Source organism: Solanum verrucosum, unplaced genomic scaffold, assembly GCF_900185275.1.
Source record: "Solanum verrucosum unplaced genomic scaffold, falcon-dt-bn FXZP01000102.1, whole genome shotgun sequence".
Taxonomy (NCBI): Eukaryota; Viridiplantae; Streptophyta; class Magnoliopsida; order Solanales; family Solanaceae; genus Solanum; species Solanum verrucosum.
The window spans coordinates 1624188-1696276 of record NW_026019930.1 but is presented as its reverse complement, the minus strand read 5'-3'; the positions used below and the strand labels follow the sequence as shown (position 1 = coordinate 1696276).

The window sequence follows — 72089 nt, the reverse complement described above, 5'->3', positions numbered from 1 at the left end:
TATTCTTTCTCCTTTCTTTCTTATGCTGCTCTTTCTCCCTCTCTTTCTATTGTTCTTTCTCCCTTTCTTTCTCTCTCTACTTTCTTTCATATAGTAGTCAATAATTCGTAGACGGAATAAAATTTGTATCAATAATTAATTGGACAAGTAATCTAATCGCAACAAATGAAGAGATATAATAAACTGCAAAATGAATTAAACTTGAATTAAAAATGTATTACACACATATTAAAGTTGAATTAAATGAGAATTAAACATGAATGCAAAATATAGCAAACGAAAGAGCATTCTATGATCTGTAAACTGAATAAAACTTGTATCAATAATGAATTAAACAAGTAATCAAATTGTAACAAATCAACCAATAAAATGCAAAATGAATTTAACTTGTATTAAAAGTGTATTACACTAGTATTAAAGTTGAATTAGAAAAGAGAATTAAGCATGCATAAAAAACGTAACTAATGAAAGACCAGACAACGGTATGTAGAGTGAATTAAACTTGTATCAATAATGAATTAAACAAGTAATCTAATAGTAACAAATCAACCAAAAAACTGCAAAATAAATTTGCATTTAAATTGTATTACACAATATTAAAGTTGAATTAGAAGAGAGAATCAAGAATGAATGAAAAACATAACTAATGAAAGACAAGACAATGATCTATAAACTGAATTAAACTTATATTATTCATGAATAAAACAAATATTATTATGTGTCTTATAAATTATTTTTGGTTTGTATCACTAAGAACGTGAGTGATGTTTGCAATATGTATTAAAATGTATTGTGCATGTATTATAAGTGTGTTACCTAAATTACTTTAGTTGATATCATTAAAAAGGGAGTGAAGTTTGCAATATGTATTATAAGTGTAGGATGTATTATTCATGATTTTAATACAATTTTAATACAATTATGAAACATATCTAATACAACTTTAATACAAACGCGATATAGTTTCGTAAACTTCATCCTTTTCGAGCTTCAATCTAATATTTCTCCTAAAATCAATTCTAAACTTAACCAAACCATCTTGAAAGTGAGATATAAACTTCAAACGATATTTTCAATTATTCATAGGAACAACCTATCCAAACTAATCGCAAACGAAAGAGCAGAAAGTAATCTAATCGAAACAAATGAAGAAACATAATAAACTGCCGAATGAATTAAACTTGAATTAAAAATGTATTACACATATATTAAAGTTGAATTAGAAGTGAATTAAACACGCATGCAAAATGTAGCAAACGAAAGAGCATTCTGAGATTTGTAAACTGAATAAACTTGTATCAATAATGAATTAAACAAGTAGTTTAATCATAACAAATCAACCAATAAACTGTAAAATGAATTAATTTGTATTAAAAGTGTATTACACAAATATTAAAGTTGAATTAGAAGAGAGAATTAAGCATGGATAAAAAATGTAACTAATGAAACACCAGACACTGATCTATAGAGTGAATTAAACTTATATCAATAATGAATTAAACAAGTAATCTAATAGTAACAAATAATAAACTACAAAATGAATTAAATTTGCATTAAAAGTGTATTACACAATATTAAAGTTGAATTAGAAGAGAAAATTAAGAATAAAAAAAAAAACATTACTAATGAAAAACAAGATAATAATCTATAGACTAAATTAAACTTGTATTATTCATGAATAAAACATGTATTATATGTATCTTATAAATTATTTTGATTTGTATCACTAAAAACATGAGTGATATTTGCAATATGTATTAAAAATATAGTGTGCATGTATTATAAGTGTGTTACATGAATCATTTGGTTGGTATCACTAAGAAGAGAGTAAAGTTTGCAATATGTATTAGAAATGTATTGTTCATGAATAAAAAGTGTCTTATAAATTATTTGATTTGTATCACTAAGAAAATGAGTAATGGTTGCAATATGTATTATTAATGGATTGCTTATGAATAAAACTTATATTATATGTGTCTTATAAATTATTTTAATTTATCAATAAGAAAATGAGTGACGGTTGCAATATGTATTAAAATGTAATGTGGGTGTCTTATAAAGGTATTATTAGTGTGTTACCTAAATTATTCTTGTTGGTATCACTAAGAAAGGAGTGAAGTGTGCAAAATGTATTATAAATGTATTATTCATGAATAAAACATGCATTATATATATCTTATAAATTATTTTGATTTGAATCACTAAGAAAAAAAACGGTGCTTGCAATATGTATTACAAATGTATTGTTCCTATATTATAAATGTATTACGAGTGTGTTACTTAAATTATTTTGGTTGATACCACTAAAAAAGAGTGAAGTTTGTAATATGTATTATAAATATATTGTTCATGATTTTAATACAATTATGAAACATATCTAATACAACTTTAATACAATTGTCATACAGTTCCATAAACTTCACCTTTTTCGAGTTTCAATCTAATATTTCTCCTAAAATCAATTATAAACTTAACCAAACCCTCTTAAAATTGAGATATAAATTTCAAAAGACATTTTCAATTATTTGTAGGAACAATCTATCCAAGCTAATCACAAATTCGTAAAATTCAAATAATGAATTCAAAATTTGAAGCTTTATAATGACCATTAATGGTGAACTCTTGTTGCTATAATTTTACAGATTTGAAATTTCTGCTTGAAAATATGACTTTGTACAAATTTTCATCTTTCCATTTCTTTTTCCTTCGTATTTTTGGGCAAAAATAATGAAATATGGGCAAAAATTGATGTGAAGATAGTTATTTATATGAAAATTTCAAAGAAGAAGAAGAATATTAAAAAAAAAAAGAAAAAAAGAAAAAGAGGAGGAAGATAATAATGATAGAAAAAGAGACAAAGAAGAAGAAGAATAAAAAAAAAGCGAAGGAAGATGAAAAAGGGAAGAGAAAGAGGCAAGAGACTGTACAATTAATTTCTTAATCCCAAAAAATTGTTATATTTAGTTAGAAAAATTATATTACCATAGATGGTAAATATTTCTTTAATATAGCATATTTATGTGATTTACCCATTTTCAATCATGCCCACTTTTAAAACCCATCAGCCCATTTTTCAATTCCCAACCATTTCCCAGCCCATCAAATAAATACCCAATTCAATTCCATTTTCAGCTTTCTAATAAGCCCAACCATACCCATAAACCCAAGCCCACAACAATACAATCTATCTACATCTATCTATATATAAAAGGAGAATAAAAAATTACACATGTCAACACCACAAAATTTCAGAATTTTAAATTTTAAATAAATAATAATTAAAATATTATAACACATGTCAATAATTAGAATTAGAATGACACATGTCAAATTTTTAGTTTTAAATAAAAACAGGGTGATTAGGAATTTAATTTTTTTAATTAACTATAACAAACAGTAAGTTATCTACGGTTTCAAATTTCTGCGCACAAAGAAACTTTTAAAACAATTTTATTTTTGAATAAAAAAATTGCTTTCCAAATTACAATAATCCGTAAATGAATATTGAAAGAATAAAAAGAAATCTAAAACTACCTAAAAGTGAGAATAATACTCCACTTACTTAAACTACCCTACATCTACACGTCTTTTCCATTCCCCATTTGCAAATCAATAACCGAGGAAAGAGAAAATTTTAGAGAAAGGAAAGAGAAAATTTTATCTGGTTTTGCATGATTATTATTGCTTTCTCTACCTTTCTTCTTATTTTCTTATTAGTCTTTCTGGCCATTATCTATTAATTTATGTCTACATTACTCCATTTTCTATTTGATTTTGGCATTTGTTAATCAAGCCTATAATTTTTGTTGAGTTTGTTTGGTGCTATGTTGATTTTAAAGTACATGTGTAGTACAAGTATATATACGACTACTGAAGCAAAAAAATTGTTTGACTTGTGATCTATTGAAGTTTAAGGGATAAGAGATTTGAGCAATCCTTCATTCATATTATTATTCTAAAGTTTAATAAAAATAAATTGGTGGTTTAATGAACTAGATAAATGACGTTTTTATTCATTACTTTGAGTTTCAAAACTATTCATAACACCTTTAAACATTTCTGAATATTGAAATTAAAAAATAATTATGAACATGTACAATCAATCAAGAAAATGTTATGTTGATCTGATACATTGCATAAAATGTACCATGATATAATAACATGAAGTGATCTGAATTTTGAATTTGTTTTGCTCTCAATATTAAAATGTGTTCTTTAACAAAATTAAACACTTAAACTTAAATGTTCTAGGCGTTCTTTTAAGTATTTGGGGATCATTGTATGCTCATTGCACTTAAAGTGATTGCTCAACCAATATTTTTGACATTGATGAACAGATTCTCAATTCCGTTGATGCCTTTCTTTTCGATTGAGATGGTAAGTGAAAATCCATTTTGTATTAATCACTTTCATATTTGTAGTTTTGAAAAATGTAATAAAAAAATAAATAATAATTTCTAACACTTGAATTTCAATTATGTTCACATAACATATATAGATTCACATAAAAATAAGATATCAGTTTATGTATATTACAATGGTGATACTTCAATTCTTTTTTATGATGCTTGTGGTAAATTCTTTTATACAGTAATTCTTATGCAGATTCTTGATTTTTTAATGCAATAGAGGTATTATGTTGCTTGTCCTTATTCATGTTTCATGTTGTCTCTCACATTTTGGTACCTTTATTTTTCAAAAATTTAAAAATATATTGGTAAGAAAACATAAATCACGTGTTTAATAAATTTGAATGAAATAAATTAAAAATTCAAATAAAAATATAATAAATTATATAACTATACATTGATATTATTATGTGAAGGATCTGCTAAGATAAATAAACAAAAGAGAAGTTCAACTCAATTTTTCTTACATATAGCTTCAAATATATATATATATATATATATATATATATATATAAAACAAGATAAAATCAACATGATAATTTTTCATATATTAGATAAGACTGAAATTTTCAAGGAAAAATCAATTAATCAAATTTAAAAAAGAAAAGTAAAAATTTGTTTACATGATAAAACGTTAGCTTGGTATTAACATTTGGAGAAAATAAATCTTAGTTATTTATTTTCTTATAGTTTTTTTAAGTTTTTAAATTAAAAATTTTGAAAATTGCTTTTATTTTTTTTATTTTTTAAAATAATACATCAGTTTCGAGAGTAGTTTAAAGCTTTAGTATTTATTCAAATCAATATCCTAATCAATTAACTTTATTAATTTGTAATCAGTTACAACAGTACATTACCATTATGTATAATGTTTGTGTGTCTATATATATATAGTGAGAGAGAGAGGGGGGAGGTTTTCTTCCTTTTAATAACTCCATAATTCAAATTATTGTAATTTCAATTACTAGTATACATGCCCGCGCGTTGCGCGGTTAGTTGATAAATGTAATCATAAATTTTAATCTATTCCAAATTTAAAATTTTAACTTATTATAAGATATCATTTTAAAATTTATTTGAGAATGTTAATAGCATCTTGATGTGTTATAGTAAAATATTTATGTAAACAAATCAATATATAAGCTTAGTTCTTTGTCTAAATTTGACAATAATAATCTTTTAATCATTATTTAATTTATTTATTTTTTAAATTATTTAGAATAATAACGACTATCACTCTCTCCATATTATCCACTTGTTAGAATAATAAAGATATAAGAAAATTTAATAGTTAGATTAAAATTAAATATAACTAAGAAAAGTCCTATCATAATGCTAAGCATACAACAAAAAAGTTAGAATCACTTGGATATCAAACAAATGTTAAATTTTAAATATGTGCAGTTATAATTTAACCAATAATTTTATAAGATGCCATTATTACCAAACAAATGCTACAATTTAAATATGTGTAGTAATAACGTTAACAATATCTAAAATAATAAAAATTTAAATCCAGCGAATTCATATATGAAGCCTGCAAAAACAAACAAACAAACTTAAAATCATTAAGAAAAAAAATTAAAAAAAAACAACAAAAACTAATAGTATCTATAATTATATATATATTTAATGCATACCCAAATTTCATAGTGTTAATATTCAAGAAGAAACTAAACTCAAACACTAACAATATTTATAGTTGTGTGATAGAATTATCTGGGAGAAGAATTTTATAGACATGACTGTGAGAATGTAATTGAATCTGCAGCAAGTTCTCACACATAACCTATTGATTGATGGAACTAATTGTATATCTCACTTTCTCTGTTCGAGATTTAACAGACAATACAAAATTATTTATAACACTTAAGAGGAAAGAAATATATTCATTCTTCATTATCCTTATCCCTTCCTTCAATATAACGTTTGGTTCACTAATTAGTAGAGATCAAAATTTATATGCTCGAAGGAAATGAGGAATAAAAAATACGTGCAATTTGTGGCGTTTGGAACATGGACAGTTACTATATAAGGGTAGATATGTTTGCAATTTAAAATTTGAAATTATTAAGATAATTGAAAGTCCATTCTCATGAAAACACATGATGTTGGTGTGAAAGGTTTACTCACATACTAATGATGATTCTAAGGTTGAAAGTTCATTCTCACATACTTGAATCTATGAGCTATTATATGAGTTGGATTAAACGAAGGGTGAAATACTCCTTCAAACATGTAAATCCAATTCAAAGACTAAAACAAGTAATTTTGGGAAATAATGCTTAGCACCGAGTAGATATGGAAAGTGAGATAGAGGCCCTCTAGTCAATACAAGAGGTCGGGTTCTCTAAATTATTCTCATGAGATAGAAGCTCATTCGCCAATACAATATATCGTGTTCTAGAAGCAATCTCCCTATCCCGTAACTATGTGCCCATATAGGTATTTATCTAGTGAATCCACCTAAAAGCTAATACATTTAGTTCTACCTTAGGCAAGTAGGACACCTTTTTCGGTGTGGGGTTACACAACACCAGATTCCATGTAGCTCACATGGTCTATGTCGGTTAAGGCAACATTCCCTCCATGTGAGTTATGTGCTATGGTTCCTAAAAATGGGTACTTAGTATGACTGGTAGTATGGGATGTCGTTCATACATGGCACAAGTAGACCTTGAAAGTAGCCATGGTGTGTTTCTCTTATTTTTATAAACTATGAACATGAAACATGAACTATGACCAATGACTCCTTAAGAAGATCTACTTAGTATGAGTGAGGGTATGGGACTTCACCCATACATGCACAAGTAGACTTTGAGAGTGTCGTGTCATAATTTTCCTATCTTTAGAAAAATCACTTTTTGAAATGTTCTAAAGCATAAAACAATTTGAAAAATACTTAGAAAGAGTCGCCACTTAATTTTTTTAAAGAAATTAAGAAAACTTACAGTTTTCAAAGATTTAAACAGAAAAAATCATTCGAAAATACCAAAGAAGGTTCGGGGTTCAATTTACACTTCGGGAAGGGTTTAAGCATTCGAAGTGCCCGCTAACATGCGGTTGACCTGCGACTTGACTAAAATATATTTGACTATTTTTAGAAAAAATAATGATTTAACATAAAAATAAATTACTTATAATATATTTGATTAAGAAAATAATTAAATAAATGATACATTTTTATTTATTTATTTTTAGAGAAAGGAACCCAAAAATGAAACATTTGAATTAAATTGCATGTGAATAAAATTTTGACACAACTAGATTAGTTAGGATTTACTTGACTTATTTTTAAAAATAATGATTTAAACTCAATTGGTAAATTTAAGCATGAAAACTATTTTTAATTAATTTACTAACCTTTTTGAGAATATGACTAAGTAAGTTTTTTTTTTTTAATTAATTGAAAAGTATTTTTTTTTAATTAATTGAAAAGGTTTTGACTAACATTTTTAAAGTTTATTTGAGAAAAACACTTTAACTTAAAAACAATTTTAAAATGAAAAAAATGATTAAGTGCTGAGGCGTTAAAGCATATATTTTAAGAACAAAAGGTTTAACTTAATTAGAAAGTATAATTTGATCATCATATTTGATTAACAAAATAAATAAAAATATTAAAAGTTAACCAAACAAAGAAAATAACTTATCTTTTGGGGGAGTCTAATTAAGTTAATTAATAATTCTAAAGTTAGAGTTAATAAACAACAAACAATAAATAATTATAATTAAATAATTTAAGAGTAACGGAGAGAAGTTGAATTTGGGCCTTTCTTGGGCCAATTTCGTTGCTACTTTTTTGGGGTTTAACCAAAACCAGTTTTTGGTATACAACTTATGTATATCAGTGTATTATCGGCATGTATATCAGCTCTTTTCATGTATATCTTGCTTCCAAACACATGTGTTTCGCCTCAGCCCTGTATTTTACTCCCAATTCGGAATTCATACATTTGTTTTCCATTCCGGACTTGGCAACAAAGGAGATGACTTGAAAAAGCTTTTGGGGCCTAAGTGGCCCGTTTCATATGCAAAGGGGTTGGAGAAGAGTTCAGTGAACTCATCCGATGATGCCATACAGAGGAAACAAAAACAAGAGTTAGCCAGCTATAAATTTTTTGGTGGAGATGAATCGCAACTCCTAAAAATATAAAACTAGAGCTCAACACTATAACAACAAAAATCCAAACAAGCAAGATTATAATAGTCATAATATATATCTCCCTTGGAGCAAAATGATATTACCCACCCGTGGAGTATGCCATTCAATTAGTAACCAAAAGAAAGAAAAAATTTCACATAAAACAAAAAATAAAATAAAATCCCTTAATAACATATCTAAGCACCTGGATACTTATTCTTGAGTATAAGTACAAAATTAGCCATTATAAGAAATATATATATTTATAGATACTTATCACTAAACATCTATGCAAACTAAAACCAAAATATGCACATTAACCCACATATCACAAATATTAGACTAATGGACATGAATATTCAAAACGGAGAAGCTAATCAATGAGGCAGTAAGCACGTGACGAGGGTAGAATAGCCTTATTAGATACAAGGATCCAAGTTAGAAAGGCATTCAATTTTATTTTATTTTTTAAACGAATTATTTGAACTAAAATAGTGAACAACCAGTTGATTCGAAGAACATGGAGACATATATTTATCTTTTCAAACATATATTCCAGGATGCTCTCATTACGATGTAAAGTAGATAGATAAAACATGAATCATATGCGAAATGAGAGGTATTCAACTATATGAACGAGTAGCTAATTTCCAAACTTAAACTGAAATCAATATAAGGTAAAAACCAAATCGAGGCTAGGCAAAACAGATTCTATGAAACGGGTACAACAAATAAACTCAAAACAATAGCAACTCCCATACGAGAAAATCACAAATAACATACAAATACCGACTTTTTTAAATGCCAAAATTGAGACAAAATTGATCCAATGGAGATTCACATACTTAAAAAAGGATCAAACTTATGAAATAAAATGATCGAACTGCTCAATCATAAGGTAAAACAGAGTAATCGGCTAACAATAATATCAAATTAATATCAAAGTAATCACTACATCGAGAATATACAATAATTTATATAAGACGATAAAAGTTTACCTTTTTCGGGGCAGGGACTGGGACGATGAGCTTGACTATGAAGCAACCCCCACTACCACAACAAAGTTTCATTGGAAAATCCTCCGAATTCCAGAAACCAAAAGCCTCGATTCCGATGAAGCTTATTTGAGTCGTTCTTAATATCCAAAATATCTATATTTTTTGAGGTGATATTAGGTGATTTAAAAAAAAGTGTTCCTTTTTTTTTTTATCTTTTTCCCTTTCTCCAGTGAAATAAAGAGGTTTAAATAGATGGGAAAAATTGGGATTCATTTCTTGGGGGGGTGGAAATCGGAAAGGGTAAGGGTAGAATAGGAATTCTAATCGACTCCCCCAAATTCAAAATTTTCTTCCCAAGGATGGGAAGAACTGTTCTTTGTACAAAATTTCAAACGAAATCCCCCTAAAATTCGGATGAAAATATCAAAGGCGGTTGTTGCAGAAGAAGTTGTGGGAGTTGAAGTTTGTTGACGCGTGAGGGAGAAGAAGACGCGTACGGGGTCACTTGCATCGTTCACGCGTTCTGTCCATTCGCGTTGCTGGACTGTTCTGGATCACGTGAGCTGCTGGACTGGCAGATTCGCGTAGAAGAAGAAGGAGATGCGCAGAGGTGGGTCTCTGTCATTGTATTGTTGTTGTATGTGTTGAAATTACAAAGGAAAAAGGGATTGGGTTGGGTCAAGATGGGCTGGGTTAAAGGGGATAAAGAGTGGGCTGGGAATGGGTTATTGTTGCTGGAATTTGCTGGAAATTAAAATGAAATGAGGGAAAACGGACAAAGGAGTTGGGCTGTTGAGAGCGCTTAAAGAATGGAGTGAAATTTGGGCTAAATTTGATCTTAAATTTGGCCCAATCAAGGAGCAAAGTTTGGTTATATTTGGATTTTAAGAAATAAATAAATGGATCTCAAACTTGGCCAATGGGATTAAGTAGTTAGCCAAATTAAATTTAATTGATGAATTCGGTTAAAACTAAATAAGAGGAATTAGCATAAATTAATTAATGAGCTTCTTAATCTGAAAGAAGTAAAAAAAATAAAATAAAAATTATTAACTTAATTATAAACTAATTAATTCAATTACAAAACTAATTAACTCGAAATTATAACTATAACTTAAAGCAAATTAATAAAATATTTAACTAATATGTAAAACCTTTTGTGATGATTTCCAAATATTCATAAAATAGCGTGATTGCAAAAATATACATATTTATTATTAAAAAAATGATTAAATTGTTTTAAAAATAACTTGAAAAGTATTTTGAATTTCGTAAAACTCATTAATTCAAAATTATAACCATCCCTAATATTTAAAATATAAAATCTTTTTTGAGACGATTTTCGAATAATCATAAAATATACTAATTATATACATAATTATGTAAAACATATTTATCATCCAAAAATTATGAAAAGTGACAAAACTATTTAAAAATCTTGCAAACTATATTATTATTTTTTTTGGAATTTTTATAAAACTAGTTATTTTAAATCGTTTGAAATTGGAGAAGCTCGAAATGATTAATTTATATTGTAGAGGGTCAAAATTGAGTGTCAACAACTGTCCCTCGTTTGACTTGGATTGATGAAAGAAATTCGAGGTAAATGAAATTGACAAATCCAGTTTTGACCGAACACATCTTCATCTTTTTGGAAAGGTATTTTGGTACAAGCTTTAGGAATTATGGTCGAACCCCGAAATTGGGTTTCCTACATATCTCAGACTATATGAGAATTCAGGCCACTTGTAGTTCTATACGCTTGATTTGACGCACAAGTTTGAAAGAATTCAAAAACTATCCTGATACCGTATTATGAAGGGACCAAAATGCTCGAGAATAAGAATTAAGAGTGAATGTTGGAACACAGCCAAGTTTTCAACATTGATTCCGCCTACATATCACTCAACTTAGGGAATCAGACTGTTTGTAGTTCGACTCAATCGGTTGAAAAAGGAAATCTATTATGCAAGGTAACCTTGGTTCTAGGGGAGTGACAAGTAAGTCGAGTATGAAAAAAAGGCTTGCAACTTTTTAGCCATGAATGTGGAGCTCTTCACATCCATAAGTAAGAACTTACATGGACATAATTTCCAAAGCTCTTGGTACATTGTCACTCAGATTGGAAATTTGCTTCCGGTAAAGACCAAAAAATTTCGGATGCGAAACTAAAACTGACAAACCTAAAGATAAACCCACATGCCTTCTGATAGGGGTGTGGTTTGATTGTGGTAGAAGTCGTTCATCTGCTCGCGTCCTAAGAGTTTGGCACTCCTCTTTGGACTATATCCCAGTTCGCTGCTAAGAAAAAGTTCCACGTTGTGCTACATCCTCTTTTATGTCGTCCGCACCTGTGGTTTGTTTTGGAGAATTCATCCTTTTAGATGTTCTCGACAAAGACTGAGATAAAACTCGTTAGCACGAAAGTGTAATCCAAATGGAGAGATAGTGTTTTTTACCGTGTTGACACTTAATTTCTCTCCTTGAACATTTGACGTCAGCTTCCTCCAGTTTGACGCAAAGCAAATAAAGCTTGCACTTCATATTTGCAATATAATCTTCAATGTACTGTTTCTTTAATGTCGAAGTAATAAAATAGGTTGATGCAATATGTTGGTAGTTCTCTTGATGTCACTGTAGATGGTTCTCTTAATATTGTTCTTGCAATGACAACGATGCAGCCAATGGTGATGACTTTCCGCGATGCATGAGTTTTCCTGCGATGCATGAAGATAATTCTTCCTTGAAAAATTCAGGTGATCCTTCCTTGAGAACCGTAGTTAATGGTGAATTTTCTGCTATGCATGAGTTTTCTCGCGATGTATAAAGATAATGTTTCTTTGAAAAATAAAGGTGATGCCTCCTTGAGAACTGTAGTTGATGGTGATTTTTCTGCGATGCATGAGTTTTCTCGCGATGCATGAATCTTTTTCGCGGTGCATGAATATTTTTCCGCAATGCATGAGTCTTCTCTTGCGATGCATGAATCCACTTTTGTAATGAATGAATCTCTTTTTCGCGATGCATGAATCTTTTCTCGCGATGCATAACTTCTTTCACGCGATGCATGAATTTTTTCCAGTGATGCATAGTTTTTCCTGCGATATGTAATCCTCCTTGCTACTTGATTCAAGCTTGGGATATGTAATCCTCCTTGCTACTTGGTGAGTCCTCAAAGATTCGAGGACGAGTATCTTTACTTAGTAGTTTCTTTTAGTACTACATTTAAGAACTATTCTAAGGGTTGTGTCCCTAAGTTTTAGACCTCAATTGTATTTAGATAGTTAAATGAGACAAAGGTCTAGTCTTTCATTCTCTTTTATGAATGACTTCGATTGTAAAGGAAATTTTTAATTCTGCATTATTCTATGAATTTTATGTTTATGATATGATAAGGGCTTTTATGCGACCCTTTCGGGGTCAAGTACGTCGTGTTACGTCTAGAGGGTACCCCTGGGTCGTGACAAAAACATATGAGCTGAGTATATTTTGGGAGTAGTATTGAGCACCGATATGGGGACGCGAGTTCATAATAACTCAAGTCTCCATAAACCATGTAGCCATCATGGGTAGAAAATGATCATACTGTCACGCCCCGAGCTACCCTCGAGACGCGGACACGGGACCTAAGACCACAAGTGATCCCAAGCTAACCCTGCTGGCATGATCATGAGCATACTAAAGATAATAAACTGATGCGGAAGCTAATTCATAAATAAATCTGAAAAGATGGGGAATACCCATATACTATAACTGAATATATCAAATCTGAGAGTTTAATACAAAAGAAATATCAAACTCAAAACACTAAGCTGAATCTAACTATGTCTGAAATAAGCCTCTAAACTGACTAGAAATGTTGGGACATGCCCCAACTAAGTCCAGCAAAACTGAAACTAAAGACTAAAAGCGATAAAGATAAACATGTCACTAGTCCTCGAAGAATGAGGACTCACCACTGATGCTACTGAACTGAAGATCGAGAATCGATCTAAGCGTGATCTGGATACTGAGAACCTGAACCTACATCACGAGAAGATGTAGCGCACGTATGCGTCAGTACTTGAAAGGTACTGAACATGCAGGATAGAGTAAAGCTGAAAGAACATATAACTGAACAAAGCAATAAAGCAATGAAATCATCTTGACATGATATAGCTACTAAAAATACTGAATACTGAGCTAACTGATGCAATGACCAAATTTATAACATGCTGAGACTGAATACTGACTGTACTGAAATATGGTCAATGCAATAGAGTCTGACTGAACTGTGGGAGCTACTAATAACCGACATAAAACCACATGAGCTAAATATGGAGTCCGATGTATACGCCTCATCGAGAGGACCCAATATACCCTGCCAGAGGTATAGAGGCATGCTGGCGTGATCACTAAACTGATGTTGCCCACAGAGGGGACTTACACCTACGTGGCTCGTAGTTCTGGGACTATATGGGTACGCTGAAACCCTAGTCGAACTCGGTATTATGTTACTCCCAATGAATTAAGTGGTTAGCTAGTTATGACTGAATTTCTGTAAATACTGGATAGCTTGAAACTGAAAATGCAAACTGAGAATGCAACAATTAATCTGATAATGATGCATTCATAAACTGAGGCATGTAAAACTGAATATATTATGACTGAAATACTGAATAGCTTAAAATACAGACATGTAGATACTCATACTTGAAAACTCCTTTTTTAGAAAACAATACTCTGATCATTGATGACTTGGGAAGTCATACTGCATAAACATTGATGGTATATCTAGATACCATACTATTGATACATTGATGACCTACTCAATTGTCATACTAAGGAACTGAAGGAAACTTGCTGCATTCTTGAACTAGGGTTCTTGACCTTTTTCTCCTCTCTTGCTTCTAATTTTCTAAGTTTTGATTAATGATTTTGACTAAGGTAACTTCTAATTATGTTTCTAGGTTTAAACTGATTAAAACCTCATGATTTAGGGTCTAAACGACGTATCTTAGGGGTTAAACTAAATAGGAAAAAACCAAAAGACCCCTGAATTAACTGCTGTCGGAGTGATCGACGGAATGGATTGACGGTCCGTCGATTGGGTCCGTAGATCGAGTCTGCCCGATAGGGCTTCACTAAAACGGACATAACTTTTTACTCAGAGGTTGGAATTTATCAAACTTGGTGGAGTTGGAAAGATAATTCAATTATCTATCTAACCATAGGTCATGGGGCACCTAATTCATTTTGTGTTAAAAGTTATGACCATCTGAAGTTGACCCATCAGAATTTTCAGCTAACTGGCTGCTAACCTTCGATGTACGGTCAGACCTACAGACCGTGGATCGAACGACGGTCCGTGCTGGTCAACCGTAGTTCAAGACTGAAGCTGGGCTTTTGGGGCATCAATCCACGGACACGAACTACGATCCGTGACCTGACCTACGGACCGTAAGTCCGGTCGTGGGTCAACACTTAACCAAATTTTCTGACTGAGTTCTGGGGAAGTTTTCTGTCATGAACCACGGACCTGCAGGACGGACCGTGAGTCCATCTACGGTCCGTGGATGGTGTCTGTGAGTGCCACATGTAACACCAGAAATCTAAAATCTCTATTTTCGGATACGGGGTGTTACACATACTGTTTAGATAATTCCTTAGTGCTTTTTAGCATAGACTAGTGGATCCACTTAGTTAAGGCGTTCTATATGACGGCAAAGCATAAGACATGTAACACCCCGTATCCGAAAATGGAGATTTCAGATTTCTGGTGTTACGGGTGGCACTCACGGACACCATCCACGGACTGTAGATGGACTCACGATCCATCCTGCAGGTCCGTGGTTCGTGACAGAAAACTTCCCCAGAACTCAGTCAGAAAATTTGGCTAAGTGTTGACCCACGACCGGACTTACGGTCCGTAAGTCAGGTCACGGACCGTAGTTCGTGTCCGTGGATCGATGCCCCAAAAGCCCAGCTTCAGTCCCGAACTACGGTTGACCAGCACAGACCGTCATTCGATCCACGGTCGGTAGGTATGACCGTAGATCGAAGGTTAGCAGTCAGTTAGCTGAAAATTCTGATGGGTCAACTTCATATGGCATTAACTTTTAGCACAAAATGAATTATGTGTCCCATGACCTATGGTTAGATAGATAATTGAATTATCTTTCCAACGCCACCGAGTTTACTAATTTCCGACCTCCGAGTAAAAAGTTATGCTCGTTTTAGTGAAGGCCTGTCGAGCAGGCTTGACTTACGGACGCAATCTACGGACCGTAGATTGACCTACGGCCCGTAGGTCCACTCCGTAGGTCACTCCGACAGCAATTAATTCAGGGGTCCTTTGGTCTTTTCCTGTTTCGTTTAACCCCTAAGATACGTCGTTTAGACCCTAAATCATGAGGTTTTAATTAGTTTAAGCCTAGAAACATAACTAGAACTTACCTAAGTCAAATCATTAATCAAACTTAGAAGAATTAGAACGCTAAGAGGAGAAAAGAGGTCAAGAACCCTAGTTCAAGAACGCAACAAGTTTCCTTCAGTTCCAGCCCCGAAATCGAAAGATTTCTCCGTGGAATTCGTCACCAGGTATGTGGGATTTCACTAGTGGGTTCCTTTCGTCCATTAGGTCCCTAGAATTCAATCAGATTCTTGATTCCATGATTATGAACAGACCTAGGGTTTCTAGAATTTGAACAGATCATCATGAATTAGTTATTTAAATGTTCCAAATCAGATTATCATGTTATTGCTCAGTTTATCACATGAATTTCAGAACCCTAGCTATGTATTTCTTTAGTTCTTGAATTACACATGCTAGGTCAGATATTTCAGTATTCAGTTTTACATGCCTCAATTTATGAATGCATCATTATCAGATTAATTGTTGCATTCTCAGTTTGCATGTTCAGTTCGAGCTATCCAGTATTTACAGAAATTCAGTCATAACCAGTTAACTACTTAATTCATTGGGAGTAGCATAATACCGAGTTGGACTAGGGTTTCAGCGTACCCATATAGTCCCAGAACTACGAGCCACGTAGGTGTAAGTCCCCTCTGTGGGCAACATCAGTTTAGTGATCACGCCAGCATGCCTCTATACCTCTGGCAGGGTATATTGGGTCCTCTCGATGGGGCGTATACATCGGACTCCACATTTAGCTCATGTGGTTTTATGTCGGTTATTAGTAGCTCCCACAGTTCAATCAAACTCTATTGCATTGACCATATTTCAGTACAGTCAGTATTCAGTCTCAGCATGTTATAAATTTGGTCATTGCATTCAGTTAGCTCAGTATTCAGTATTTCAGTATCTATATCATGTTCAGATTATATCATTGCTCAGTATGCTTTGTTCAGTTATATGTTATTTCAGCTTTACTCCATTTTGCATGCTTAGTACCTTTCAAATACTGACGCATACGTGCGCTACATCTTCTCGTGATGTAGGTTCAGGTTCTCAGCATCCAGATCACGCTTAGATCGGTTCCCGATCTCCAGTTCAGCAGAATCAGTGGTGAGTCCTCATTCTCCGAGGACAATAGTCATGAGTTTCTTTACAGTATTTTTAGTCTTTAGTTTCAGTTTTGCTAGATCTAGTTGGGACATGTCCCAACATTTCTAGTCAGTTTAGAGGCTTATTTCAGACATAGTTAGATTCAGCTTAGTGTTTTGAGTTTGATATTCCTTTTGTATTAAACTCTCAGATTTGATATATTCAGCTATAGTATATGGGTATTCCCCATCTTTTCAGATTTATTTATGATTTAGCTTTCGCATCAATTTATTATCTTTAGTATGCTCATGATCATGCCAGCAGGGTTAGCTTGGGATCACTTGTGGTCCTAGGTCCCGTGTCCGCGTCTCGGGGGTAGCTCGGGGCGTGACAAGACAGTTCTGGCAGCGTGGACAAGACGTTATATCATCACTTATACGAGTAAGTTGAGTTGTTATCGCATTTCTTTAACAAACTGAGTTGCTTTCTATTGTTTTAAAAGCTTTCCATATATTGCATGTGTTGTTGCTTTATATTGAGTTAAGTTATTCATGAGTTGAGTAAAGCCAAGGTAAGTGCTTCTTTTAGATTCCTTTCAAGCTTATGTTATGTTTAGTATTCCCCTCACATACTCGTACATTCAATGTACTGATGTCATTTAGCCTGCTTCTTTTAATGAAGCAGACACAGGTAACCAGGATCATCATCCAGCGCCTCGTTGATCCAGTTGAGCACTCAGAGTCAGTTGGTGAGCCTCCTTGCTATCCGGAGGACTCTTCTTTATCATTTTTTTTAGTATTTAATTTATTAGGATGTCGTGGGTCTTGTCCCGATATCCCTCTTTATTTTAGAGGCTTCATAGACAGTCAAACAGTTAGTTATGAGTCCTTTAACTTTGTATTTCAGATGTTTTGCTATGAGACCTGAATAGCCTTATTGGCTAGTTTGAATATTTCCTTTAAAGACATTTTAAGTATTTCATAAGTTCCTTATTGAGGTATTTCTGATGTTTAAGTCTTCCTCTGAGTAAGTAAGTCAGGCCAAGGGTTCGCTTGGGGCCAACAATGGTTCTTGAGTGCAGTCCCACCCAAGGTGTAGGCTCGGGTAGTGACATATACAGATTTTTATTTTAAATACATATAATACACATATACATATACGACTGAAAATCACAACAAAAAAATATATATACAAAATACAATTACATATACATATACAGATTTTTATGTATATGTATACCGAAATATACAAATACATATTTTCATGTATATGTATACTGAAATACAGATTAATAGCGCAATTATGCAATTTATATGTATATCATACAAATATGATTTTTATGTTTGTTAAACCTAAAATTTACTCTATTATCATTATATTTGGCCAAATAAATGTAAAGCCCATAACTAATATTTGATGAAGAATAGTTTCATCTGACAAATTGAGTACTAGATAAACGTACCAAATTAAGTTACAGCTTCTATAAATTAATTATTCCTCACCCATTAGGGTTATACCATATTCTTCACATATCTTTTGTTGTTGATGGTTGTGGTAAAGCAATGTCAGAACCAGAAGAACTAACGTTTCCGATCTTGTCTCCGATAAAATCTCATGCTTTAGGTATGTTTTCTAATATTTGATGAAGAATAGTTTCATCTGGCAAATTGAGTACTAGATAAACGTACCAAATTAAGTTACAGCTTCTATAAAATAATTATTCCTTGCCCATTAGGGTTATACCATATTCTTCACATATCTTTTGTTGTTGACGGCTATGGTAAAGCAATGTCAGAATCAGAAGAACTAACGTTTCCGATTTTGTCTTCGATAAATCTCATGCTTTAGGTATGCTTTGTGTAATGTTTCTATGTAAGATTTATTGTATTCAAAATTCTAACATACATAAAGTTAAGTATAAATGATTTCTTAATTTGACAAAATTTATGAACAATTAAATAACATAGATCAACTGATCAACATGGGTTGTGGTGCACTGGTGAGAGTGTTTCACCCTTAACTAGAGGTCTCGAGTTCGAGCCCTAGGTATGGAGAAAATTTTGTTGGGAGCGCCACCCCCGAATAGGCCCTGCAGTGTGCGATTCGAATTTAGTCGGAACTCTAACGTGGGCTCTGGACACCGAGTGGGAAACCAAAATAAAAAACATAGATCAAATGAAGATAGTATTAACAAGCTGTGACTGACTGAGAAAACTCATGAACAATCGGATAATCAAGGCCAAATTAGTCAATTTAATAAGCATAATAAATAATTTAACAACATAGATACAATGGCAATGATAATAAAAACAAGCAAAATTTATCTATTGGAAATAGAGTCAAAGCTATATTTGCAAAACTTTCTAAAATCGGAATAATAGGCTCTCCGTTCTAATGTATGTGATACCATTTGATTAGTCATAGCATTTAAGAAATTAGAGAAACTTAGGTTTTCCAAATTGCTTTTGTTAAAATAACTTCAGTACTTAGATTTTGTTGATTTTTTTGCTTAAGTAGGTCCCATTAGTAAGGATAAAATAAGAAAATGAACAAACTAAAAAAAGGATCATATAAATTAGAACAAACAAGTATATAAATAAGAGGAATCGACACAGATAGATAATTGCTACATATAATAATGAACAGTTCCACTAACTGACCTTCCCTTATTTCACCTTTTTCCTCCTAAATATTTACAAATTACAATAATTTATTTGTCTAACTTTGATTTAGTACAAAATTTATGAAAATTATTTTTATTATTCCATCTTGTGGTTTTATATGGAAAATGTGTAGAATGCATCAAAGAGTTTTTTTGTCTTGTGTTTTATCATGTCACATGAAAAACTAAACTTAAAGATTGTCAAAAAAAAAAAAGACTAAAAAGAAAATAAGACAAACAAATTAAAACAAGAAAATATAAATTATTTTTAAAAATATTCATTTGTTGAATCAAATTAAAACATCTAATCTCCCTCCCTATTCATGAACTCGAATTATATAGAGTTAGAGCCAAATTGTGATGGAAATATAAGGCACGTAGTAACAATATAGTAATTTCGAGCATATATGAAAATCAATTAAATGCATAAAGGCCAAGAATTCTATGGTCTAATGCAACTTGCATTCCACCTGACAAAAGACAACTACCGACGAACCGGGACTAGGTTGGTTCTATTTCATTGCCTCATTGGCATATTACAGTACATATGTCTGTTTTTTGAGTAATCCTAATTTGCGTTGAAAAAAAATAAAAACACATAAAAATAAGGAAAATCAACATATAATAAAATTTTGATCTAGATAAATTGTTTGATTTTTTGTAAGAGGGTATCAAGTGACATCTCTTAGATAGAGCTAGTAAGAGTTTTGGAAATTCGTTCGAACCCAATTCCATGTGTAAATTACGTTGTTTATATATAATTCAAATTATTTTTAGGTATATATAATAGTGTTGTGCCCCTTCAACTTTTTAGCTTATTTACTTCTTCATATTTTATATTTTTCTAAAGAAAGACCGACTCTATCAATGCTCCTTCAAATAAGATGACTTTATCACTATCTATTATTTTAAACAGAGAGTATTTACCACTCCATCGGAAGTAAGAGCTGTTGTGGTAGGCTACACATGTTTCTTCTACTAATACTAAAACAGCAAAATAGAGAATAGAATAATAATAGTTGAAAGTTGTCCATTTGCAGTTGCGTGTGTTGAGTCAGACAAACACAAACTGGACTGTAACAGAACAAATCCACATCAAAATTACGTTTTCTCGGTTGATTCTTTCTCAATTCAAGTTTGATTCTCCAAACTTAGATGCCCAAAAAACTTGTACAGTACTAATTTGAAAATTCCCTCTCCTTTTAGAAAGGTCCAAAATTCAACTCTTTAACAAAGGGATCTTGCTTACTCTCTTTTGTGATTTGGGGTTTTTAAATGGCTGATGAGGAAGAGGGAAACCTGTGAAATTTCTAAGATGATTGATTTTTGCATTTACTGTTAGCAGAGGAATGGTGAGAGAAAAGAGGGATATAAGACCTGTAATCTTGAAATTTGGTGTTGCTTTAGCTATATCACTTGGTGGAATTCTCTTTACTTTTTTCAGAACTAAAAGAATCAAACCCTCTAACTCCTCTTCTTCATCCAATTCAGGTTAACCCCTCAACTTCATAACCATAAAAAATCACACCTTTTTGTTGCTATGTTTTCCTCTTCCTCTTTTTTTTAAGTTGGACTTATTTCCCTCTTTTTTTTCTTTGGTTTGATTTTAAAACAGGTGAGCTGCAAAATGATGATCAGACAAACCCTGCCTCGGGGAATTCAGTTTCAGAGTTTCCATGGAAATATGTAAGTTCGTTTGATAAGACCTATGATTCTTATTTTGATGTTTTTGGTTCTTACTTCTTACCTATTTTTTAGGTTTTAAGCTAAAATGTTGTTGGAATTGAAAGAACAACTCTCTGATTATATATATTTAGTTGGTAATAGATTGCTTTGATAGGACTTAAATTAGAGACTAGTTGGTAATGATTAATTAAAGTTGGTTGAGCTTCCTATATATTTCGGAAACAGCCTCTTCACCTCGGAGGTATGGGTAAGGTTTGTGTACACTCTATCCTCCCCAGAGCACACTTTGTGAGATGACGTTGGGTATGTTGTTGTTGGTGGTGGTGGTAGAGCTTCTTATAAGTTATTTCAACCATTATGATTTTTGTCTGAGTTGTGATGGGTCATTGCAGTATAACTCCTGCTATCTAGTTTCATCTGATTTTCACTTTTTTTTAATCTACGGTGGAAGAAAACAGCAGTGACTGCAGCGCTCATGTAGTTCTGTAACTTTGAATTGTTTAATTGCTCACAAGGATGATTATTTCTGTTTGTTTTCGTTTTAATTCTGCTTTGGATGTGCTTAATATAGTTTACTTTTGGAGAACTCGGAAAAATAAAGCGCATACTTGTGAATTGAAGTTGTCTTGAATGCTTCCCAATTAACATCGGTTGTCCTACTTGTGAGCTAATTACTTCTTTTCTATTGCAGGAGGATGTTTCCATACCAAAAATCATTATTGGGAGTTCTATACGAAACCCATCTACAAATTGTAGGTCTGGTGGAGACAAAGATGGGCTTCTTCTGCCGGAGATCAATGAACTTGTAAAGGAATTCGGTTCGCCTCCAAAGGCTAGTTTTTCAGCATGTGAGGATGTTAAAACACCACTACAGGGTGCAGATTCACCCAAGGAATGCAAGATTGTCGGAAGGGAGGACCATGAGCAAGAGATTAAGAACCTGAAGAATATTGTTAAAACTCTTAAAGAAAGGGAGAGGACTCATGAGATCCAACTGCTCGAGTATTATGGCAGCAAGGAGCAAGAAAAGGCCATCATGGAGCTTCAAAATCGTGTAAAGATACACAATTTGGAGGACAGGCATTTGGGTCTAAAGATCGAGTCTTTGAAAGCAGAGATTATGAAATTAGAGGCTCAAGTGGCTGATTCTGCAAAGGTTGTCCCAGACCTTGAAGCTGCGAATTTGAAAATAAAGCAGCTGAAAAAGAAGCTCAGGTTGGAAGCTGATCATAATAAGGAACAGATTTTATCCCTTAATGAAGGAGTTTCGAAGCTGCAGAATGAGGAGAAGAATCCTGTTCAAGCTGAATCGGATGTTCAGTTGGAGCTCCAAAAGCTGAAGGACTTGGAGATCGAGGCTGATGAGTTGAGGAAATCTAACCAAAGCTTAAGAGCGGAAAACTCGACAGTAGCTGATAGACTGGAATATCTTCAGCTCTTTGCCATTTCTGCTCTGGAAGAGAATGTATTGGTAAGTCTTTTATTCATCAACTTTGTTTATTTCATGTGTTTTTGTTGACCTTTGTTCTGACACAGGCAGAAGCACTGAAAGAAGAAAGTCTACAGCTGAGAAAGCAAAATGAAGAATTAGTAAAGAAAGTTGATCACATTCAAGAAGGTCGCTACAGTGATGATGACGAAGTAGCCTATCTTAAATGGATAAATGCTTGCCTGCGGTATGAGCTGAGGAACTATCAGCCTGCCCTAGGCGAAACAACTGCAAGGGATCTCAGTAAAACGTTAAGCCCCAACTCTAGGAATAAAGCCAAGCAACTAGTTGTTGAATATGCAGCTAAAGAAGACCAAGGGGACGGGGGAATCCATGTTTTGGATCTTGATTCTGACCAGTTATCCTCCCAAGAACCACATCTTATGAATTCGGGTGAGTTTGATGGTACTTCTATTGCTAATTCTTCGTCCCATAAGACTGACACTTCAAACAAAAGCAAAATCTTTCGTAAGCTTATGAGACTGATACGGGGAAAGGACCATCATCATAATCATTCAGAATTGGTTCACAGCACTGAAGAGAATGCAGCAAGATGCTCTTATTGTTCTTCTGGGTACTGTTCAGATATGTCTGTCGTAGATACCGGAGCTATTACGCCCCGGAGCAGATCAAGAACACCATCTCCAGGTTCATCCAAACAATTTATAGATTTCCATTCATTTGATCAAGGCGCTACAACCAATAAAGGAGAAAGCAGAAACTATCCGACACGTACAAGGAGATACAGTGATGTGGGCTCTTTAGATTATATGTCAAAACGTCTCGCTGAATCACCTCAAGAAAAAGGAAATAACCATGACCAAGAAAATGTTCATAAATCTGAGTTGGCGAAATATGCAGAAGTTTTGAAAGGATCTCGCTCTAAAGAACCAGTTCGCAAGAGATCAGCATCAGTTAGTTTCTTCTAACTTCTACTAGTTTTTTTTGCCCCTCTACATCATTAGAGGTAGCCTAGGTTCTATAGTTGTTTGATCCTTCATGATGGGAATCAAATCATAGCAACATGTTATACAGTTGTTTACTGTATGTAGTCCTACAAATATTAAAACTAGTGCAGCTTCTTCCATGGAAGTTATATATACTGAGAATTTTTTTATTAGCAAAAGGAAACAGAAGAAAAGAGTACACATACATGTGTGTAACATTAGATATCAATGTTTGATTTTCTATGTAGCTTCTTTGTTTGAGATGATTTTCTTTGTAGCTTTAGTTGCTGTTTTTTCAGGGGAGTGTTCGGTACGGAGGAAAACATTTTCTCATGTTTGGTTGGTCAAAACTTTTAGGAAATATTTTTTCCTTGGAAAACAAGTTCATTAAAAATGAGGAAAATGATTTTCATGTAGTAGCGAAAACAAGTTTCGCAAGGGGCATTCTATATTTGATTATGTCCTCCCTATTTTCCAACATACCTCATCTTCAGTCTAACCCTCAATAACCTCATTCCCACCACTCCAATTCCACCTCTCGTAGTATTTGTCAAAATTATATATAGATGCTTTTATGATAATGCTTTTCAAGAAAATATTTTCCTTCCCTACGAACACATTGACCTCTTGACATGAATGCATCTTCATTGTCAAAGTAGATAGTACTATTTTAATGAGCGTTTGATACTCTTAATTATGACTTCATGGCAAAATTGATTCTTCTTTCATGTGGATGATAAGGAGCCAACCCCCGTAACATTTTCTGATTCAAATGCGTTGCTAAGTCAATTTCAGTTTGCAGGAATCATTAATGCAACTTGGTGCTAAGTATCTTCTTACCTATGGTCTATGGCTGTCCTTGTAATATTTTCTGTATGTGTCAATTCTCACTAACGTGGATTTAAGGATTCATACAGCCGACTCAACTTATTTGTATTCTTGTGATAAAATTTAACAAATATTGATGAGGAGTTATCCGTGCTTAACTTTTTAAGATTCTTAGACATGTTTACAAGGAAGCTACAATCATCATCTTAATTATAAAATTATTGCTTCTCATACTCAACTTGTCTAGTCTACATTACTGCCTCTTCGAATGCCCAAATACCAAATTTGTTATTTGGGCAGATTTGTTTATTCAATGTGATGTACCATGAATATCCCTTACTTATCAATAAGCTTAGAGAATATGAAAGATATGAAAGAAAAAATATTTAATTGAGTGCACATGCTCTAAAACTAAACTAATGCATTGGAATTTATTTATTCTGCATACGCAATGTTGATTTTGATTCAACTTGAGGAAGTTTAATTAAATAGGATGGATATGAGGAATAGTTTATATTCTTATTTTAGTCGAAAGACTTTGATGATTAGTTAGTTAAATCTCAGATGACATATGACTCAATGTTTTAATTCAACTTCAAGAAATTTACTCAAATAAATAGGATGATACAGAACAGTTCATTTCATATCATTATCTTATCTTAGTCAAATGACTTTGTATGTCCTTTAATTTTTCGTCACGCTAGCTGCCACGTTTAAAGCCTCAGTTTGGAGATGCGATTCCATATTATAATTAGAAATTATGATTTTAAGTCAAAATTTGGATATGTGATATAAAATTATAATTTTATATTTCAAAGTCAGTGTAAAGAGATTGTTTATATCATGTGAAGTAGTTATATTAAAAAATAACTAGTTACTATTACTGTTGAGTGTTGACTAATGGATCTTTATAAAATTATGTGTATTTGGAAATTTGCAATTACAAACATTTATTCATAAAAAAGAACATTAAAACATGTGATTTATCAATGTAGTGTCTTATTCTGATATCTTATTTATGACTTTTATTTTGCTCATTTGATAAGATTTTAAAGTAATTGAGAAATTTTTGACAGCTTTCACAATAACCTGCAGTTGTGGGGTTTTCATTTTTATGAGAAACACAGAAGTATCATAATTTCGTATTACATTTTCAAACAAAATTTTAATTTTATACCATAATTTCATATTGCATATGTTAATTTTAGTCTCCTCTTTTCCACCTTTTTGCCAAATAAATCAGAAAAACACGTCAAGGAGACCATTTCGCCCTTTTCTTAAACTCTGTTTTTTTTTTCTTTTTTCTTTTTGTGCACTGAACAGATTAAAAAAGGTTTACAAATTACAATCTTTAAAAACAAAACAATACCACTTTGATATGTCCGGAGAGGAAACTCCATACTCTTGAACGTATTTCTCCGGATTATCAAATTTTCATTATGTTTATGTCCTTTATTTGCTATAAAATCGACACATTAATTTGTCTCTACGTAAATAATTCGTACGGTAAATTAAATTGGACCATCACTCCGCACATAGATAAAACTTCAGGCTTTCCTTGTCGTAATTTATCAACTTGAATTACAAAACGTTACAAACACATTGTTTCCCACAATGTACACATAATAATACTCCTATAATCAACCTAAAGAAACTAATAAGTTCCTTCTTTATTGAATAACATGTACGTATAATTAATCAAAGTCGCACCAATTGCTGATCAAACTTGTTCAATTCTGACTTGTAGAGAAGAGAAACTTCAACAACCACAGCGGGTACAACAAGTACCTGGGGGTGGAGGTTCACAACACCCCACACAATCATGAAGACATGCAACAGGTGGTGGAAACTTGATTGACGCGAGTTCTGCATACAGAAAAAAAACACATATGTGAACTAACTTCAAAGATGAATCTAAAATTTAAATGTATGTATCTAATATTATCTGCTTAGATTCATGAATTCATATTATGTCACATAAATTATGATACCTCGAGATGCATCGCATGACCATAGTAGCAAGGGAGCTAAGAAAATAGCATAGATCATAAGTGTAATCACAATGGATCTTATAGAGTTGTTGGAGAGTAGTGCTGCCATATTATATTACAAACCTTAATTTCTATACGAAAAAGTAGTAATAATTTTAAAAGCTTTAATTTTAGAATTTGTGTTTCAAGCTCAATGCTTTTGGAAGTATTTATATGAATTTTGACCGTGTGTACACAAATACTAAAGCAAGCAAGTCAATTGACTTTGAGGGAGTAAAAAAGGGGTAGAAACAAAGGGAAATTCTCAAGTAATTTAATAATGAAGAAAACATTTTGTCAAGTCATCTAATCAAGGGAACTACCTAGTTCCAGCAGAGGCGGACCTAAACTTTAATTTTAATTGATTAAAAATTTTAAGATTCTCGATATTAAATTCATTGAGGTGTTAATATTTCGGGTTCATGTCTATAGTTATTGATCTTTTAGTTGATTTTTGCATATTGTATATATATATTTATATTTTATGTTAAAAGTTATGAATTCAAATGAACTACTTAAAAAAATTAAGTCCGCCACCGAGTCCAAGGTCTATTTAAGCACAACTATAACAATTCTATAAAATACTAAATCAACAATCGGGAACTTCCATGCAATTTATTTTTGTCAATTTATTGACTACGACCAATAATATTTTCTAACTGGTGTGTCTTACACGTCAGGCAGTTTACTGTGTTTATATTTGGTACTTCTAATCCAAAAAATATACCTAATATATTTTTATTAATTGGATTGACTCGATTGATAATCAAATACATTTAACTTTTAAGTTGTTAAATAAACCACGGGAACGTAGTTTTCGTGGTCTATTTGATAAGATGGTATGACTTCATCGTTTATTTAATTATTTAACAAATTCGATTTGTTAATTGCTACCCTTTTCTTTGTTCTCCTTCCAAGTCAATGTCTTTTTTCCCTTTTTCGGTTATTAGGCTTTAGTTTTGGGAACTGAAAATGATCAAACATAATTAGAATCTGTTTGGATTGATTTATAAGTTGAGAGTGTTTGACAAAATTAAAAATAACTTGAAATAAGTTTAAATGACCTTAAAAAAGTTAAAACTTAATTATTTTTTAACTTGAAAGTTTAAAAAGTTTGATATTTTAAAACTACTTTTTTAAAGCTAAGCCAAACGGGCTCTTGTTCTAGTTGGTTGTTACCTATGGCATACATCGTATTATTTGTCTAAATATTAGTGTTGGTTTAATTGTTTGCTTAAATATTGTTGTATGGAATTGTTAAAATTTATTGTTATATAATAATATAAAATCATTTTAAATTTGACGTGTTTTCTTTATATTCCACACTAAACTATTAGTAGTTTTAATTACATCTGAACTTGCTTATTTGAAAGTCTATACACACATATCGCCACACCATCTCATCCTAAGAGAGTGAGATAGTAAGCCACTACTCATCTTTTTCATATTATTTAGTAATTCTACCTTATCAGTTATCCTATTTTTTTTTTTAATAATAATTTTGCCGCGTAGGCCGTATACTATATTTTTCCTTTGTAATATTGTAACTTGTAAGTTTATAATTTATGCAGTTTTTGTGTGACATTATATATACAACGATAGAAAACCAAACAATCTACATATTCAAGTTATATTTATCAAGACTATACAAGCTAACACATTACATAATTACCATCCAAACAAGCCGTAAGTGATTAAGAATACGTCTTACCATCCAAAATTCGTTTTCAGATGACAAGGAAGGTGTATCATTGACTTATATCTCCAATAATATTTGTGTATAACGAATAATTCACCACCTTACATCACGGAAGAATTTACTTTCTATTTGGATACACTAAAGAATCCATATTTATAATTAATGCCACTAAATATAATATATCAATAATTATATTATTACCGTTAAATAATTACCATTAACTCATTTATTTGTTATAGTGATGAGCCATGAATGTTAGACTAAAAGTGATGAACACGTAAACGAAAGACACATATTGACTTAATTACTTCTCCACAGACTCCGAAAGTCCTATTCACAGGGTTGTTGGCATTCTCACGGCTATTGTGGGAGTTTCCGAGCTGTTTGCTTACTACTTTCTTGGAAGAAGAGAAGCAGACTCTAGAAATTTGAAATTCCATAACCATAACTATTTTTAATTATCGAACCCTTGACACCCAATTTTGGCCCTCCACAATATAAATTAATCATCAAGCTTCTTCAATTTCAAACAATTTAAAATAATTAGTTTTATAAAAAATTCAAAAAATAAAAATAAAATAAATATAGTTTGCAAGTTATTTTAAATAGTTTCGTCACTTTTTATAATTTTTTAAATAATATATATGTTTTACATAATTATGTAAATAATTAGTATATTTCATGAATATTCAAAAATCGTCTCAAAAAATAAGTATATTAGTTTTACTTAAATATCGTGCCAATTAGTTTGGTTTAAGTAATATTTTATATTTTTTAACTAGTTAGTTTATAATTAAGTTTATTAATTTGTTTTGTTAAAATTAAGAAGCTTGTTAACTAATTATATTAATTCATCTTATTTTAATTTTGGCCGAATTCAACCAATTGCCTCAACCTGGTCGAAATTGCAATTTACGTGGTTATATTCTTAAGACCACATTCTTGAATTACTTTTCAAAACCCATTTCCATCCAATTTCCAGACTCAAATCTCAGCCCACTAAACAATTCCAAACACAATTTTCAATCATGCCCACTTTTAAAACCCATCAGCTCATTTTTCAATCATAAAATTGTATATAATAGCAAACTATTAATTTAAATTAAATGCTATAAATATAGTTTGATTTAATTGTACCTCATAGCAAACTGTTGCTATTTCACCTCTCTCCTGGTGAATCTCGCTCGCCAATCTCGTTCTCTCCCTCGCCTCTCTCGTTTTTTATACAGACGCAAGTGTATAAAGTGTCTTTGTGTTTGTATAAAGCGAGAGAAAATTGTATATATACATATATTTCGTTCCCCTCTCCCAGATCTCGCTCGTCACTCTCCCAGATCTTGCTCTCTCCCTCGCCTCTCTCACTTTATACAAAAAAATGCAAATTGTATAAAATGTATTTGTGTTTGTATAAAGCGAGAGAAAATTGTATATATACATATATTTTTGTTTCCCTCTCTCCCCTCTCCCAGATCTCGCTCTGTCACTCGCCTCTCTCACTTTATACAAAAACGCAAATGTATAAAATAAGTGAAAATTGTATATATACATATATTTTTGTTCCCCAGATCTCGCTCGCTCACTCGCTTCTCTCACTTTATACAATTGATCTTTTTGTATATGTATACCAAAACAGATAATACAACTGCTTGCTTTTGTATATGTATAGCGAAATATACATATTTATGTTTGCTATGGAACGCAATTATGCAAACTTTGCTATAGCATATAAATATGAATTTTGTGTTGCTATATGTGAAAGTTGCTCTTTTTCAATTCCCAACAATTTCCCAGCCTATCAAATAAATACCCAATTCAATTCCATTTCAGCTTTCTAATAAGCCCAACCATACCCATAAACCCAAGCCCACAACAATATAATACATATAACAACAATACCATACATACGTATAACAGTAGCAATACCAAACCGACTTGACCCCTGAACGTTCTTCTTCACGGAAAGAAACCCAAAACGACAAGAGCAGTACCAAACGACCCCTGCGCGTGCTTCTTCTTCACGCGAAAATTCCAGCAAATCCGGCGAGAAATCCGTGAAATCGTCCAGACCCTGCAGCAGTCGGCCCATCCCCCTTTTCAGAATTTTCCCATCCCTTTCACTATTGCCTCGAAAAAAAAAGGGAAAGAAATTCGAATTTTAAAATTCAAAATTATACCCGTTTCCCCCTAATCTCCATCTATATATTCATCTCTTTTGATCACTATTAAAGGGAGAAGAAATAGAGTGGGAGAAAAATAGAGTTGGAAAAAGTGGGGGAAAAGGTCTTAAGAGTAGAGAGGGATTGAAACTAAGAAAATTCATCTAAAAAATAAGAGATAGTTTGGCCGATTCAGTACTTCTTAGGCGTGTTGGTGGAACCTCCTCGTAGCTAGCTCGTTCTCGTCTCAGGATGCTGCCCGAAAAAAGGTAATTTATTCTCCTTTCCTTCTTGTTATTTACTTGATTTATTTTGTTGTTATTTACTCGATTTATTGTGTTTTAACTTAGAATTATGTGTAAAGGTATATACTTAGTAGTCAGTAATGGAGTTCTTTTAGCTTCTCTTTATGCATATTGCAATGAAGTTTAAATATTCAGCTCATTCCTTCACCTAGTAGTACGATAGCATTTGGTTGGTTAGGCTTCAACATTTGCCGTGTATATTTTATACCTTAATGTATGGTCATTTGTTCTATCAAATAGTTTTCACGCATTTTTTTGTGCTAATATTACAGAAGGAAAAAATGTTTTTCCTTATTCCTTTTAACAAATGAAAAAATAAAAAAATGGAGAAAATGGAGAGAATATATATATATATGAATGTCTTGGCAATAGTGTCTATCACTAAGACAATAATAATTTGGTTACTTCATCACATGAATTATGCTTTCAAGAAGGCTTTTGTTTAACTTAGATTTCAAATTACCATGTGATTTTATATTCTTTCAAGCTTCTTTAACTAGTGCATGCATTGGATTGATATATATTGTTATTTGGAGTCAAAACTTATGGTACTTTTCCTCTGCATCAGTGTGCCCTTGATGAACCATGTCCGGGAACCTTAAATAAATTTAGTTGTCTTGGATGGCTCATTCGTGAAAATTTTATCCGTTTTAACTAAAATGGGTTATCTCATGTTTATCCGATTTAGACATTCTGATCTATTACTTTATGACTCTTTGGTTGATTAGAATGTTTATCTTAGCATTTCACTACTCCCTTTATTCACTAACAGTGGCCTAATCCATGTCCTAATCCTTAATCTTATTTGTCACGAAGAGTTGTTATTTCACAAATACAAGTGCTAATCTTTCATTTTGTTATCTTTGCATGTGATACCAATCTGAGTTCGTTCTGGACTTCACTCTTGCATATCCTTGTGTCGTTCCGAGTCATCCTCATATTTCCAGTGAAAGAGAAGCTGAAACACGCCCCGGAAAGTCCGAAAATGGGCTGTATATCTGTCATATACAGCAGTATACACTGGTATACATGGAGAATATTGATATATAGGTCCAAAAATCGAAATACAGGTGCTGCAAGTTGAAGTGGGCTGCATACATTCGGTATACAGCCTAAGATACAGAAAATCGGCTAAAATACAGCCTGTATACATAAATATACACTCATTGTATATGCTGATTTTCGGGGGGTAAAAATGGGCCAAAGCCCATCTTTTGCATGACAGGTCCAAGCGAAAATGGGCCAGAAGGCCCACCAAATCTGGAAATTTGTGCAAAAAGGCCCACACTCTCACTTTCTTATTTTACTCTTATTATTATCTGTATTAATTTTATCCCTTTATTTGATTCGTAATAACCTAATTAAATTTCCCAAAAGATGAACTATATTCTTTATGTTAGTATATTTTTATATAATTCAATTTTTATAAAGTCTTATACTTATTTTGAATATATGTAGTCAAAACTTTTCATTTAATCCTTCAATTAAATTAAAATAGTTTTCATAATCTAATCAACCAAATTGGTTTAAATTATTATTTTTAAAAATGATTCAAATAAAAACTAATCTAGTTTTGTTAAAATTTTAATTACTTGCCCCTAATTCAGATGTTCCATTTTGGATCCCTTTCTCTAAAAAATAAAATAATAGAAAATGTGTCATTTATTTAATTATTTTCTCAAAGTTAATCAAATATTAAATTATTATTTTTTTATGTTAAATCATTTTTCCTAAAAATAGTCAAAAATATATTTTAGTCAAGTCGCAGGTCAACCGCATGTTAGCGGACACTTCGAATGCTTAAACCCTTCTCGAAGTGTAAATTGAACCCCGAACCCTCTTTGATATTTTCAAATGATTTTTTCTGTTTAAATCTTTGAAAATTATAAGTTTTCTTAATTTCTTTAAAAAATTAAGTGGCGACTCTTTTCTAAGTATTTTTTTGTTTTATACTTAGAACATTTCAAAAAGCGATTTTTCTAAAGGTTAGTAAAACTACGGCATAACACCCAAAAGTGACCAATGGGAGTTGTTTCAAGTATAAAACCTACAACGATTTGCAAAAATGTCCCTTTTTAGGTAACCATTTAGATTTTGTCCTTATTTTAAAAGTTACGTGAAATGTGAATATAGCTCTTGAATTAATAAAATATTTAAAAATTTCATAAATGACAAACAAATTTAACTAAATAATGCTCCATAGCTATATTTTATCTAATTACGCTTCATAGCTATAGTTTACGTTGTTATAGAAACTTGTACTAGTATATCTCAATTTATTTATTAAAAATCTGTACAAATTGTCCACTTTTAATTAATGAATACATGAGCGCTAAATATGGTACACTACAAGAAAACTGTGAATTACATGGGGATTTTTCTGGAGATTAGTATGAAAATTCGCAGAAAACTTATTTTCCTGCAAATTTTCATACTAATTTCCAAGAAAATTCCCATGTAATTCACAGTTTTCTTGTAGTGATAACAGAAATAATAATAAATCTGACTATTCATGCTAACATATTATTATTATTTTGCCTAAAATGACTTCTACTACAATAATAACACCATAATAATTGAATTCGTCATATTGGAGAAGCTCCATTAAAAGGAGAAAAATTATACATTTTATTTCGTATATGTGTTTATCTGACAATGAATTTATCATAGACCATATATATAATTGAATTGTATATGTGTCGGATAATATTTGTATATGTATATAGATGCTTGAATTTGTATATAATATAAATTGTATATGTATATGAAAATATGATTTACATATACAAATATATATATAAAAACTCTTCAATATAAACTATAAATAGGTATATACAATGAATGTGATTTACATGTTCAAATATATAAATACACTTCAACATAGTTATGTATATACAATAATCAATCACAATTATGTATATTTGTAAATAATAACAAAGAAATATACACATTTCTATATACAATTAGGGTGTAAACAAAAAATTTGGGATTGTTCATAGTTGTCCCGATCTAATGAACCAACCTTATTAGTTGTTCTTGACACTCTATTATTCATTTTTTTGAAAAAAAAAATTGAAAATAGGAAGACTAAGGACAATTTTTTGTTCAAAATAAAACAAAAATAAATCATATACAAACGGAAAAAAATAGTTGAATCACGTTTGAGCGGTTACCTTGAATTGTGAAAGTGAAAAATTTCATATATGACATATATTAGACTAATATTTTCAAGTTATAGCAGTAGAATTAAACTTTCAAGTTGTAACAATAAAAAATTTCAGGTTGTAACAGTTTCTTAAAAAAAAAGCTTTTTTAAAATAATTATAAAAATTTGTTTTGAAAAAAATAAAATAATTCGTTTCTGAAAAAAAAAGAAGGTAAAAAAAAGGAAATAAGTGTGTTAATTAAATTTGAATTGATTGAAGATAATTACTAATTAGCATAAATTAAGGAAATTCAAACTAATTAAGAATATTTAGTTTCCTTATTTCACTCTAATTTGTTAAAATTAATTAAAAATTCTGATTTCATCCATTTTCTTTCACGTTTCTCTCTCTTCGATTTTTTTCCAGAAATCTTGTCACTCTCATCTAATTCATATTCGTTTTTATTCAATAATCTTTATTTTATGGACGGCGTCTTATTAGTATTAATAAAACATGGTGGTAGATGGGATCCTTCAGGTTAGCGTTCTTTGCGATTTTTTATTTGTATTGTAATAAAAACCAAACGTTCAAAAAAATTATGAACAGTGATTCTGGAAAAAAATATTCAAATTTTGTTTGTGAATAATAGTTTTAATTATGGCATTTTTGGTATAAATATTCACTTTGAAATTACATAAAATTTGTTTGAAATTGGTATAGATCTATGTTTGAACATTCATTTTTTTTGTATGTTTCTGGTTAAAAAATTACATAAAATTTATTTGAATTTGGTATATTGGTTATACCATGTTGGTACGATTTTAGAATTATATTTGAATGAATTTCGTATACTATTTGTCTAATAAATGACAATTAATAGTTAAAAGTGGTATTATTTTGGTATTATAGTGACATGATTCTGTTGTGAAAAAGTGACGACTTATGTCATGAAATAGGTATAATTTTGGCATGAAATAGGTATGAAAAATGTGCATAATAATTTTATGAAATTTGTATACTGATTTCAGATTTTTTGTTGTGTATAATAATTTGAATTATGCCTTTTTTTTAAAAATGCATAATGTTATATTTTGGTATGAACATTGAATTTGTTCATTATTTGTCTGACGCATTTTTTCTTTGAAATTTGTATACTTATACTACCAAGCATGTATGACAATCAATAATGTTTTGGTACGATTTTTGGTTTGATTGGATTTTTTTTGGCATTATATTGTAATGAATTTTGAGAATAATAATGTAATGAATTTGGTATAGTGTTTATTTATTAAAGAAATGACAATTAACATTTCTAAGTTTGAATTATTTTGGTATTCTAGTGGCATGATCCTAGTATGAATAATTGATAACTTTTGACATGAAATAGGTAAGAAATGTGTGAATAAGAATTGTATGAAATTTGTATATTGATATAACATATGTGTTTACTTTTGTATTTTGTAATAACATATGTATTTTTACTTTTGTATGAATTTTGTAAGCATAAAAATGGTATGAAATTTGTATATTGATATAACATATGTATAAAAGTTATTTGTACTTTTGTATGATATAATATTGACACAATAATTTATGATGAAACAGAAAAATATGCAATTAAAAAAGTGTCGGAGCAGAAACTATTGTCGCCTGGTTCAAAAAGAACTGTAGGGAGACCACAAGTTGTAAATGGTTTGCTGATGTGAAATTCAAGAGGTCTAAGATTACGTGCAGTACATGTCGTCGGGAGGAGCACAATAGAAAGACATGTTCAAATTACCCTTCTGAAAAAAAGACATAATTTATTTTTATTTTTATTTGGTTGTTTTATTGTGGCGAACTTATGTTTTGATTTATTTTGTCTTTTAAGTTAATGAATTATAATTTCAGCATATTTATTATGTGTGCTAGTTAATCATTTGTGTATTCAGTGTTTTTCAAATGTATACTCAAAAAATAGGTAATGTTTGTATGCGATTGAAATTGACTGGAAAAATTAAATCAAATCTTAGTATGAAATTGGTATACATTTGGTATCCAACTGACGTCCCAGTGGTAAAATTGAAAAAAAAAAACATGTAATTGAGATTTCAAGTGAAATAACCAACATAAAACTAGTTAATAATGTATTCAATTGGTATAAGTATTGAATTGATATCCCATTGGAAAATTGAAAAATCAACATGTGGTTGAAATTTCAATCAAATTAGACAACCTAAACAAGTTAATGTTGTATTCAATTGGTATCCAACATATATCCCACTTGAAAATGAAAAAAAAAACAAAATGTAACTGATATTTCAACCAAATTAGACAATCTAAACACAAGTTAATGTTTTATCCAATTTACATACACTTGGTATCCAACTTGAAATTTTAGAACAAAGACAAAAAATAAAATGTATAAAATTAGTATCCAATGGGTATAAATCCGGGAAGAATAAATCTGGTTGTAAAACAATGCATATTATATATTAATGTTGTCAAAAATTGTAGCAAAGAAATATACATCACCCAAAAATCAAAACATGTAATTAAAAGTCTAAACTGCGATAATTAATACAAGTTCTATATTTTCCTCTCTTCAATTTATATTCCGTATTCAAGTGTGATTTTTTTTATCATATTTAAGCTAAAACTTAAGAAATCCTTATTAAAGATTTTATGATCTCATATTATCTATATATATCAACAAATTTCAGAATTAAATATACTTATTTCACCAACAAAATAGTATTTTAGATATAGAAAAACACACCAAAAACAAGTTCAAAACTTAAGTAAAACGATTTTTTTTCTCAAGAAATCAAGTTTTGGATTAATTAAAATAAAAAAAACGAAATCAAATTTTCAAAATATAGAATTCTTAATTCTAAAAAAATCAGATTAAAAAAAATACAATATCAAAATTTAAAATAAAAAAAGCATCAAGAAAAGCAAAAAGAAAAAGATTAAAGAGAGATAAAAATACATGTTAAAATATACGGTGATAAATTTTTTTTTAAAAAAAAATTAAAGGCCCCAATAGTCATTAATAAATAAAAGTTATTTGAATAAGTTAAAAAATCTCTTAAAAGGTGTAATAGATAATTACAAATTGATTCTCTCTCATTAATATTATTTCTATCACCTATTAATTATATAAAAGGAACTGCCATCAATATAATTAAATAATTAATAATATAAAAAGATTAATCATTTAATAAAGTAAATTTTAATTGATTTTTAAATAAATTTAATTGATATGTTATAACCCGTAATTAAACTGTTATAAGTAAGAATTTTTTAAGAGTAGGTTTAAAACTCGTAATATTGTCTCTTAAATGTGTATATGGTGTGATTTTCCCATTGTGAAACAACGATTAGAAGGGAGAAATTAGATTTCAAAATTCAAATCTAAAGTATATGAGTGATTAAAGGAGAGAATTAGGAAAAGGAGAGAGGAGAGATAATATTAGATTTGTATAAATTAGTGTACAAATCCGGTAAGGAATTTTATTCCTTAGGTATACAAATCGGTGGTGGGTCCCCTATTTAATAGCAAATCATATTAAATATAGTCACGCACAGTAACTAAATGAAATTATACCCTCGTTGAATAATAACCTAATAATATTTGCCAATTCACGTAATTTTCATAATATTTAATTGGCGTCTAATATCTATAAAATTTTAATTTATGGATTAATAATTTTATATAGGATTTTCAATTTTCTCAAAATTTTAATCGGTAATCTAAAAGGTTCGTAAGTTACCAAACAATTAAGAATGTCAATTTACTAAATATATTATCTTTTTTTTTAAAAAAAAAAAAAAAAAAAAAAAGGTGGGGGTGGGGTGGGTTATTTCGGGGGGGGGGGGGGGATGAATTTTCTGTACCCATGGCTGAATGGCTCAGCCCACTATTCCGTTAATTTAGTCAGCTGCGGCCCGTTGTGAAGGAAAGATGAATTGGACTAATCAAACTGTAGTGCTTTCTGATTATTTTTTTTAAAAATAATAATTAATTTTTGAACTTATCAATTTAATCTTAATTATATATTTATAACTTTATAAATATTACATCCACAACCTTTCTTTATTATTAAAGTTCATACCTGGTCAAAATGCATCAATTAAAATGAAATGGACTTTGATTTTTACAAAGACAAGGGAAATTTTACTTAAACTAAATCACGTTTTTAAGCCGCAAGTGTTGTTTTAAGCCGTTGATCAAATCAAAACCATACAAATTTTCATGGTATTATAAAATATCAAGTCAACGCAAAAAGAAGAGAAAAATGAATGTTTAAGACTTTAGAGAGGATACCATTGTCTAATACACTAATTATTGGCACTGAAATTCTGGAAAAAAAAAATTACTCAAAATTTAGTATTAAATTTGTCCATTCAACATGCCAAATTTAGGAGAGAATTGATTTTTTAGGTCACTTAGAATTTTTCTTGTTTTTTTTTGTGACTTTTTATAAGAGAATTTACATCGTGTAAAAATTAATAGTTGTCGGGATTTGATTAGCGTACATTAATTTGACTTGATTTTAAAAGGTAATTAAATTAGATTAATTTGATATTTAAAATTAAAATTTAAATATTCAAAAATTATACAAACGAAAAGTGTTATAAATTATAATTTTTCTTATATTAATATAATAAAATAATATATCTTAAAATGTTATTCAAAAATTATTTCATTTAAACTCTAATTGACAATGTGACAATAATTCTGAAACTGAAATTGGGCCATCAACTAAAACAGCCACTTTTATTACATAGCCGGATCATATTTTTACATCGCAAAACATTAATACAAAAGACATAAATTAAAGAAAGATAAAAAAAAATAATTAAAAACAATTCAACTATAGACCATTACAGTCTTTATTATTTATATTTTCATTTGTCAGCTCTTCACCATTTCAGCTTTGCTGGGAAATACTGCACAATATAACATTTCAATCAGTTAAAAAAAAGGAAAATTAAATATTACAGTTAATTAATCGAACCAATGGATCGCCGTAATAATTTATTCATATATTAAAATAAAATTACTGATTTGAAGAAAAAAATATTTTTGATTTTCTAAATCAACATTTTAAACTAAAATGCTCACCTTTTCAATTAGAGACATGTAGTAAGGCTTGACCTCTTCCACATTAACCTGAACTTTACTTTTGCTGTACAAGTCATATTTGCTGCACCACACAATTTTAAAAAAAATTATAAAATGTTTCTTCTTTTTCTAAAAGAAAATTTAATTAATTAAAATAATTAATATTTGGGAATTTTAAATCTTACTTAAAAATATGAAGCCACTTAAGATTTTCCTTGTCTTCCTCATTCATTAGTTCCTTGTAAGCTCCAGACTTATGCAGGGCTGCCACATTAAATAAATCAAATTTAACATATAGCCACTTATACATTTAAAAATAAAGAAATAAGTTTTAAAAACAACTTTAAACATAGCGCGAATTATTATTTTATTCCCGCAAGAGTCTCAAGAGTAGTTTATTTTGTCATTACTCCTTACCATAAAATGAATGATATCTAATAATGAAAAGACCAGCTGATGGCAACGTTGTCCCATTCTCTTTTGCAACCTGTGCACGTTAATAACACTTGTTTTTAGTCAAGTACAATCTTAATAATAATGACCACAAAAGTGAAATTTTCCTCTTTTTTAAGAGTTATTCATATAAATTCAGATTAGTCAGATTTCACAAAATATTAAGAATCGAAAAAATATACCAAGTACATATAATCATCGTGACCCCATGACATCAACACCTTGTCTAGTCCACAACCCTCAGAGTAAACTCCAAATTTGCTGTTGTAAGCAGGATTATTATAGTCAGGATTTTCCTTAAAGTACTGGATCAACACCAAAATAGAAAAAAAATAGTACTAATTAACTAAATTTGAATGTGTTTTAATTTAGAGATTAAGGAATTTAATTGAGCTAGTAAAAAAGAGAACCTTGGAGTGAACAATTGAGTCATGGAAAGCACAGCCAACAGGGAACGTGTCACCAACAACAGCCCATTGAGGAAGCTCTCCAAAGCTAGGAAGAAGAAGCACTTTCCCCAAATCTTGCAACAAAAAAAATTTGTACCATAATCTTAATTAGTTTCATTTAATTTTGATACAATAATCAGGGCAGAACTAGGGAGGGTTGAGAGGGTTCATGTGAACCCTCAATTACACTATCTATACATGATTACAATTCAATTATTTTTTAGAATCCCAGGATAATTCGCAGCCGCTATAACCTTTGTCACGGCCTTTACAGAGTGAGCACTTTGTGCAAACGGGGTAAACCCCCACTATGTAATAGCGGTGATGTAAATCACACTAGGCAAACCTGATGCGACAACTCGACTCAGAAGACATTGAGGGGAGATCGATACCGGATCATTCGTGTGGATGATCACCCTCCAAACCAACTAAGCCATCCCGAAGGACTACAATTAAATTTTTACATATATATAGTAGATATTGAACCTTCTTTGACCTCTTAGTGCATTTACTTGTGTAATTTCGCAAGTGGAGTTTGAAGAGGGTGATGTGAACACAGTCTTACCTACTCTATTAGGGTAGACAGGTTGCTTCTGATACACCCTCGGCACGACTAACACTAACATTAATACAACAAAAAAGAGAATTGAAAAGTATGGTACCATGAATAAGGGCAGTCAAATGGAGCCAATCTTCATTAGGATAGTCTTTCCTAATGGCTTCAGCACTTTGCAACAAGTGTTGAATTTGAGGTTCATCCAAATCAGGGTCACTGTCATCAACCACATCATTCAATAGTTCACAGCATTGCCAGATGCTCATTTCTGCCTTGTCCAATTTTGCATATTCAACCCTCATCTTACTTACCTGCAATACATCATCAGGGTCAAATTTTAATTCAAATAGAACCAATAAAAAATTAAAAAAATCGAAAGTGATACACATTTGTTCTAAACCAAATAAAGTCACTTACATAATCATAGGTTTGATTTAAGTGATTGATCTTGTAAAAAAATTCTACCCCTTGTTGCCTTGCACTTTCAACAGTGTAGTCCCTGTTTTTAATATTACTAATAGGTCAATTTTTGTCACACAAACTACATGTAGAGAACAAGTTCTTTTTTTTCTTTTTCTCTCGAAAAAAGAGAAAAATGAGCTACTGGTTAGTTTATTCAAACACTTGATTGATTAAGAAAAAGACATTGAATTAATCTGAAGGAACTTTTTATTCCTTGTCACAGAAATCCATAGAAATTTAGGCATGTCCTGGGTCATAAATATTCTTTAACAGCATATCCAGTTTGATCTCACAAACAGATTTGAGTATAGTGACGTGTACGCAGACTGCAGACTTAGTAAACATCGTCATCAAATCAGACCCATATTTTCTCCTTTCACCTTTTTCCAATCTTCATATCACCAAAGTATTGTTAGATATAATTAATTACGTCATGATTACTTAGTACAAATCTGGAAGTAATATAACCTCTTTTGTGGTTTAAACAGAGTATCGTCCTCAATTTCAGCGCGAAAATGATCGTAATTAGAGATTAGGACAATATTACAGAAGATGAAAGTAAAATAGAGACCTAAAATTATGGCCAAATGCATTGGTTTGAGGAACTGCAAATCCATCACCCAATACCAATTCCTTTTGATTCTGAGCATGATGAATATTCGTTTCATCAGCCTGGATCTCTGATAAACACGCATTGTTTCAGAAATAAATACCCAATTTTGAAGAACAAACAAGTAATATAAATAAAAGAAAGCTAAGAATGATTTTATTTTTTTTACCAACAGGAAGCTGCTCAATGAGTATAGTCATGGTTAATGAAAAAACAGAGCCAAAATCAAAACTTCGTAGTATTAGATAGAGAGAAAAGTAGGCGGTGTGGCTTATTTTAGGTTAAAAAAAAGAAGAGAGTATTTATAACAGCCGGAAAGTCCTTCCCTGCGATTTCGGAGGTTTTGAGTCCTTCCCTGAAAATCTCAAAGTTTGTATTGTTTATTTGTTTTTATTTGATATAAAAATATATTGTAATTGATTATACATAGCAGCCAAGTGTTTCCATTACGTTACGAACATAACAAACATATGCTAAGCTGTATCCCAGTACAATTCACCTTCTTCCTTCTTTCTCCCAAATACAGTATGAGAAGTCGGACCAACTTGCCTCATGCAACTAGCCTACCCATGAAAACCGCTAACCTCCTTATCATATATATATAACAATAATTTTATTAATTATCTCAAAATTCTTCTTTTTCGTAAAATAATTATTAGTTTCGTCCCTAAATTATTCACAGTCTTAAAAATACCCTTCTTTCTACTTGATTAACTCAATTTAAATACACTTTTAATCTTGCGATTTGAGTGAAATACACTCTTAAGTTCTCGTCAAGTTAAGGATTGTATTTTGATACAGTTAGTCAAGTAGATACTCGTTTTTAAGATTGTAATTAATAATTTATGTCAAGTTTAGGAGTGTTTTAGATTTTTCTTTTTAAAATTAATTATTTAGAAATAAATTATTCTAAAATTTATTTTATTTCTATAATATAAATGGTGCAATAAATAATCCAAAAAATATTTAATACCTCTAATTAAAACAGGATAAAATATTTTATGCCTTATACCAAATGACTCTTTCTAATGTAACTAACTCAATTCGTTGGCAGTATATTGGTGAGTATAGGGCCCAGCCTGACTCAGCTTTGAGTAGGAGGATATATTATATTATATCTTCTTCGTTACGTACTTCAAGGAATGGGTCCCATATATGAGGTGGATCCCAGTCAAGCCTTTAATTTGAGATATTTACCATTTCTTCACGCCAATTTTGTGGCCGTTAACTATTGGGCCGACAAAATAACTTGTAAAAACAAAGAAGCTCATTCGACCCATTTCTGATTGGTGAAATATTTACTGGCAATTTGTGGAGTTTATGATTACAAGAACTCATGAAATTATGAGAAGAGAATGATGGTAGAAATCGATCGAAGATATTAGAATAATATTGAATAAAATGTATTAATAATTTTCGGAAAGATATCTTAGAATAATGTTGGATAAGAGTATTATTAATGTTTTAATATTAATAAGCATCTTCTCAAATTTCTGATTTCAAAAAACATGTAAAACTACAAAGAAAAGAAAGATTATTTGCATTCATTTTGCATCTAATCAAATTAATTTAACTCTATTAAAGAGCACTACTTACAATTCGGTACTTCATTTTTAAAAGCTTTCCTATTATATATAGGGGTACATAAATGCAATACCATCCTTGATAATTGTTTTTTAATTATTACTCTTCTCAGATGGAATTATAATGGGGATTTTCTTTCTAATTAAGATATTTTCCGTAAGTGGAATTATTGTGATCAATCTAAACTAATCTGCCTCTTTATGGAGTAAAAACGTACATATGTTTAATCATAATGTAGATAAATTAGTTTCACGAGAAAATCATAATAAAAGTATGATAAAATATTGAAAGCACACAAATCACAATGTTGGTTCGCATTTAAAAAAACTAAACATCAGTCAAGATTTTATGTCGATTCGAAGCTATCTATGTTTATTCACATTAAAAGAAAACGATGACAATCTAAGACGATGATGCACTTATATATACACAAGCGTAGACACATGTTTGTCAAACTAATAAGCAGGTGTTGAATATAACCATTACACCGTTTAAGCAGCTATTAAACAAAGTTTATATAAATTTATCATAATTATGACTCATTTTCGATCAATTGATTATTTATGTAATATTAAGCTCTATGATTACCACATATTTGACGGTAACATAATTTTTTACAATAATCAAGTACCGTAATTTTACCATAATTTTTATATGAAGTGACTAATAAAACACATTTTAATTATTCAAAAGTTGAAAATATTTAGTCAAATATCATTATTCCCCACCAGCTCTACCCAAATTTCCGGGTGGGGTTTTTGGGTGGGTTTGGTCTTTTTAATTATTTGTTAGGGTAGCCAATAGTATAGTGACACATCATTAATGATTTTTTTAATTGAGGTTATGATTTAGTCCGTTAAAGAAGAGGAAAAATATAGCCAAAATGTTGATATCGAAAGCATTTTAGTCCCGAAAAGTAGAAGTAGTTGAAGAATATTTTAGGCCCTTTTTCCAAATATTATACAATATTATATCTGAGGAAAAACTACATAAGGTATCGATCTTGTATAAAATGTTTTATATTATGCAAAAGATATTTAAACACAAATATAAAAAAAATTATATTGCTTATAACGAAGTATAAACTGTGTGAAATAAATATTTTCTAATACGTAAACAGTAATTTTTCCAAATATCATATCAACTTACGGTGTAACATTTACGATTTCAAGTTAACATTCCAACTGTTGTAGATTCAAATCTCTCCCATTGATCACCATTTTAATTTCTTTTTCTATTTCAAGTGAAAGAGAATTACTATATTTATTAACTTTTTTTTTCTATTTTATTTTTACATTTAAAAGTCTCTAAAAGGCTAAAAAGAATGAGCAACTTTCACACAAACATAAAAATCATATTTGTATGTTATAGTTATAGTTTGCATAATTGTGCTCCATAACAAATTTTATGTTTGCTATGGAGCTTTTGATTTGTATAATTCGCTACAAACATCCAATTTTATACAAATTGTTCAGTTTTGTATAAATTCATTTATACATTGTAATTTGTATAATAAGATCTGTATTTGTATAATTATAAGTGTATAGGATGAAAATATATGTATTTGTATATACATTTTTCTCTCGCTTTATACAAACAAAAACGTATTTTATACATTTTATACCGAAATGTATAAAATTGCTAATTGTATATCGAATCAGATGGCAAAAAAATGAGATGTTTACTGCGAATTACAATTAAAATAAACTATAACTATAACATTTAATTTGAATTAATAATTTGTTATTTCATACAATTTTCCCAAAAAAGTCAGTAGCCGATTTGTTAGGAGCGGAAGAGTTGGACAAACAAATTAAAGAGCTTAAACCTGTAATTAATACGTAGACGTGCCGCAAGTATGATGTCATGTAGCAACGACTAGTTTGCCACGTACCCCTTTTTTCACACAAATGTACACAATACAATGCCACCACATGTAAACACACCTTTTTATACGATATTTTTTTTAAAAAAAATTAAGACAATTTGTATGATTGTTTAAATTCAAGTAGATTATATTAATTTAATATTTTAAAATTAAATTTTATATTCGAAAATTATATAACAACAGTATAAAATGTAATTTACTTTATATGAATTTTGAAAAATAGAGTAAAGATATCATTGAAAGAAAATATTGTGGTAACCATGTATGTTCTTTTACTCACTAGGTGTGTAAACACAAATTTCTCTTCCATTTCTCTTTTTCATTTAAGGAAAATAATTTCTTATTTAAAAAGTAGGGCTATACGTTTCTCGTGACACAATTAGAAACAGAGCTTGATTTTCATTAAGGGGTGTCAATGATTGTATGCAGTAAAAAAAAAAGTTACCAGAACAAGAATTTTCACGACCCCTTAACCACTAGATTAAACCAATATATATATATATATATATATATATATATATATATATATATATATATAAGATCAAAATTAAGACTTTATATATACAATGTAATTTTCAAGCGAAGAGTATAACTTCACACCCTTGGCCAAGAGGGTGGCTCCGCCCTGGACACAATTATATACACTCTCTCTATATTAGGACTATACGTTACATGTGCTATCTGACACGTACAAACTTCTTTCATGCTAAAACAATTTTTTTCTTAATAAAAATACAAGTGTTCCATGTACTCTCAAATAGTTTCAATTTCTATATATGTCAAGAATATTTTCTATGATGGAGTCAGAATTTTCATTTTAAAGGGTTCAAGATATGAATACGTAAACACACAAAAAGCTAAAAGGTTTAATACCTACTAGATATACATATAAAATAATTTTAATCCGTATATAAACAGTGCTATTTTCCTTTCCGTCTGATTGAATTCTCTCAAGCCTACTTAATTTCGCCTCTAGTTAGCGGTCCAGCAGTTAAGTTTGTATGTCAAATCGTAGCCCATTTACATAGTTGCTAGATTTTCAAATGTGGACTTGGGCCGTCTCCTGTTTGTTTAACTTTGTTGCAACTTGCAACTTTCCTTTAAAGACTTGATCATTGGATTTTACGTCTTTAAGTTTTTGATGTTCAAATAAGACACTTTATCATATATACCTGCGCATTGATCATGAAGTGTCCCATATCGATTCTTCAAGGGATGAGTGGTGTCTTAATTGCATGAGCGATCTTCCTTCATGAGTTAGTTTATGAGGTTGAGTTAGATCAAATCATCATTTGCCTATTCACCATTTGAGTTATTGTCTGAAGCATTCTCATACTAAATATCCTTGTAGTTTAAATTTCATGATGGTTGAACAAATAAAATTGGGGAACTCATCGTCTTTTTCTCAAATGTTGTACACTGGAATATATACAATTACTAAAACAACAATTAACTACAAACCCCAAGGAGATGACAAGTTTCAGTACAATTACTAAAACAACAATTATCTACGAACCCCAAGGAGATGACAAGTTTCAGACATTAGAAGGATAGAGATAGACCGATCACGATTCACCTCCTCTTCTTTCTAACTGAGTACTAGTCCTTTTAAACCAGTTGTTAACTAGGCCTGGATTGTCCCAAATCAACCTTTGTGAAAATCTTCTAGCCTAATATTTCAGCCCAATAGTTGCTTGTATGACATCCAGGTATTGACATTCGGCTTGGACTGATTCAGAACATTTTCTATCAAGATGAGATTGCCTGCTAGTAAACTCTCTATGTCTCAACCTTCAAATTTCTTTTGTTTTTTGTTGGTTCAATCAGGGGTATTAAAGCATACCAAATAAATCGGACTTTTCAAACTGCAGAGCATTGTACAGAGCAGAAGCATACTAGTATGCACTCAAATTAAGGAAAATAACATTACAAAGTACAACATCATAAGAAACATATGATATAGTCATATAATGTTTAACTTGCAACAAAATTACAAAAATAAAGAGAGAGCAACTCAACCTAAGTAATAATTATTATAAGGAACAGAAAAGAGACTTAACTTGCAAATGAACAAGTTACAAGTGATCTCCCCTTGCTGGAGAGTCGAGTCAATCACAAGGACACCATTTTTTCCACAACTTTGTTAATCAAGTATTGCTGAGCTGGAGATGACCTGTCAACATCTGCAAGGAGAAGGAAGGAACTCATTATGATTCGTAAAGCAGATCACTGATGTCCAAAGGACAATATCACAAACGTAAGTTGGTTGGAGACTTCCTTGACTACGTTCTTTATATGCTTAAATTGTTCAATATATCACAAGGCAATTTGAAAGAATAAATAACGTAAAGATAGAAAACAATAATTTTTGAAACGATCTTACGGATGATTATAGATGAGGACACTAAGACATTCATTCCCCATGCTCTCCTGTTCTTCTTTAATGTCTTTGCCGGATTTAGCAGCAGATATACTGCAATCATGCAACTCTATTGACTCCAAGGTACATATTTCCCCAAAGTCTTGAGGGATTTCCTCCAGGTTCATGCATCTTTTCAGAAATAGGCGTTGCAACTTTGGGAAGTTTACACTACTAGCTTCCCAGTGCTTCAGACCTGCCCAACTGATTAGAAGGAACTTAAGTTGATTGAAAATCTCTTCATCATTTAATTTCCATACATCACCAAGAAATCCGTTGTCTTTAATTTTAAGCACCTCCAGGTTTGGCAACTTTACTATGTTTGCCATGTCTTCCCATGGTAAACTAGTAAAACGTAAAGTCAACCTCTTCAGTGATGTAGGCAAAGCATACATACTTGGGATTCGGGAAGGTTTTATCCCATCATCCCTGTACTTCAAGATTTCAAGTTCTTTTAAACAGGAAAGGCTATTTAGGCGCTCTCTCTTCATTTCCATCAGATAATTTCCAACAATTTGCAGCTTTTTAAGATTGGGAATAGCAGAAAATAATTCAGAAGTGCAGCTAGTCAAAGCTAGACAGGAGAGTTCCTGTAGATTTTGTAGCTTGTTTGATGGAATAGGAAAAGAAAAGAAGTCACCGATATGAAGATGCCTCAAGTTTCTCATTTGCCAAATTTCCACAGGTATGGTTGGAGGTAATAAACCTGCAACTTGGTAACCAAGAATGAATGTCTGCAGATTATAAAGCTCTGACACTGACCAGTGAATATGATCATAACAATTGAATTGAAGGTATCTGAGTTGTACTAATTTTGTTATCTCAAGTGGGAATCTTTGAAATGTAACTTTTAGGATTGCCAACACTCTTAGCAATTTGAAGGACACCAAAAGAGGAACTTGTTTAGAAAGTTTTTTAAATCCTTCAAAGAAGTGCAATGTTCTGATGATATTAGACAACTTCCAAAAAGCAGCCTGATCACGTGAATGGAAACTGTAGCGACGAGGATGTCTAAGCTTCTCTTCTGAAGGCTTAGTAACCTGTAGGAACTTCTCTTTCTTAGCTTCTTTTAAAATCAAGTCACCAATCAGATCATGGACACCACATGTTTTTGCCTCGCCACTAAAACTCCTGTTTCTAACCATAACCAGATTCCTGCTAACAAGATCCTCAAAATAATCTCTTCCCTCTAATTCATCTGATAGAAAACCCTCAGAAATCCATAAGTTGATTAGTCTAACAATGTTAACATTACTGTCTTCTGGAAAGACTCCCATGTAAAGGAAACATGGTTTAAGATGATCAGGTAAGTAATTGTAACTCAGAGCAAGAATTCCTAGACATATATCTGATTCATTAGTAACAACATTACTTACGCTTATGGCAAAATGTTCCCAACTTACTCGTGTTCTAGAAATTTTTGAGAGATGTCCCGCAACCACTAGAAGAGCTAAAGGTAGTCCTTGGCATCTTTGTGCTATTTCCACTCCAATATACTGTAATTCAGGAGGACATGCCTGTTCTACCCCAAACACTTTTTCACGAAGTAACTTCCAACTATTATCTGAATTTAAGAGGTTCATTTCATGAGGATTGCTATCAGGATCTGCATGATTAGCAACCTCTTCTTGCCTACTAGTCAAAATAATTCGGCTCCCATTGTTATCATCTGGAAAAATTCTTGTCAAAAGATCCCAGACCTCACTACTCCAAATATCATCCATTACAACAAGATACCTCCTACCCTTTAACTTTTTGTATATCGAATCCATCAACCGATCATTAGACACCTCTTGGGTCTCATCTGAAGTATGACGAAGATTGTCCAACAACATACTTTTAATCCGATATTCAATAGATATTGTATCCCTCAACTCATCATTGGATTTTTCATCGGTTGTCACCTCTGAAATACAACGAAGAATTTCCATCAGCATACCTCTAATCCAATATTCTTGAGATACGGTCACCCAAATATGGATGTCAAAGCGATGTCTAGTTTCAAAATCATCAAATGCCTTCCTAGCAAGAGTGGTTTTTCCTATTCCCCCCATTCCTAAAATGGGGATAATCTCTCGAGTTAACGTATGCCCCTTTAGTCTTCTGATTATTCTCACGAGGTCATCTTGAAGACCCACGACAATATTTTCTGGATTCAGTTTTGCAACATTTCTAGATGAATGACCAGGCAACAAATCCTCATTTGTAGAATCATCATAACCTTGAACTTGATTTGCACCAAAACTACTTCCCATCACATTCCTCTTCACAGCATCAATCTTTTTTACAAATGGTAGCAATGTTTTGCGTATTGCCTTTCTTTCCCTTGGTGCATCAATCTTTCCTACAAGTGTTCTCAAGAAAGTCTTGGATAATCCCTCTTTTTTCATTATCCCATCCATGATCTTTAGTTCAATCACGTCTTCTGCTTTTTCGACTTCCATTCTAATCTCTCTCTCCAACTCTTCAACCTTTCTACAATATTTTTGCCTTCTCTTGCTAGTGCTCTCAAGAAAGGCTTGGAAATATTCAAGACTATCAAGGACAGAATCCACCATTCTTCTTGTTTCATCACTTATCAAATGTGGTTTTCGCTGCACCAGTTCCTCCAAAGATCGTACCAGAGAAATCACAGCAGCATTAGCCATCAATATATATAATTTGTTTCCTAGATTAAAAAAACAACATCAATTTAGAGAAGCATTATCTTAGTTTAAATACAATATTTGTTCTGATTATTAAATCTAATCCATGGTTTGGTAACAACATTTGTGAAACAGGGTGACCTTAAAAAAAATTCTAATTTTGTCTTTACACTTATTACTTGATAATCATATTTTATCCTTTACCCATACCCTTACTTCAAATCTTGTTGTGTGATATTGTGTAGTAATAAAAAACGATACAATCTTTCCAAACATTGTATTCACTAATTAAACAACTGAATACTTGTACATATTAATTCAAACAAAACTTTCAAAAGTTCAAACCTGGAAAAAAAGAAAGGTACTGCTGATGTATTTGGTCTTCTTCTGGTGCAATAAAGAAGTTCACCTAGTACTAAAACAGATCAAATGGTGCAAAATTATATTATATAGTTCACTCTCCTCTCTTTATTCCCAAATAGGATTTTCTCCTCTTCAAGTCTCTCCAACAAACAGTAACTAATAACTTGGGTCAGAAATTATTAAACAAATCTGGACCATTTGTTTGTTAAAGTGACACACGTAAGAATGCCACTAGACAATTTGGGGAAATGAGCCAATAATTGATCGTATGTCTTTTTCCCTGTTCAGCTTTTCTTTTACTCGGAAAAAAGTTAAAAAGAATTTATATTCATGAGCAATATACATCCTACTACAATTTTCAAATATCATTTTTCATTTGTGAAAACAATTTTATTTATTTTTTTTCAAATTTTACCAAGAAATTTGACCAAACGCCCACACACAAAAAGAACAAAGTTCATAAAATTTTATTTCTTTTTGAACTAAATTTATTCATGTAACTGCAATTACGTAGTCAAAAGAGTATTGATTTTCTCAAAGACAAACAAAAAGATAGAAGACTTATTAGTTATCCTTTGAGCAAAACGAAATGTTTTGTGAGTCTCTTCTTTTGATGTCTATCCCTGAAAAAAAATATTGCATGCTAATATTTGGGAGGCAAATATAAATTAGTCAAATCTTGATGAAAGTTAATATCTTGAATGTCATCCAATTTACGAGTCATTTTTATCCGATAGTAAAGTTACTCAATTTTATTTCTATAAGGTCATTTTTTTTTAGAATAATAAAGTCACCCTATTATTGTCTTTGACTAAGAAAATGCAAGACACATGTTTGACATGCATGTCATATCATATCAAACCTCCATTTTTTGATGGGAAAAGGGTTAAAAATGCCCTTAACGTATTGAAAATAGGTCAAAAATGCCCTCCTTCCACCTATTGAATAAAAAATGGCCTTAATGTTATTTTTAAGGTTAAAAATGCCCTTCTTTAACAGAATTATAACATGACATAAATAAAATTTTAAATTAAACACATGGCGTTAAAGTATTGGTCCACATGAATTTTTGACCCAACCCAATGGAACTGACCTACCCTTTTTAATATAACCCAGCTGATTTTCTGGTGTTTTTTGTTCGAATCTACTTAATCTATTGAACGGATTTCACCACGGTTGCTTGGTTTGAGTGTCAGAGACTGAAATCTATTGGGAACATTGTTGTTGTGGTTTGGGTTTAATCCTGGATCGTTCCATAAAATTCTTGTTGCGTTGCGTACCCACATATGGTTGATCAAGGAAACTGGACCTTCGTGGGACAGTCGGACAGACCGTGGTCACGAATACCCTGGGTGGTTCCACTGCGGGGATTGTTACCATGTTCAGGCGAAGGTTACTGGTGGGATGCAATGGAGTTTTTGGTGGAAGTGAGCACTGGTTCCTCAATAATAGGAAACAGGAAGATGGAAGTCCAATCCAGTCATCAGTCGGATTCTTTGAGTTGGGTCAAAAATTTACGTGGATCAATACTTTAATGCCATGTATTTAATTTAAAAATTCATTTATGCCATGTCAAAATTTTGTTAAAGAAGGGCATTTTTAACCTTAAAAATAACCTTAAGGGCATTTTTGATCCAATAGGTGGAAGGAGGGCATTTTTGACCCATTTGCAATACGTTGAGGGCATTTTTAATCCTTTTTCCTTTTTGATAGAGGAATACACTTCATCATGACCCTACCCAATAAAGTAAGGATCCTTTAACTTATTCAACCTGGATTGTAAGCATCGTTTGGTGTGATGAATAAAAAAATAACTTAAAACTTTAGTCCACTTTTAATTGGTAATCGCCTCCATTTTTTGATAGAGGAATACACTTCATCATGACCCTACCCAATAAAATAAGGATCCTTTAACTTATTCAACCCGGATGTAAGCACCGTTTGGTGTGATGAATAAAAAAAATAACTTAAACTTTAGTCCACTTTTAATTGGTAATCGCCTCCATTTTTTGATAGAGGAATACACTTCATCATGACCCTACCCAATAAAGTAAGGATCCTTTAACTTATTCAACCCGGATGTAAGCACCGTTTGGTGTGATGAATAAAAAAAATAACTTAAACTTTAGTCCACTTTTAATTGGTAATCGCCTCCATTTTTTGATAGAGGAATACACTTCATCATGACCCTACCCAATAAAGTAAGGATCCTTTAACTTATTCAACCCGGATGTAAGCACTGTTTGGTGTGATGAATAAAAAAAATAACTTAAACTTTAGTCCACTTTTAATTGGTAATCGAAAGTGGAGTTCGGAGCCTAAAAGATAAAAAATTAACCAAAAATTTCAAAAAAGCAACAAAATAAGTTTAAAATCAAAATGATAGCATTTATACGCCAAGGGAGACGGCGTCTAAATCAAGGTTGCAATTGCAAGGCACAGCTCCCTATGCTCCTTACAAGGCGCAAAGAGACAGTGACTTACAAGTTGTAGACTGTCTATGCCTTGTAAGACGCATAGGGCCCCGCACCTTTCTCAAATATTCAAAAAATAAAATAAAATTTGACCTCTAAATTTTTCCATGCAAATTTTCTGTTTCCACCAATTATAATAAAAAGTAAAAAATTATGATCAGTTTATTTCCCGGATCACCATAAACACATTTACGTTCTAACAATTAGATCGAATTCATTAGTTTGAGGAACTACAAATAGGGAGCTGTGCCTTGTAAGGCGCATAGGGAGCTGCAACTTGCAATTACAATCTTGATTTAGACATTGTCACCCCTATCGTTTAAATGTTACTTTTTTCATTTCAAACTTATTTTTGTTGTCTTTTCTAAATTTTTGATCAATTTTTTTACTCTTTTAGCTTCGAACTCTCGACTTTTAAATTGATAGTCATTAAAAAGAGGTTTTAAGGTCCATACAAGATGTTAAAAAATAATTATGGGTTAAATTTTTATTATTATTGTTGAAGGAAAATCTAAACCAACCCACTAATGAGAAGGATATTTATGAAATTATTAGTGGGAATTGAAACCTCAACACGGGATAAAGTATAAGTTGATATATTATGAGCTTATTTTTTACTTACTAAATGTGAAACCTGATTTTGATATTGTTATTTCATTTGTATCTGGATTTTTTTCTTCTTCATGTGTATCCATTTTGTGACAACTTTATATCAATCGCATTTGAAATTAGTTTTAATTTGATTCATGCACTGACTTAACATTTGAACTAAATTAATTGATTTTTTTAATTATTGTGGTTTCGTAATGGCTGCCCAATCACAACAATATCAAAGATTGGCTATATTCATGGGATTACATGTAAGAATCTGATTTTAAAATAAAAATAGAAGTTCTAACAATAATTCTAAACATGGTCTTAGTATTTTAGGAAAATCAATCAAATTAATGTCTCATAAAATAAAGATACGTATTAAATTACACAATAGTTTCCTTAATTGATAATAATAAGTTATTTAAGGCTTTGAAATATTCAGAAATTTGATTGAGCAGTCCAGTCTTTTTGGTACGTATCTCCAAAATTTGATTGAGAAATTCTCATTATATTTTAGGGTTTAGTAGCTGGAAAACGCCATTTACGGCAATCCGTTATATTGTTGCTCGAATCCCAGCTCCGATAACTGTGTTTTGGTGAGGGCTTGCGTCCAATTTATTGTTTTTTTTTTTTGGAGTTTCAAACTAAAAATTAGTGTACGATTTTACCAAAATTGTCCCCTGTATTATTAGTTGATGCAAAGATTACAGCATATTTATTTTATCCGTGTATTATGAAATTGCTGCTGCTTCTTTTACTGGTTGAATGCTGATTTAAAGACTCCTCTGATTTATTTTTCTGAAATGACGATTGCTCTTGTTGTTGATTGTGATTCATTTTGCGATTCTGAAATGCCTTTATTCTTTTGCTTGAATGCTCATGAGTCATGATGAAGGTGGTTTAGTAGGACGTAATCGTAGCAGATCAGTATCCTTACTTTGAGTAACGTTTTAGCTGTAATTGCTAATCCATCAAGTTGTATGATGTTTCGAAATTGACATAATACATAAACTTGCCCTTTAACTTGCCGTTGACATCATTTTTTTGTGAAGTGATACAATTTTCTGAAATAGCGCAGTCCCTAGTACGAATTTGATCCTCTTACTTTGACATCAGAATAAAATCAACTAAATGTGTAGTTTAATGTATGTTTTTGCCTAATTAATTTTCAGGAAAGATGGCCACTCGAGGAAAAAGTAGAGTAATGGATCAAATCTCTCAACTCCCTGACCCTATTTTGCTGCACATACTATTCTTCCTACCTGCGAAAGATGCAGCTCAAACTAGTGTGCTCTCCAAGACATGGCTGAAAGTCTGGAATTCGCTTCCTCTATTTACATTTGATTTCTGTCAAAACCTTTCCTTATGGAAACTCCTGTCTACACAAAAAGAGGAATCGGAACAAGCTGATGTAAGAGATGCTTTTCTAAATATTATAGATGGGTCATTGGTAAATCTCCGTGTCCAAAAAGCAATAATAGAGAAATTCAGGCTTTTTCTTAAACTGTCATATCTAAGAAATGTGTCTTGCATCGATGAATGGATAAGATTGGCTACCAATAACTGCATCAAAGAGTTAGATGTTCATATTAAGCGCCAGTATGGAGAAGACTGGTACAGTTTGCCAGGTACAACATTTACAGCTAAATCACTGATTGTTCTGAGATTGGGAGGTTTTAAGCTAGACTTCCCTCTAATTGTTGATCATATGAAGCTTACTAAATTGAGAGAGCTATCTCTAACTGATGTTCTGTTGGAAGAACAGACGATCTTGGAAATTTGTTCTGCTTGTCCAGCGGTAGAAGATCTACGGCTCATCAGGTGTGAAGGAGTAAAAGATCTGTTGATATCTGATCTCCCCAGACTTATAAAGCTTACAATACATCAAGCAAATGAAATAACTTGGGAATATAGAAGTATCCGGATTCAAGCTGTTAATCTTCAAAGTCTAGAATACAGAGGATGTAACAGCGAGTTAAAGTTTGACGTGACTACTTTCAAGCTTCTGAAAGAATTGAGCATAACATTTGAGCTGATTACAGATTTGGTGGTAGAAAATCTTGTTTCTGAACTGCCCCTTCTTGAGAAATTAGAATTGAACTTTTGTTTCAAGTTGGTGACGCTTAAATTTTCGAGTTGTATGCTTAGACAGTTAACATTCCGTTCTGGCAAGAGTCTAAAGGAAATTGTGATCGACGCACCAAACCTGATCCGTTTTGAATATGGTGCTCGTAAATTGCCTGACATATTCTCTATGACAACATCTTCTCTGCAGGAATGTTATCTCAAATTAATGCCCAGTGATCATCTAAGCACGAGTTGGTTTCAAAAATTGAAGGGATATCTATCTAGATTCAAACAACTAAATTTACTTGTTCTGTCTATAGATTCAACGACTGTAAGTCTGAATTCCACTTTCACTTTATTTTGTTAATGTTTAGTTTTTGTGACATTTGATTATCTCTTTTGTCGTTGATGATCAAGAATACATTCATCGTGGAAGAACTGAATGGAACGTTGTCCTGCGCACTATCTGTTGTCAAGCATGTGAAGATAAAGAAAGTTATGGAGTCTCTAAATTTTGAAACTCTGTTAGATGGTCTGCTTTGGACTTGTCATCCAGAGACTCTGTCAATTGATAGAACCTGGGAGCACAATGAGGATTTTGTACAGGTGAATTTGATTTTCCTGTCTTTGCTTGTATATAGGATTTTTGTTTCTTATCTAATACAAAGCATATCAGTGTTGTGATTCTTGTGCTGCTTTTGGTATAGTTTTTGAGGGAGAAACTAATGCAAAGAGAGATTGCTACTGTCTGTTGTGACTCGAGACGTATCAAATGCTGGAGGCACTACCTTAAAGAAATTGAAGTTGAGAGCTCTACTAGACAGTATGGGAATCCTTCTTCATCATCTCGAGTCTCAACCGTTTGTTTCAAACTCACATGGTAGAATAAGCGCACTGGTCTAGGACTGAAAATTCATTTCGTCTGTCTTGATTTGCTTATATTCACATGGATTTGTTTCGTCATTACTGCAGTCTCAAAGTTGGATATATTATGGTGTAGTGATAACCTTTATTTATTCTTTCTTTTTTTCCTTTTAATTTTTAACCAGATTAATTCTCCCATGATTAAAAAGGACAAACTGGAGAAACAGTAACTCGTTATGTCTTGTGTTTTGGTCTGTACTTGTTATTAACCTTATTTGAAGGAATTTATTGCTCTAATGATTGTATACGTTTGAGAAGTACTCTCGTCGAGGGGGCATTTGTGCGAATGTGTCAACAAAAATTAAAGACCACTCAAAAGAGGGGCGTTTGGGCGAATGACCCAACCAAAAATTGGTTGGTGTCGTACTGTTTTGGGCTTGAGGCCTCAAAAGAGGGATACCCATAGTTAAGAAATACTCAAAGCATGCAGCTGTAGTGGTCTATGCCATGCACGTGAACAGTAATTTAAAGTATAATTCTTCATAGTTTATAAATATATAATTCTATATATTTAGCAGTCTGATTACAAGAACTTGTAATTTTTAACATAGAAGTATAATTCTCCTTATCAAGGAGTATAAGATTAATAATTTTGGCCTATAATGACCTTCAAGTATATATATGATTCATACTAATTGGTCTACAGTGACCTTCAAGTATATACACGATTCATACTAATTGGTGTTGTTATATATATCTTAATTTTTTGTATTAATCTGCTGGCATGTAAAGACCTTCAACGTCGATGACCATAGGCGGGTAATCTTCAGGATCAAGGCTTTCTTCATTCATCCGCACCACGTAGCTGCCAGTGCGAAGTGCAAAGGAATCTATACGGTTCCACCTCTCATCAAACCATGCGCGAACGGTCCAGTTAAATCCGAAATCCACAAAATTATAGTCGAGAGCAAGTCCCATCACCTCTAGCAACATTACAGGCATGGGCACTTGCTCTCGAACTATCGGCGTTCCCATTGTTTGCAGAATTCGGACAGTACCAATGTTTCCACAACCGTCGCACTAGATATAATTCAAGAAGAATGTGTGACATAAATTAACGGAAATAATGAAAAATTAAAAAGGTTACACAACTCACTGATACGATAGCATTAAAATGATTGTTGCCCCGTCGTATGGTTAAGGAAACTCGTATGTGTATAGGCGCACTCGTCCAACGGCATTCGTGACACTTCAACTAGGTAATTTGATCAAATTCATTACAAAAATGCTTAGAAATATTATCAAAAGAGTACCACATCAAATACGACGATAAATTTAATCGAGCATGCATGAATACCATTTTGTGGTAGTTAGGGAAAGTTAGTAATTAACTTGAAGAGTAAGGCTTAATATAATACCTTAATCATGTAGGTTAAATATCGACTGTTCCATCCTGATGCAGGTTGAAGATGGCTAACTCTACGAAGAGTAGCTACAGTTAAAGCCAGAATCACTCTCATATTTGCAATAATTTATGTCAAGTGTATGTTTGCTTAAGCTAGGGGTACATATATATAGGCACATAATTTCTTACTATCAATTTTTTTTCAAACAAGCAAAAATCTCATGCATGCATGTGTCTTCATCAAGATTGCGTATGAGATGAAAATGACATACTCCATAAGACTACCTTCATCCTTTTTTTTGTTCAAATGATTTATCATAAACCTTAACAGTAATCAATTCTAGTTTACATCGGTAAAATTAGAATTTTGAGTTTATGAATTAAAAAAATTATACGATCTAGTAGCAAAATGGTACCCCTCTCTCGCTATAATATATACCATACTCTTTTATTCTTTGTAATATCGGCTTCTTGCGATAATGATAAATGAAACATTTCCACAGTATGTCTAATTAGGAGTTAATGAAAAGTGTGAAGGTTTGCATATAATTACTGTGATCTTTAGAAAATGATTGATAATGACGTTGTTTATCTAGTCCTTGTTTGATGACCAATAAGTTCCTCACACGTGTCATATAGAAATATTCCTAGGTTTATATAGGGTAATTAGACACCATAAAGTCTTGGACGTACTTTGTAGTGATTGTGAAGTGGAGAAAATCTCGGTATAACTAATTTTCAAAGTTAAATTAGATTACATTAATTTGATATTTTAAATAAAAAATTTAGATTTTTAAAAACAATACAAAAAGTACAATAAATTGTAATTTTTTGTATAGTAATATGATGCAAAAATACATCGTATTTTTATAGTTTGACTCTAAAAAAAGAAACTATGATAATTATAAGTGAACGGAGGTAGTACTAATCAATTAGTATTGTGCGGTTTGTTTTCTTTTTCGAAATTAGAGCGTCATACTAAAATTTTCTCTTTTTTTTTTTTAAGGAAGAAACGGGCGGGTACCAGTTCTTCCTTAAGTTAGCCAAATCGGGTAAATAATTATGTTATTCCATGTGTCGATTCTCTCATCCGCTTGAGCCTTTGGTTAATTACTTTTTATGGAAATTATAATTCTCTCCGTCTCATATTAATTGTCTACCTTATTAAAAAATATTGTCCTAAATTAATTATCAATTTACAAAATTAAAATAGAATTAATTAATTTTTTCCTATTTTACTTTTACAATTATATCTTTTTTGAAATTCAAAAAAAAATAATTGAGGGATAAATTAGTAAATTGTCTTTCTTACTTGCGTATAATTTTGTAAGGAATGCGTAAAGAAAGTGACTAACAAATTTGGAAGGTTTGAGACTTTCTTGCCACTGAAGCAATCAATGTTAAGTGTCATTTTACATGGTGCCTTGACGTTGCTTGCAGAGACTAATTCATGTGTATGGACTTTCCTTAAATGGTCTTTTTTTGAGATTAGTGCTATACCAAATTTTTAATTTAATAAGTTCAAGTTTAAGTTTATGTTATATTGAAAGTGTAAAAAGAAATTAGACAATCGGATTATTGAAAATATAATTGTAGGTAGCTTTAAGGGTAAAACCCACTTTACTCACTAGTCATTACTAGGTTTATAAAAGAAATTTAAAAAAATTCTAGGTTATAATGATATGTGAGAATGATATAGAAATTATAAAATATTTTTTATATGAAATTGAATAGATAAAATAAAATTTCTCTTCTTTTAGGTTCGAGAAATAAAAATTTCAATACTAATAATACTAAATAAAATGGATCAAAATAATTTGAAGGTTTACAAAAAAAGACAAAAATCATGCAGGAAAGTGAGACTTTAAATAGCAAAAAGGAAAAGATGAAAGGAAAAAAGAGGTTGGAATTTAATTATTATACAATTCTATTGCTTAAACTTTTTAATTATTTAAAAGAGTACATGTTGAAAGTCATTTTAAACATTTTAAACATTTTAAAATATATAATAATTCGACTCATTTTTAGCTATTGATTTAATATTAAGGGGATTTATTCGAGTATATTAAGAGGATATTATTTTCCAAAATTAATATTTTACGAGGCTAAAATAGGCTTAACCCTATTTTGAGTCTATAAATTGATTGATTATTTAAAATAATGAAAGTTAATAATATAATATAACTGGTCAAGTAGTTACTAAAAATACAAAACGACCTAACTATTTCCCCCTTCAAATTAATTTATTACTAACCTTTGTTGCATTTTTAGTCTATGGCCGAGGTACCTATTCTCTCTCATACGTATATCAATCCTTCAATTTGTTGTTCCTATTTTTTTAATTAGTTTGTTTGAAAAAAAATGTCTATATCCTTTTTAACAATTCTTTAATTCTAATTTTTCACATGACAAATTTCAGAATTTAAGATTAAACGGTGTTTTGATACATATAAGTTATAACATATCTTTAATTCAAGACACAAAATTCAAAAATATTTTTTTACTTTCAAAAATTCCGTACCAAATCAAAATAAGACAAACAAATTAAACATAACAATTACTAAGGCAATTGTTTGAAGTAGTACTGGGTCTCATCCCAATTCTTTGATCTCATCTTGGACAATTTTTAAATTTTGAACTAACTTTGGGTAAGGTTACTACGTACCTAATTATATATATGAAGTGTATATGAGACAATTAATACGGTTATGTCTTCAAATAATATCATATGTAATTAAATTGTGTTGTGTGAAAGGTAATCAACATAAGGAAAGTTGGTTTTCAAGAATGGTTATAAAATTTCTTTAATCTATTCTTAATGAGCCACATATAAAAATTATATAAGCATAAAATCGACGATTAACCTTCTTGCAATGAAGTAAATTAACGACCTATCTTCTTGCAATGAAAAAGACATCATATCAAATCCCCAGACGCGTTTTTCTTTTCTATAAGACTTTTAGTAGAAAATTTTGCTATAAATATGGGTATAGGGATAACATAGTCTTGCTGGTTGAATATTTTTCGTTTTTGTTTGACTATCTCATGATCTTATCTTAAAGAGATTATAACAATGGTAACTTGCAAGGTTCAAACAGTTCGCTTATATTGATTTTTCTTTTAAATAAACTAGGGGATGTAAAAACACCTAAAAAGCTATTATAAAATATCTTATTTGGTATGCGGAAAATATTTTTCATCAAAAATATTGTTTCTTATTGAAGAAGGCATTACATAGTTAGTTACAATATAGTTAGGATCATTTTGTAAATAACAGAAGTTAGAGGACTGGCAAGTAAGGAGTTAGATTAGTTACAATAGTATTTCTCTCATTGTATAAATGTACAGAGCTTCCAAGTTTGTATTAATTAATTCAGTTCATGAAAAGTAAATACATCTGGGTTCTTTCTCTCTGCATCTGAGAACATTCTAGAGCAACAGGAAGTGTTCTTCAAGCTATCTTCCTCAAGATAGCTAACATGGTATCAGAGCCTATGCTCTAAACACGAATTGCTTAATCAATTCACTGAGTAGGATCAGGCGAAGCCATGGCAACCGTCAACAATGAGCTGCCAGAGAAGTTGAGCCACAATCATCCACTCTTTCTGCACAATATTGACAATTCAGGAGTTCTGCTCAGTTCAATTCAATTGATTGGAGCTGATAATTTCTCTGTATGGAGTCGAGCAATGAGAATTGCTATAATTGGTCGTAATAAACTTGGATTTATTGATGGTTCTTGCAAAAAGGACTCATATGGTCCAAATCTGGAGAATCTATGGGAACGTTGCAATGCAATGTCTTGTCATGGATCATGAATTGTGTTTCGAAGGAATTACTTGGAGGCATTGTCTACTCTACGAATGTTGCTGCTGTATGGAAGGTTCTGACAAAACGATATGACAAAATTGACGGATCTCGCAATTTTCAGATGCACAAAGAGATTGCTATTGTCTGTCAAGGTACTAGCTTAATCTCAGCCTATTTCTCTAAACTGCGTGAACTATGGGTAGAGTATGATAGTATAGCTCCTGTCCCTCGCTGTGATTGTGTCAATTCGAGAGAGTTTGTAGTGTTTATGAACAATCAAAAGTTGCTTCAATTTCTTATGGGGCTTAATGACTCTTATGAGCAAGCTAGGGGACATATTCTAATGATGGTACATTTGCCTTCCATAAACAAAACCTACTCACTGTTGATTGAAAGAGAGAGCCAGCGTATCATCTCTCAAACATCTAGTAGTTCTAGTTCGTCGGAGCTAAGTGCAATGTTTACAACTGGTAACAGTTCAGCCCCTATGACTAAGCCTAAGCCTTATACTAGCTCTAGCTATGATCCAAATGCCTTTTGTGACTATTGTAAATGAACTGGACATACTTAAGATGTGTGTTATAAACTACATGGATATCCTCCTAGTTATGAAAGGAAAATGAAAGGTCCTAATAACTCCTATGGGAGAGGAAGAAATCCTAATGAAAGAAGACCATATCCAAATACTCACAATGTGATTGGTGATGCTGATCTAGACTATGGCAGCAGTATGAATCAGAGATCACAGGATAATGGCAGAGGTTCTAGGCAAACTGAACATACTGATTACCACAAAGGTATGACTGTGTTACATCAACAATATAATCAAATATTAAACATGCTTGGTTAGTCTAATATACAGGGTGGTACTGAGGCAGCACCTCCTCCACACTCTGCCAACTTAGCTCAGGACAATTACTCTTCAGCAGGTAATGCAACTGCTCTAACAGCTAATTCTACACACACTGGTTGGATTGTAGACTCTGGTGCAACCAATCATATGACTCCTCACTTAGCTATGCTTGACCAGAAACTCCAAATTCCCATTGATAAACATAGGGGGTACAATTACCTAATGGTGATACTACCATCATCACACATACATGCTCATGTAATTTGACTTCCAAAGACATTATCAAAAATGTTCTTGTTGTCCCTGATTTTAAATACAATCTACTCTCAGTATCACAACTTACTAAATACTTACATTGTGCAGTGTGTTTCTTTCCTGATTTTGCTATCATTCAGGACCTCTACAGTGGGTAGGTGAAGGTGATTGGTAAAGAAAATGCTGGTCTCTATCTTCTTCCTGCTCCTAACTTCCACTCAGACAAACCAATCAAATCAGCTCGAGATGCTGATCATGTAACTGAAGCTCAAATTCTATTGTGGCATCAAAGGCTAGGTCACACTTCTTCCAGTGTGCTTTCCCATGCTCTTGATCTTCCTACCAGTCAGTGTTCCAAGGAGATTATTAATTGTCTTGTTTGCCCTCTAGCTAAACAACATAGATTACCTTTTTTCACATAGTACTTCTATGTCTTCATGTCCTTTTCATTTGCTTCATATAGATGTTTCGGGTCCCTTTAATACTCATACATATGATGGTAATAGATTTTTTGTTACCATTGTTGATGATTGTACTCGAATGATGTGGTTGTTTCTAATAAAAGTGAAAAGTGATGTTTGTGTTGTCTTGAATAACTTTTTCACCTTAGTTAGAACTCAGTTTAATGCTGTGATTAAAACCATTCAAACTGATAATGGCTCTGAATTTGTCAACACTGAATGTCAAAGATTATGTATAAGTCTAGAAATTGTTCTTCAGAGAACATGTATTCATACTCCTCAGCAAAATGGGATTACTGAAAGAAAGCACAAACATATCCTTAAAGTGGCTAGGGCAGTCAGATTTCAATGTCACATTCCACTACAGTTTTGGGGACATTGTATTCTTGCTGCTGCTTATATCATCAACAGGTTGCCAACACCTGTGCTCCATGACAGATCCCCTTATGAAGTTTTTCACAACATCAAACCTTCTCTTCATCATATGAGAGTTCTGGGATGCCTATGTTTTGCTAAGAATATGTATATTCATGACAAGTTTCAGCCTAGGAGTGTGACTGCCATTCATATGGGTTATAGTGCACATACTAAAGGATATATTCTCTACAACATCACAGACAGTGTGTTCTTTCTCAGCATGGATGTGTTGTTCAAAGAGTTTATTTTTCCATTTGCTGCACCTTCCACTACTGCCTGGCCTCTATTTCCTGCAGCTACTACATTATTGATGAATCCCATCCTGATATTGTTGATCCAGTTGTTCCATCAGCACTTCCTATAGTTGTACTTAAGTCTGTGCCTGTGGTTTCTGATGTGAGAAGGTCTCAGAGAACTACTAAAGCCCCTTTGTGGTTACAAGACTATGAAGCATTTGCTCAGCTCAGTTCGAGCAACAAACTATATTCCATTGATAAATATATTGGTTATAATCACTTGACCCCTCCTATCAGGCCTTTCTATCTTCCTTTGGTTCTGAGGCTGAACCTGCCACTTTTGAAGAAGCTTGTAAGGATCCTAGGTGGGTTGAAGCTATGCAGGCAAAAATTTCACCTTTGGAGGCACATCACACCTGGATGGTGGTCCATTTACCTCCTCACAAGAAAGCTATAGGATGCAAATGGATATTCAAAATCAAGTATCAAGCCTCTGGCCAGGTTGAAAGGTTCAAGGCTAGACTTGTCGCAAAGGGTTTTAATCAACATGAGGGCCTTGATTACAAGGAAAAATTCTCCCATGTTGTCAAAATGGTGACAATTAGGAGTGTGTTGGCCCTTGCAGCTGCTGAACATTAGCATATCCATCAGATGGATGTATCCAATGCCTTCCTTCAAGGTGACTTTCTTGATGAGGTGTATATGACCCTTCCTCAAGGCTTTCTACTTCGTAAGGGATTTACTGTGTAGGGGGAGAAACCAGTGTGTAGGCTCACTAAATCCATGTATGGACTAAAATAATCCCCTAGACAATGGAATGTGAAACTCACAGATGCACTTATTAGACTTGGCTTTGTTCAAAGTCATTTGGATTACTCATTGTTTATCAAAAGGGAATGCACCTATATGGTTACAGACAATGATCTCAGTCTCATTCAACATACCAAAAAAATATTACATGATACATTCAAAATGAAAGACCTGGGGATCTTAGATATTTCCTTGATATTGAGTTTGCTAGATCACAAAAAAGAATTGTAATGCATCAGAGAAAATACACTCTTGAAATCATATCTGAAGTTGGTCTTGGTGCTGCTAAACCAGCTTCAACTCCTTTTGATCCATATGTACAGTTAACTACCAAGGAGTATGATGAACAATATGGGATAAACAAGGAAGATAAACTACTTGAAAATCCATCAGTTTACAGGAGATTAGTTGGGAAACTGTTATATCTAAATATCACTCGACCTGACATTACATTTGCTACACAGACACTAAGTCAATTCCTACATCAACCTAAGCAGTCTCATCTTAATGCTGCTCTTAAAGTAGTCAAGTACATCAAAGGTGAAGCAGGCCTGGGTGTGTTGTTTTCCAGCAAGAACAACAACCAACTAAAAGTCTACTGTGATTCAGATTGGGGGGCATGCTTACACACAAGAAGATCAGTTACAGGATTTATGGTGAAGCTGGGCGAGTCTCTCATATCATGGAAATCCAAGAAACAAGAAACAATATCGTGAAGCTCAGCTGAAGTTGAGTACAGGAGTATGGCAAGTGCAGTAGCTAAAGTGGTCTGGATAGTGAAGTTGTTCAAGGAATTAGGAGTTGAAGTTCAAACTCCAGTTACCATCTATAGTGTTGTGAATGAGACAATTGTTGACTGGGATACCACTCAGGATGAGCACGTGGGACTGCCACGTAAGACTGCTAGAAAGGTCATTCCTCCTAAAAGACTTGGTGATTACGTGTGGAAAGGGGGAAGTTCACGTAAAAAGGGGTAAAATTGGCAAAGCAGTAGGCATAAAGCATCGTGAGTGGAGCAGTGTAGGGCAGAGTACTTTTTGTTATCACTGGACACTCTTTCTCTCTCAATTTCTTCTAAGTTCCTCACCTCCTTCTTCTTCTATCATTAATTTTGCTACTCCTGCAATTTCCTCTTGTATTTCTGATTCTAGGGACTTCAATATATCTACTACTTGTAAGTTGAGATAAAGGGTATTAATATAAGTGTAGTTGGTATTTCACTGTGTCAATTCTTTACATTGGTGCTTTCATCCAGAGGTCTTCCATGGATGACCAAAGACACAAGTCACTTGTTGAAGAATCAGTTCAGGGTATGAAGGACTCCATTCTCGCAGATATTCGCTCTTTGTTACTGGAAGTGGTAGGAAGCAAAACCCAGCGCCCAGAGAGGGACTCACATGATGACCGTTTTCCGACAGCCCCTAACCCCCGTCACAAGCCAGCTTCGGTGGAGTTTGGACGTTTCTGTAGAGGGAATCCAGAGGCTTGGATCTTTCAGGCAGAACGATATTTTGAATTTTACAAGATTGCAGAAGACCAGCGTTTGTCACTTGCTTCTTTCTATCTGGACGGGGATGCATTGGAATGGTATCGGTGGCTTTTTCGGAATAAACAACTGGTGGATTGGGAGCACTTTGCTTCGAAAGTGAGGATCCGTTTCCATAAAAAGGGATTGGAGTCCGCTGAGGGACGTTTAGCGAAGCTCCGGCAGATGACCACTGTCTCCGATTTTCAGTCCAGATTTGAGATCATTGCAAACGAGACTGACGACATGGATGATAACCGAATGGTACGTCTCTTTATTTCTGGGCTTCGTGAAGATATTAAGAACTCTGTTTTGGTCCATAAGCCTAAGAGTTACGAAGAGACACTTAATTTAGCCCATATACATGAGCGACGGATCCAAGCGGAGAAAGGACCCGTTAGGCCAGCTTTTGCCAGATCAACTTCCATTTTGCCTACCCCAAATTCTGCAACCCTAAATCAAAATCCCTCATCTTCTTTAACACCTTACAGTGCCTCACCTTCCTCTTCAAATCGCACTCTTCTTAGAAGGCTCACTCATGCAGAGCTCCAGAGCCGCCGTGAGCGAGGATTATGTTATTATTGTGAGGAGAAGTACTCATCGGGACACAAGTGTAAGAAACCCCCACAACTTATGTTGCTCACTGATGGATCCGATTTGGACCCTAACTTGCCAGAACCGTTTGTCGATGAGGATTTCTTAGTGGAGGAATCACAAGGTTTAGAATTACAAGAGCAATCATCTATTTCTTATCATGCCTTATCTGGGGGAATTTCACCCTCCACATTACGATTCACTGGAAAGGTAAATGGGTCACCAGTCCAAGTTTTAGTGGATGGCGGAAGTACTCACAATTTTGTGCAACCACGTGCGGCCAAACAACTTCAGCTCAAAGTTGAGGTCATTCCCCGTTTTGCAGTTATGGTGGGCAGTGGACAAAGGCTCTTGTGTGAAGGTGTGGTGAAGCAACTCACCGTATTGATTCAAGGGTGTACTATAGTCGAGGACCTTTATGTCTTACCTTTCCAAGGTGCTGATGTAGTCCTTGGAGTGGCATGGTTGGCTACGTTGGGGCGTGTTATAACTGATTATGCAGCAAGAGAATTTGAATTTACTTTACTTGGGTCTAAGTGGTTATGGCAGGGGGATTCACCCACTGATGCTCACCAAATTCAGTTGCATAGTTTAAGGCGTATGACAACGACGGATGCTATTGCTTCATTTTTTTTTTGGCAATGATTACTCCTGAAGGGAGTTGTGCAGGTGAAACCATATAGGTACCCGCACTTCCAAAAGCAGGTCATGGAGCAGATGGTGAAAGATATGCTTAAAGATGGAATTATACGGCCCAGCACCAGTCCATTTTCATCACCGGTGTTATTAGTTCGTAAGAAGGATGGCACATGGCGCTTTTGTGTTGATTATCGGGCACTCAATGCCATCACAGTTCGAGATCGCTTCCCTATTCCAACCATTGATGAGTTGTTTGACGAATTACATGGTGCTCAAGTCTTTTCAAAGTTGGACTTGTTATCAGGTTACCATCAAATAAGGGTCAAGATTGAGGATGTGGCTAAGACAACCTTCCGTACTCATGACGGTCATTATGAATTTTTAGTGATGCCGTTTGGATTGACTAATGCCCCATCGACATTTCAAGCTACTATGACTGAGATTTTTCGTCCACATATGCGTCACTTTGTTCTGGTGTTTTTCGATGATATATTGGTCTATAGTGCATCTTGGAGTGATCATTTGGAGCATTTAGCAGTGGTATTGCAGTTGTTGAGGCAACATCAACTTGTGGCTAAACGCTCGAAATGCTTGTTTGGTCAGTCCTCTATTGATTACCTCGGCCACATCATCTCTGCTCAAGGACTCTCAGTAGATCCAGACAAAATCAATACCATTGGGCAGTGGCTGCCACCAAGATCAGTGAAGGAAGTTCGTAGTTTCCTTGGGCTAGCTGGGTATTATCGCAGGTTTATTCACCATTATGCAGCTATTGCAGGTCCCTTAACTGACCTGTTGCGCAAGGATTCCTTCAAATGGACAGCAGTTGAGCAACATGCTTTCAACACTTTAAAATCTCGATTAAGCTCTACCCCTGTTTTGGCCTTGCCCAATTTCAGTCAGGAGTTTCAGGTGGAAACTGATGCATCTGGGCGAGGTATTAGAGCTATTTTGTCACAACAAAGCCACCCTATTGCTTTCTTTAGCCAAAAGTTAAGCTCTAGGATGCAACAAGCTTCAACGTACCACCGAGAGATGTTTGCCATTACTCAAGCTGTGAGTAAATGGCGACAGTACCTATTGGGGCGTCAGTTCACTATCCTTACTGATCAACAATCACTGCGTAACTTAACTACCCAAACTATACAGACCCCTGAGCAACAAAAATGGCTCACTAAACTTGTCGGCTATGACTTTCGTATCTTGTATAGTCCTGGAAAACAGAACACAGCAGCAGATGCCTTGTCGCGTACTTCAGAGGCTGTTCTCATGACTATTTCAGTCAATTCTTTTGCTATAAAGGCTGATTTAAAGCAGCTGAATCAGACCAACCCCGAGTTAGTAGCAATACAGCAAGCCTTGAATCTTGGGGATAAAATTTTTGATGATTATCAGTTCAAAGAAGGGATGTTATTTTATAAAGGCAGGATAGTGATTCCCTCGGACTCTCCCTTACGTCATAAATTACTACTTGAGTTCCATGCTACTGCTATAGGAGGACATGCCGGGGTTGCGCGCACATTCCATCGTTTGTCATCTAATTTCTTTTGGAAACGGATGCGCACGGATGTACAAACTTTTGTGGCTGCGTGTCATATATGTCAGCAAATGAAAGATTCTCACCTACATCCTGCTGGGCTACTCCAACCATTGTCGATTCCAAACCAGGTCTTTGAGGATATTGCAATGGACTTCATTACTTGTCTTCCGAGCTCAAAGGGAAAGACCACGATCATGACAGTCATCGACCGTCTCACTAAGTACGGTCATTTTATTCCATTGTCATCTACTTTCTCGACTCATACAGTAGCTGAGGCCTTTGTGGTGGGTATTATTAGGCTCCATGGCCCTCCTCGTTCTATTGTGACAGATCGTGATCCGCGGTTCTTGCATTCTTTTTGGCAAGAGATTAATCGCTTGCAAGGATCCACTTTAGCCATGAGTACAGCCTATCATCCTCAAACAGATGGACAATCTGAGGCTCTTAACAAATGTGTGGAACAATATTTGCGTTGCTACGTCGCTGAGGTGCCTTCCCAATGGGTTGCCATGGGCAGAATTTTGGTATAATACTTCATATCACACTTCAGCTGGTATGACCCCCTTCCAGGCACTATATGGTCGTGAACCTCCTACTGTTGCTAGGTACATTTTGGGGAGTAGTGCGAGCGAACTGGTTGAGTCCTATCTGTTGCAGCGGGATGAAGTCTTGCACATCCTCAAAAACAATTTGTTGAAGGCTCAGAATCGCATGAAGCGGTTGGCTGATAAGTCTAGGACTGATACCTTCCTTGAGGTGGGTGATTGGGTGTATGTCAAGCTTAAGCCCTTCAGACAGAATACTCTACGTTTGCAGCGAGATCATAAGCTTGGGAGGCGTTATTTTGGGCCCTATCAGGTGTTAAAACGCATTGGTCCTGTTGCTTATCGCTTGGAACTGCCTGAATCTGCAAAAATCCATTCTGTTTTCCATATTTCTATGTTGAAGAAATGTGTTGGCACTCCGGATCAGCAAGTGACTCCTCTACATCTGAGTGTTCCTACTACAGAAGATCTCCCTAAGTCCAACCTTGAGGACAAGGTTGCTTTCCAGGAAGGGAGTAATGTTGTGAATGAGACAATTGTTGACTGGGATACCACTCAGGATGAGCACGTGGGACTGCCACGTAAGACTGCTAGAAAGGTCATTCCTCCTAAAAGACTTGGTGATTACGTGTGGAAAGGGGGAAGTTCACGTAAAAAGGGGTAAAATTGGCAAAGCAGTAGGCATAAAGCATCGTGAGTGGAGCAGTGCAGGGCAGAGTACTTTTTGTTATCACTGGACACTCTTTCTCTCTCAATTTCTTCTAAGTTCCTCACCTCCTTCTTCTTCTATCATTAGTTTTGCTACTCCTGCAATTTCCTCTTGTATTTCTGATTCTAGGGACTTCAATATATCTACTACTTGTAAGTTGAGATAAAGGGTATTAATATAAGTGTAGTTGGTATTTCACTGTGTCAATTCTTTACATATAGTGACAGCAAGTCTGCAATTCAAATTACTGCCAATCCAGTTCTACATGAAAGAAGTAAACATATAGAACTTGACTGTCATTTCATAAGAGAGAAAATCCAAAATGGCCTAGTTTGAACTGAGTATTTGCACACCAAGGAACAGGAGGCTGACATTCTCACAAAGGGACTGGGCAAGAGTCAACATGATTATTTGATGTCCAAGTTTGGTGTACTGAATTTGTTTATACCTACAAACTTGAGGGGGAGTATCGAAGAAGGCATTACATAATTAATTACAATATAGTTAGTTAGGACCATTTTGTAAATAACAGACGTTAGAGGACTAGCTAGTAAGGAGTTAGTTAGATTAGTTACAATAGTATTTCTCTCATTGTATAAATGTACAGAGCTTTCAAGTTTGTATTAATTAATTCAGTTCATGAAAAGTAAATACATCTGGGTTCTTTCTCTCTGCATCTGAGAACATTCTAGAGCAACAGGAAGTGTTCTTCAAGCTATCTTCATCAAGATAGCTAACATTTCTTAATACTTAATGAAGGAGATAATTGCTTCAGTGCCAAGGATCGGATCATGAACGATCCACATATGGATCAAGATGTGAATAATAACTTATGTGCATTGGTGTTCATAATAAATTAAATAATTTAAACTTTGTACTCTCTCTGTCCCAATTTATGTGACACTTTTCGTTTTTCGAGAGTCAAACAGTTTAAGTTTGACCAGGATTTTGCGCATGAAATCTTTAATTTTTTCGAAATGAAATTTATATATTTGTAAACTACGTAAAAAGTACTATAAGTCACAACAATTGATAATTCAAAATGTTTAAAAGATCTATGAAAAATTTACGGTCAAAGTTAGACTTGTTTGAATCTCAAAATCCGAAAAGTGCCACATAAAATGGGATGGAGGGAGTATTTTTTATTAAATTGAAAATACATCTCATGACTTAACCATGCTGATTATTAATCAGTGATTAAACAGACTTTATTTGTAGCATAAATATAGGGTGAGAATTACGAAGTTCTATTTTTGAAAAGGAAAAACAAAACACTAATTACACATAATCTTCTATATTATTTCTATCTATCTATATATATATATATATATATATATATTATATAGAAAGGTGAAGACGACCGGCCGACCAATGACAATTTCAAAAATCTAATATGATTGAAGGGCAGAATAGTAATTGCCAGGGTATTATCAATTTTTGTTTTAAATTAAATTTAAAAAAAAATAGGAATAGTAGAAAGAGAAGGCCACGTGTATTTCTATCATGAAAAGTGCAAAAAAAATCACAAGTGGTCGTACTATCTAAACATGATGGGACCCATTTTTAATTCAATTTATACTATTACATTAACACCTTTACTTTTTGCACTAAAATAAATATAAAAAGAAATAAACATGATTTAAAATGTATTAAATGAAAATAAAAATATTTTAATTAGGGAGCATAAAAATAAAAATTAATAAATAAAATGGATAGATAAATTAAATGAAATTAAAGTAAACTAAGACTCTCACTAAATTTTAAAAT

At 32.6% G+C, this 72089-nt stretch overlaps 5 protein-coding genes across 5 annotated transcripts; 3 read left to right on the top strand and 2 right to left on the bottom strand.

Moving 5' to 3' along the window:
• Nucleotides 1-20733: 20733 nt before the first annotated feature.
• LOC125830062 (protein CHUP1, chloroplastic-like) lies at nucleotides 20734-23803 on the top strand. Its single transcript, XM_049509286.1, has 4 exons — nucleotides 20734-21190; nucleotides 21315-21385; nucleotides 22077-22856; nucleotides 22922-23803. Exons 1-4 carry the CDS (start codon nucleotides 21049-21051, stop codon nucleotides 23801-23803), a joined length of 1875 nt encoding a protein of 624 aa, XP_049365243.1. The 5' UTR covers nucleotides 20734-21048.
• A 15090-nt stretch (nucleotides 23804-38893) lies between these two features.
• On the bottom strand, nucleotides 38894-41874 carry LOC125829948 (inositol oxygenase 1-like). The gene is made up of 10 exons (XM_049509174.1): nucleotides 41795-41874; nucleotides 41587-41695; nucleotides 40971-41052; nucleotides 40660-40864; nucleotides 39959-40071; nucleotides 39731-39853; nucleotides 39513-39582; nucleotides 39281-39359; nucleotides 39096-39177; nucleotides 38894-38920 (listed from the first exon to the last, which is right to left on the bottom strand). The coding sequence occupies exons 1-10, from the start codon at nucleotides 41823-41825 to the stop codon at nucleotides 38894-38896; spliced, it is 921 nt and encodes a 306-aa protein (XP_049365131.1). The 5' UTR covers nucleotides 41826-41874.
• Nucleotides 41875-47252: 5378 nt separating this feature from the next.
• On the bottom strand, nucleotides 47253-50167 carry LOC125830053 (putative late blight resistance protein homolog R1A-3). The gene is made up of 3 exons (XM_049509275.1): nucleotides 49421-50167; nucleotides 47481-49390; nucleotides 47253-47280 (listed from the first exon to the last, which is right to left on the bottom strand). The coding sequence occupies exons 1-3, from the start codon at nucleotides 50162-50164 to the stop codon at nucleotides 47274-47276; spliced, it is 2661 nt and encodes an 886-aa protein (XP_049365232.1). The 5' UTR covers nucleotides 50165-50167; the 3' UTR covers nucleotides 47253-47273.
• Nucleotides 50168-54769: 4602 nt separating this feature from the next.
• LOC125831614 (putative F-box/LRR-repeat protein At4g15060) lies at nucleotides 54770-56543 on the top strand. The gene is made up of 3 exons (XM_049510785.1): nucleotides 54770-55990; nucleotides 56077-56265; nucleotides 56367-56543. Exons 1-3 carry the CDS (start codon nucleotides 54770-54772, stop codon nucleotides 56541-56543), a joined length of 1587 nt encoding a protein of 528 aa, XP_049366742.1.
• Nucleotides 56544-65000: 8457 nt separating this feature from the next.
• Nucleotides 65001-65486, top strand: LOC125831604 (uncharacterized mitochondrial protein AtMg00810-like). The gene has a single exon (XM_049510775.1). The coding sequence runs from the start codon at nucleotides 65001-65003 to the stop codon at nucleotides 65484-65486; it is 486 nt and encodes a 161-aa protein (XP_049366732.1).
• The last annotated feature ends 6603 nt before the right edge of the window (nucleotides 65487-72089 follow it).

What these genes read in the sequence shown, in the direction of transcription:
- LOC125830062 (XM_049509286.1), top strand. Translation starts at nt 21,049, where the DNA reads ATGGTGAGAGAAAAGAGGGATATAAGACCTGTAATCTTGAAATTTGGT. An exon ending in CTCTTCTTCATCCAATTCAG is followed by an intron (nt 21,191 to 21,314) that starts GTTAACCCCTCA and finishes ATTTTAAAACAG; the next exon opens with GTGAGCTGCAAAATGATGAT. An exon ending in CAGAGTTTCCATGGAAATAT is followed by an intron (nt 21,386 to 22,076) that starts GTAAGTTCGTTT and finishes TTTCTATTGCAG; the next exon opens with GAGGATGTTTCCATACCAAA.
- LOC125830053 (XM_049509275.1), bottom strand. Translation starts at nt 50,164, where the DNA reads ATGGCTAATGCTGCTGTGATTTCTCTGGTACGATCTTTGGAGGAACTG. An exon ending in TTCTTCGTTGTATTTCAGAG is followed by an intron (nt 49,391 to 49,420) that starts GTGACAACCGAT and finishes TCCAATGATGAG; the next exon opens with TTGAGGGATACAATATCTAT.
- LOC125831604 (XM_049510775.1), top strand. Translation starts at nt 65,001, where the DNA reads ATGCATCAGAGAAAATACACTCTTGAAATCATATCTGAAGTTGGTCTT.
- LOC125831614 (XM_049510785.1), top strand. Translation starts at nt 54,770, where the DNA reads ATGGCCACTCGAGGAAAAAGTAGAGTAATGGATCAAATCTCTCAACTC. An exon ending in TGTCTATAGATTCAACGACT is followed by an intron (nt 55,991 to 56,076) that starts GTAAGTCTGAAT and finishes TTGATGATCAAG; the next exon opens with AATACATTCATCGTGGAAGA. An exon ending in ACAATGAGGATTTTGTACAG is followed by an intron (nt 56,266 to 56,366) that starts GTGAATTTGATT and finishes CTTTTGGTATAG; the next exon opens with TTTTTGAGGGAGAAACTAAT.
- LOC125829948 (XM_049509174.1), bottom strand. Translation starts at nt 41,825, where the DNA reads ATGACTATACTCATTGAGCAGCTTCCTGTTG. An exon ending in ACGATGATTATATGTACTTG is followed by an intron (nt 39,583 to 39,730) that starts GTATATTTTTTC and finishes TAACGTGCACAG; the next exon opens with GTTGCAAAAGAGAATGGGAC. An exon ending in AAGTGGCTTCATATTTTTAA is followed by an intron (nt 39,178 to 39,280) that starts GTAAGATTTAAA and finishes TGTGTGGTGCAG; the next exon opens with CAAATATGACTTGTACAGCA.